Raw genomic sequence first — 51,214 nt, forward strand, 5'->3', positions numbered from 1 at the left:
TTCTCAAAATTCCAGGTTTCATTTTAAAGATGGACATTGAAATACAAAGTAGATAATAAATTGCCCAGGTTCACTTAATTAGTAGGAGGTAGAATTAGGGTTTGAAAGTAGGCTTATGGGACTCCAATGTCACTCAACCAGCTAAACCTTTAGTGTAGGCAATACACCCACTCCTCTATGAAGAGATAATTTAATCACATTTCTAATAAATAAAAACATGCATGCTGGAATAAAATATTTATTTGAGAATTATACAGTAAAATTCCAATATGGCATAAACTTTGTAGAGACCTTTAAAAATATCCAATAAAATTTGCTTTCCCTCTCCCCCCCCAGAGAAGTACTAATTATGCAGCATCATTTCAATTAAAATGGAACTCCTGAGAGGCGAAGAGTAGAAAGAAGAGAGATCACAGTTTTATATCCCAGTTTTATACATTGTACTGAGAAATAAGAGACCTTCCCACATGTTGGCTAATCCAGTCAAAATAATTGGCCACTTTGGTGTAAACACCTGGAAAATCTGGTTTTCCACAGTTCTCACCCCAACTCACAATACCCCAAATATAAGTCACGTTTTTGACATCTTGACAGACTAAGGGGCCTCCAGAGTCCCCTTTACAGGCATCGATGGAACCGTCACGTGTACCTGAGAAAGACAAAGGAAAAAGAAAATCACGCATTTACTTACACTGTCAAGGCCACCATGGCGCCTGCCTGCCTCTCCCACCAATGCGAGTCATCGTGGCTTTATCACGCTCGGCTAACTGAAAATAACACCTGCACCCCCCTGCAGGGCCCCCGGCTGGGCCCACGGAGTCGAAGGATGCAGGCTGGGAAATATTTTGCCTTATTCTCTAAATGTAGCAAGTGCTCTCCCCGCTTTCTCTACCTTCCATAGGTACATACTATGGTGAGACTGCACTCTGACAGTAGCATCAGATGCTGAGTGGGAAAGAAACAGGCATACCCAGTGCTTACTGAGTGCTTATATGTATTAGTCGTTCATTGCTTTAATCCTCAGCACAACCCTATGAGGTTAGTATCCTTATTATCCCTATTTTAAATGAGACAAATAACATATAGAAGGGTTATAAATATTAATCTCTTGTCCAGCTAGTAAGTGGCAGAGTCTGGACTTAGCCAGCCTGCCCTCGGAGCTGGTAGATTTTTATACTGTTTTTCCCTTTCGTCTTCTATAAGCCTGAATCCCATTTTAAGATGGGAGGGCACAGGAAATGGTCTATTTACTTTCTTCTCACTCTTATGACTTCTGGGATTTTAAAATCACTGTCTCCAAGAACTTATAGGATGTCAGTAATCTGCCTTTTTCTATAATACACTACTTATGGGTGGTTTCAATAAAGCATCGTAAATGCACTACCTGGCTGGTTCCCTGCCTTTGGGTCACCACCAGAAGTAGGAACTGCTGTATTGTGTTAGGTTGGGGCACTGGCATCACCAAGCTATTGAAGGAGACGGTGGGAGGTATTGTAAGAAGGGCAACGGGATTTCCGAGGAAGGAGAATTTAATTCCAATGGGATGCATGTGAAATGAGGTCTTTTGGATTTTTATTTTGAAGGTTGGGTTTTGATCCCGGATACACCAGTTGTCCTTAAGACTTTGGCCAAATTACGTAACTGTTCTGCATCTTAGTGTCCTCATCTATTAAGGTCCCCAATTTCTCGGATAAAGAAACTTGCTCAAGGTCACAGGAGTACTAGTGAGTAAGGACAGAGATGTAAACGCAGGCAGTCTGGTTCCAGAGTCTGTGTTCTTCATCACCTTGCTACACTGCTGTATAACAGCGTAAGGAAGATTTTTCCTCTTAGTATTAAAAGGAGGAAACTTGAACTAAGGGGAAGGCACTGAACAAGTTTGATAATGCAACAGCCAGAAGGCCAAACGGAAGGGCTTGGTCCGCAGAGGAAGGGGCCTAATTCAGCGGGGAGGAGGCACATTTGTTAGGGAGTATGCAGTACAATATATCAGAGAAACCACTCAGCACTTACCTGCACACTCCATTTCTTTCTCAAAGAACCGCCCTGGGTAAAACTTAGAGCAGTTACCTATTAGGTGAACTTCACCCCATTTAAGTGAAAAGGCTTTCTGGTTATCTAAACAAAGTGAGAAAACAGACATTTAGAAGCCACAAATGAGAAATCTAAATAAATGCCCATCGTTAGTCTCATCATTTAGTAAACCATTAGGAAGATATAAGAATATATATATTCTTAAATACATTTATAAACTTTTGAGGATAATTCATTAGCATATTTAATCATACACTGCTCATATCTCCAGTTCTCCTTCAAGTCCTACTTCGAGTTAGTCTCAGGGTGGCTACCTTCCTCAGGATAAGAGCTTTTTAAAAATTAGTAATTTATTCTCCTAGCTCAGGAGAAGCCTTTAAAACCTGGGAGCTGCTGTACCGCGTGAGGATTTTTTGACTCAGCAGATTGTTCCCTCCCCTGAACTCCTGTTTTGTATCAGTTCTTGAGGCACTTGTCACACTGTGCTGTCTGAAGGTAGCATTCCTGACTGATGGCTCCTACAGAGGAGGAGAGGAATCCCTTGAGAGCTGACCTTTGTCTTTCAATCTTGTAGGCATGGCACCCCCTGTTTTTTGACTGGGTTCATATTTTTCATCAGTGAAATCCTAGCACTTTAGCATTACTGCCTTGCATTCATAGTAAGGGCTCAATAACAGTGTTTAAACCATATTTGATTAATAAATAAACCAATGCATAAGAACATATCTACATTTACAGAAAATATATCAAATGGAAAAACATGTTAAATGCCACAATCAGCCAAATTCAAGGTGTGGGAATTCTAAAATAAGAATGACCCAGTTTCTTTAATAAATACATTTAAATAGAAGAAAGAAGTAACTGTTCTAGATGAAAAGAGATTTAAAAAAAATAGCCACCAAGTGCAACATGTGGACTTTGTTTAGGCCCCAATGGAAATAATCTGATTATAAAAATATGTTGTAAATAATTGAGGAATATTAAACACGGGCTGGTTATTAGATGACATTGCCAAACCACTTCCATTTTTTGAGTCTGGAGAGTGGTGGATTTTTGTTTTTTAAGTCCTTACCTGGTAAATATATTTACTGGAGTATTCATAGGTGAAATTATACGATATCTGGGATTTGGTTTAATATGTTCCAGGAAAAAAATAACTATGTGTTGGGAATATGTTGAATAGCTCCTGATTGTCCTACAGATCCATTGTCTACCCTTCAATGCCCTACTTCCTGCCCTAAGAGCCTGACCTAGAGAAGTAAGGGATACTTCAGTAGGAATCCCTTAGCCTCTAGTTTCTACTTGGTTTCCAACAGAGGACCCCAGCAAAAGGGAGGGAGGGAAGGAGAGAAGCTAGCAAGATTGGGTCTGGCTATAACCTTCAACTCAAGGTCATTACTTCTCTCAAGGCAGCCTGCTATACTTAAGGCTCTTTCTCCTTCTGGTAGCTTCTCCTTCCCTTTACACCTTCAGATGTAGGAAAGGTGTCAGTTCTGGCACTATTAGATTTTGCATAGCCGTTGTGGTTCCCCAATCCCACACCTACGTCTTTGTAATTAAGTTCTTTATAAACAAATCTTCCTAATTATCCTATTGAAATAGCGATTGATTCAGAGGGATAAAACAAGAATGGTAGAATGTTGATAACTGGAAACAAGGATGAATAAGTAGGGTTATTATACGTTTACCTCTATTTCTGTGTATACTTATAAGTGTACATGAAAGGCTTTTGTGTGTTTTTTGTGTGTTTTTTTTTTTTTTTAAAAAACAACAAATATAAGAACATAATGCTTTCTGGATGAATTAATTACTACTAAAATTTAGTATTTTGTAAGTCTTGGGTATTCAAACATACCACAAATCCAGGTTAATTCATATATATTTTATACTTTTCAGTATGGCCATTATAAAAGATGTACTGCAATATGAGTCTATAAGACCAATGCAATAGAATTATTTACAAAGAGAGTTTAAGAGGTCAGATGGAAGCTAAATTTCAAGGCTAACTCTTCAGGATGAAAGAAAAGCATTGGCTAATTTAATTCTAACCTAACCTCTCACTTAGCAGGTCTTTCTAATAATGTGTCCATAAGTGTCCACATCTCTTATTCATATGAATGTTTATCTCAAATCTTAGAGGCTGAAAGAATGAATTTTTTATGTTATCATTTTCTTTGTGGGATGAGGGGGTGTAGGACATGGAGAATGGGGGAAGGGAGAGGAGAGAGCAGAGGGCTGTGGGATCACTGACTCAGCATATACTTTGACTATCCCCACAAAAACCTATTTATCTTCCATCCAGATCTCTCCAACAAATCAAATCCATGTTACATGTCTCCCTGTCACTATACTTTTTCTTGGTAAATGGTTACCCATCAGCGTATGCCTTGGATCACAGAATATAGGTGTCCTTTGAAAAGTCAGCTCAGAACCAGCTCTGTAATTTGCAAAGGCCAGTGAAAAATGAAAATGTGAGGTGGGTCCCTTGCAAAAATTATTATGAATTTCATGATGGTGACAGCAGAACAGTAGACCCAGCTGGGCACCTCAGAACCCAGTGTGCTGTCCCATACACAGGAGCTGGCCTCACTGGATGTTCCTTTTTTTAGATTTGATGCTATGTCCTCTCTGAACACTAGAAGATTAGCTCCTCTGCATTTCTATTCTCATTCATTTCCAACCCCTAGATTCTGATTAACAAATTATAAAATATATACCTTTTTCTCGACCCAAGCCAGAAACGATGCATTTATCACCAGGGTGGAATAAATATGGAGACCAGGGGACACAGGCAGGAACAGTAGTAGGCAGCACACAATTTGTTCGGGTTTTGAGTTTTTTCAATTCAATCAAAGCTATGTCATTTCGGAAGGTGCCTCCATTGTAGTTTTCGTGGATAATAATTCTATTGGCCTTATGAACCTTTATCTCAGAGTTAGGGTTTATCCAGTCTATTAATGATATCCATATTTGGTAACGGTGAATTTTACTGACTCTGTAATAAAAAAAAGGGGGGAAATAAAATATGTTAAGAAAGAAACTATAAACATAAAGTTCTGATGCTTCATCTTCGAATTCTCCCTTCTAAAGAACACTTTTCACTTTCCCAGAGTTCTTTTTTTAATTTCTGCTGAAGCAGCGTAATTATGTTTAAGGGCAGTGTTAAAGTCAGTGGGTAAGTGAAGAGAGGAATTATCTACCTAACTGCTTAATATCAGGGACAAAAAGAATTCGCTGACACACCTGCCTCTCCTGCTGCCTGGGAGCACTACCACCAACAGGAAAGGGCCTGGTTCAGCTCACTGAGACCCCAGATATCCCCCCCCCCCAGGGCACAGTCCTGAGGGGGAGGGGAGAACAGCTCACAGGAAGACATTACAAGAATAAAACTCTAAGAGACTATTGTTTGGGAACTGGAGGAAAAGCTGAAAACCCCTGATGGGGGCTGGGCAGGCAAAGTGCCCAGTGGGATGTTTTTTAATCGAACCCACTGAGCCCAGGCTGCTGAAATGGCAGAAAAGGCAGCAGGCGGAAATCAGTCTGAAGCTGCAGCAGGCCAGAGCCTGGGGACCTAGAATCAGAGGACAGGGTAGGGACTGAAGAGCTGGCGGTGAAGGAGAGACTAACTCCTGCAGAGTGAGCGCCTGACAGCGACACCTCTAAGTAAGGGGAGTGATACCCAGAGCTACAATAGCCATCCTGCACCCTAAAGACTCTACAGAAGACTGTGGAGCAAGACCAGGCAACTACAAAGTTGCCAAATGGCTGACAAGAGGAGGTGGCCCACTGAGAGCCTCAGATCAACCATCTACCTAAGGACACCAGAGACAAACCTAGACGGCTCCTCACATTGGGTGATACACAAGTACCTCCCAGGAGAACGGAAATCAGCACACAAAACAGTGAGCCTCAGGCAACATAGGCTGTCCAGAAGAAACCCACCTGATTGACTGTCTTTTTTTTTTTTCTGTTTTTGTTTTTTGCATTTTGTTTGTTTTTCTCTTTTTCCCTTAGGAAGAAGAGAAAGGGGGAGGGGAAATGTTTTTTCTTTTTAAATTTTATAATAAATAAAAAAATTTTTTTTTAAATTTTTTCCTTTTTTAAAAAAAGAATTTTGTTTTGCTTAGCTTGTTTTTTGTTTTGTTTCTCTGTTTTGTTTTGTTTTATCCTTGCTTCTACTATCAAGACTTTCTCGATATTCCCTGCTTAATGGCTGGGATTTTATCATCATAACCAACAAGTATACTGCTTTCCTCTATAGTTTCCCCCAAATCTCTTATTGGACTCCCTCCCTGCCCAGGCTTTATCTCCCTCTCTCTCCTCTCGATCCATTGGCATAATTTTTTTCCCCTCTTCTTTTCTTTCTTTCTTTAATTTTCCTCCTTTCTGTCTTCCTGTCTTTTTGTTCAATTGTTAGTTTCTCTTATTCTCTTTATTGTATTTTTATTTTTTCATTTTCAACTATTATCCTATTCCCATTCTCTCCCTTAATTTTTGCTGGCCCTTCCTTCAGAATCTTTTCTCTGCTTTTATACTCCAGTAGCTTCTCTATTTTTTATATTTTAGTTTATTATTATTTTTTAAATTTTCATCACTAATAACAACAATATACTTTTCTCTCTCTAAGCTTTACTTTTCTTTCCTTTCTTTTTTAACCTTTTTCTCTCTCTCTCTCTCTCTCTCTCTCGAATTTGTGTTCTCCCTTCACTCTCCCAGTTCTATTTTCACTTGGGTTGTTTTCATTGTGACTGTCAAGATATTTTGTAAGATACCCCTTGTTTCCTGGAAGTTTAGTTGGGTATTGTCCTGCCTTGCCAGCACCCGTACAACAGCTTACACAACGAGGTTGGGCCTGAGACACACAGTTAGCCAACCTGAGAGGAGGGTCCTCCCAAGGACTGGTCAATGACACTCTAGACCCAACCACAACAGGAGAACCCAAAGAACCCACAAAAGGGACACCCACAAAAAGGACATGCCTAGAGCAAAGAGCTCAGAAGTATAAGGAAAACACACCTCTGGGCTCCACGGGACTCACAAGACAAAATCCCTCCCCACAAGACTGGGAGACAACAAATATATCTAATACATAGATACAAACACTAAGACCTACCAAAATGGGGAGACAAAGAAACAACCTCCAAATTAAAGAAAAGGAAAAATCACCAGAAAAAGACTTTGATGAGATGGAGTTAAGCAACAGAGTTCAGAGTGTTGATTAGAAAGATGTTCAAGGAAATTAATGAGAAAAACAAGGCACTAGATGGTAAGATCGAGGAACTTAATGAAAACATGAAAAAAGAGATACATAACATAAACAAAACTCAGACAGAAATAAAGAATGCTGTATCTGATATCAAGAATAAACTGGAAGGAATTAAAAGCAGGCTCAATGAAGCAGAAGATAGAATAAGTGACTTAGAAGACAAGGTAGAAAAAAGTCACTCAATCAGAGCAGCAAAAAGAAAAAACACTTAAAAAGCATGAGGACAGTCTAAGGGAGCTTTGGGACAACATAAAGTGAAACAACATTCGCATTATAGGAATGCCAGAGGGGGAGGAAAGAGAGCAAGGGATAGAGAATTTGGTGGAGGAAATAACAACAGAAAACTTCCCTAGGCTGGCGAGGGAGAAAGCCACACAAGTTCAGGAAGCACAGAGGGTTCCAAACAAGAGGGACCCAAAGAGACCCACTCCAAGACACATCATAATTAAAATGACAAATGTCAAGGACAAAGAGAGAATATTAACGGCTACAAGAGAGAGACAAGCAGTGACCTACAAGGGAACCCCCATAAGACTGACATCAGATCTCTTAACAGAAACTCTTCAGGCCAGAAGGGAGTGGCACGAAGTTCTGCAAGTAATGAAAAGCAAGAACATACAACCAAGATTGCTTTATCCAGCAAGGCTATCATTTAAAATTGAAGGTGAAATTAAGAGCTTCCCAGACAAAAAAAGGCTAAAGGAGTTCAGTACCACCAAACAAGCACTGCAAGAAATGCTAAAAGGACTGCTCTAAGAAAAAGAAAGAATAGTGAGAGAAAGGTACATCAGCATAAAGGGGGGAAATGGTATTAAATAAGTTTATATCAATAGTAACCTTAAATGTAAATGGAATAAAGGGTCCAATCAAGAGACATAGAGTAGCTGAATGGATAAGAAAACAGGACCCAAATATATGCTGTCTACAAGAGACCCACCTGAGAGCAAAAGACTCACACAGGCTAAAAGTGAAGGGATGGAATAAAATATTCCATGCAAATGGAAAGGAAAAAAAAAAAAGCTGGAGTAGCAATACTTATTTCTGACAAAATAGACTTCAAAATAATAAAGACCATAACAAGAGACAAATATGGTCACTACATAATACTAAAGAGATCAATCCAACAGGAGGAAATAACCATTATAAACATTTATGCACCCAATATAGGAACATCTAAATATATAAAAAATTTCTTGGGGGACTTTAAGGGGGAGATTGACAGCAGCACAATGATAGTGGGGGACTTTAACACCCCACTGTCAGCATTGGACAGATCATCAAGACAAAAAATCAACACGGAAATGCAGACCTTAAATGACTCACTAGACCTAATGGATTTAATTGGCATTTACAGAACATTTCATCCCAAAGCAGCAGAATACACATTCTTCTCAAGTGCACATGGAACATTCTCAAAAACAGACCACATGTTAGGGCACAGGGCAAATCTCTACAAATATAAGAAGATTGAAATCATATCAAGCATCTTCTCGGATCACAATGCCATGAAACTAGAAATCAACCACTATAAAAAACTCAAAAATATTCAAACACAAGGAAGCTAAATAGCATGCTATTAAACAATGAATGGGTTACCAATGAGATCAAGGAAGAAATCAAACACTTCATGGAAAGAAACAAAAATGAACAGACAACAACCCAAAATCTATGGGAGACAGAAAAAGCAGTCCTGAGAGGAAAGTTTATAGCATTACAGGCCTATCTCAAGAAACAAGAAAAGATCTAATGAACCATCTAACACAACAACTAAAAGAACTAGAATAAGAACAGCAAGAAAAGCCCCGAGGAAGTAGAAGCAAGGAAATAATAAAGATCAGAGCAGAAATTAATGACATAGAGACTAAAAAAACAATACAAAAAATCAATGAAACCAAGAGCTAGTTCTTTGAAAAGATAAATAAGATTGATGCACCTTTAGCCAGACTCACCAAGAAACAAAGAGAGAGGACCGAAATAAATAAAATCAGAAATGAAAGAGGCGCTATAACAACCGACCCAACAGAAATACAAAGGATTGTAAGAAAATACTACGAGCAACTATATGCCAACAAACTGGACAACATGGGTGAAATGGACAAATTCCTAGAAGCATACAACCTTCCAAAGCTGAATCAAGAAGAGGCAGAAAACCTGAATAGGCTGATAACAACTAATGTAATGGAAGCAATAATAAAAAAACTCCCAGCAAACAAAAGTCCTGGACCAGATGGATTTACAGGAGAGTTTTACCAAACATTCAAAGAAGAATTAACACCTATTCTATTCAAACTATTCCAGAAAATTCAAGAGGAGGGAAAACTCCCAAATTCTTTTTATGAGGCAAGCATCATCCTAATCCCAAAACCAGATAAAGACACTACGAAGAAAGAAAATTACAGGCCAATATCCCTGATGAGTATAGATGCTAAAATACCAGCAAACCAGATCCAGCAATACATTAAAAAGATCCTACATCATGACCAAGTGGGATTTATTCTGGGGATGCAAGGCTGGTACAACATCCGCAAATCAATAAACGTGATACATCACATAAACAAAATGAAGGACAAAAATCATATGATCATATCAATAGATGCAGAAAAAGCATTTGACAAAATCCAGCACCCATTTTTGATAAAAACTCTCAGCAAAGTGGAAATAGAGGGATCACACCTCAATATATTAAAGGCCATATATGACAAACCTACAGCCAACATCATACTCAATGGGCAAAAACTAAAACCATTTCCCTTAAAAACAGGACCAAGACAGGAAGAAAACATAAAAGGTATCCAAACTGGAAAGGAGGAAGTAAAACTGTCATTATTTGCAGATGACATGATATTATACATAGAAAGCCCTAAAAACTCCATCAAAGTACTACTAGATTTGATAAATGAATTTGGCAAGGTAGCTGGATACAAAATCGACATCTGGAAATCAATGGCATTTTTACACACCAACAATGAACTCTCAGAAAGAGAAACTAAAAAAAAAAAATACCATTTACCATTGCAACTAAAAAAATAAGATACCTAGGAATAAACTTAACCAAGGATGTAAAAGACCTGTACTCAGAAAACTACGAGACACTGAAAAAAGAAATAGAGGAAGATATAAACAAGTGGAAGGATATACCATGCTCATGGATTGGAAGAATTAATATCATTAAAATGTCCATACTACCCAAAGCCATTAAAAAATTCAATTCAATTTTTATTAATATACCAACAGCATATTTCACAGATCTAGAACAAACATTTCAAAAATTTATATGGAACCAAAAAAGACCCCAAATAGCTGCAGCCATCTTGAGAAAAAAGGACAGAGTGGGAGGGATCACTTTACTGGACTTCAAACTGTATTACAAAGCCATTGTAATCAAAATGGCCTGGTATTGGTACAACAACAGATATATAAATCAATGGAACAGAACAGAGACCCCAGAAATAGACCCACACCATTATCGTCAGTTAATATTTGACAAAGGAGGCAAGAGCATACAATGGAGTAAAGACAGTCTCTTCAATAAGCGGTGATGGGAAAACTGGACAGATACATGCAAAAAAATGAAACTTGACCACCAGCTTTCACCATACACAAAAATAAACTCAAAATGGATAAAAGACTTAAATGTGTTGTGAAACCATAAAAATCCTGGAAGGAAACATAGGCAGTATAGTCACAGACATCCCACATAGTGGAATTTTCACTGATACATCTCCTAGGGCAAGAGAAACAAAAGAAAAAATAAGCATATGGGACTATATCAAACTAAAAAGCTTCTGCACAGCAAAAGAAAACAGCCTCAAAATATAAAGGAACCCCATGGTCTGGGAAAACATATTTGCCAAAGATATATCTGATAAGGGGCTAATTTCCAAAGTGTACAAAGAACTCATACTACTCAGCAAGAGGAAGACAAACAACCCAACTAAAAAATGGGCAAAGGACCTGAATAGACACTTCTCCAAGGAGGGCATACAGATGGCCAAGAGACATATGAGAAAATGCTCAACGTCACTAATCATCAGAGAAATGCAAATTAAAACCACAATGAGATATCACTTCACACTAGTAAGAATGGCTCCATCAACAAATCAACAAATAACATGTGCTGGCAAGGGTGTGGAGAAAGGGGCACCCTAGTACATTGCTGGTGGGAATGCAGACTGGTGCAGCCACTATGGAAAACAGTATGGAGGTTAAAAATGGAGCTACCCAGTGATCTCACTTCTAGGAATATATCCTAAGAATCTTGAAACACTAATCAGAAAGAATATATGTACCCCAATGTTCATAGCAGCACAATTTACAATAGCTAAGATCTGGAAACAGCCCAAGTGCCCATCAGTAGATGAGTGGATAAAAAAGCTGTGGGACATTTACACCATGAATACTATGCAGCTGTAAAGAAGAAGGATCTTGTACCCTTTGGGACATTATGGATGGACCTGGAGAAAATTATGCTAAGTGAAATAATCCAGGCAGAGAAAGACAAACATCACATGATCGCACTTATATGTGGAATCTAAAGAACTTAATAAGCTGATGAAAAGAATAGATTCAATGACATGGAAGCATAGATGAGACTGACAAATGTCAGAGGGATGGAGGGGGGCAGGTGGGTGGAGGGGGAGAGATTAACCAAAGAATTTATATGTGTATATGCACAACCCAAGGTCACGGACAATGGTGGGGAGAGGGACTGGAGAGGGGGATGGGACGGGGTGGAATGGGTCATTGGGGAGAAAAAGGGACATCTGTAATATTTTAAACACAGTAAACAAACCAACAAACAAATTTTAAAAATTCAAAAAAAAAAATTAAGTTGCAACCAGAGGATTTATTATGGTAGGTGGAAACTTGAAAGATAAAGAAACCAATTTTTTAGGTAATGTAGAATTTGAGATGACAAAGTACTAAGCTGGTTATTACATCTTGTTATATAGATATGAATAAAATATTGGAAATAATATATACGATCATTAAAGAAATTGGGAAAAAAATTCGCTGACAATCAGCGATGCGCACAAGTGGAATGCGTTGGCTTCCTCTGGATGAGAGCACCAGCACTGAAGGTGTTTGCAGAGACCAGGCAGTATTGAGCCAGAAATGGGGAGTCAGAGTACACATTCCCATTGCTCTGCTAACCCCAGAGGTTCTCAGAGTGAAGACCACAGCAGTTGTTATCCCGACCTTTAAGACTTCATCCTAACGTTGCATTACATTTATTTGCTCACAGCCTTGAACTGAAAAACGGAATCTTGTTAATCTATGCATAGATGCCCATGCCTAGCATTGTACATGGAACATAGTAGCTGTTTTAAAATCTGGCTGAAACGGTGAATGAGCTAAATATTGCCTGTTCTTATGCCCCTCTCCATATTATACCAATTTTTACCTCTTGGTTTCCAGCAAATTGGGCATCTACCATAATTTTTCTCAGATAATCACCTTAAACAGTGATGTCCTAAAAGCTAATGAGGTATTCAGGATGCTTTTATTTAATACTTGGTGCTGCAAGAATGCTGCTCTTCATATTAACTTTGGTTGTTTTTCAAGATCAGAGGTCCTGAATATTGTTGAAAGGTTAACCCTCTCCATGCATTCAATTTACTAAAGGAATACTTAGTGTGCACCTACTGTATACCAGTTACTGTGGTAGCCATTGGGATACAGAAATGAGCAAAGTCAGAAGTAGTTCCTGCCTTCATGGAGCTCAGGGATTAGGGAAACATGTAGCATTAAGTAGGTAATCACACTAATGAAGATACGTGTTTTACTGTGAAAAGGCTGAGGAATGAAAGCACATGGGTTCTAAGAACTTATCAAGAGGGCTTCTTTGACTTAAGGGAGTCAGGGAAGGTTCTCTGAGGAAGTGATATTAAGCTGAGATATGAATAATGAGTAGAACTAAGTAGGGAAACAGAGTAGGAAGGATCATTTAGGCAGGGGAAACAACATTAGATGGTCTCTTTGCAGCAGGGAGAGAGGTGCACGTGAGTAGATGAAAGAAGTCCAGAGTGGGTGGAGCAGAGAGCAGGAGGTGAAGATGCGGGGCAAGATGAATTTCACCAAGGTAAGTAGGGCTCAGGTCATATGGGCCTAATGGGCCATGTTATGTTTTTGTTCAGTTGTGTGTGTGTTTTTATCCTAAGAGGAATGCAAAGCCATTGAATTTTAAGCAATAAGTGATCAAAACCAGGTATGGAAATATTGCTCTTGACGCACAGTAGAGAATGGATAGATGGGGGAGGAGGTGGGCAGAGTGGATGTAGGTAAGCCTATTAGGAGGCAGTTGGTATAATCCAGATGAAAGGCAAAAGCATGGTAACCATGGAGATGGAAAGATTTGAGAATTAAATAATTAGAAATTTAAAATGCCACCTAGAGTTAGTGATAGGTTGGCTGGGTTGTGGTAGGGTTGAGGAAGTGAAATCTTAGATTTCTGCCTTGTGTAACTAGATGAATGGTGGTGTCATTTGCTGAGATAGGAAACACTGGGACAGAACCATATTTGGAGCAAGGGGCACATCATGAGCTCAGTCTTAGAGGTTCTGAATTGAATGTACTTTTGATATAGGCAAGAAGTATTGATAGACAGTTGACTGTAGATGGTCAGTGGTTGGAGGAGAGGTCCAGGCAGGAGATATCACTGTGTCAGCATATAGCATTGTTTCAGCATAAAGCACAATTAATTTTAAGGAGAGAAGTAGGAAGAGAAGGGGAAACCAAGCTAAATATTGGAGAACTCCAGAATTAATAATGTTCAGTCACAGAAGGGGGAAGCTGCAAAAAAGGCAGGGAAGGTGTGGCCTTTACAGAGGATGGAAGAAAACAAGGAGAGTATATCACAAAGGCCAAGAGAAAGGGACCATTCTGGAAGAAATTACATTTTGGCTCATTGCTCCAACCTATGAGGATCTTTATGGGTATCACCCAGCATATTTAATCATTCAACATGTTTCCCATTCCTCTCAATGTTGGGTCATCTGCAGATTTGTTAAGTAGGCCTTCATCTAAGCTACTGTCAGGTATATTGACCTGGATTTTACCCTGGCCCTACTACTGACCAGTAGTGTAGCTTCAGACAAGTCATATAACTTCTCAGTCTGCTTATCTATGTAATGGGAAGACTAATATTTACCTCTTAGAACTGTGTGAATATTAAAACCAAATGACAGATGTGAAAGTGTCAGGCACGGTATTTGGTCTGTAAGAGGTGTTTGATAAATGATATTTCATTCATTCTAAAGATCAGAATGGAGGCCAGAATCCCAAACTCTGTCGTCCTTCAAGACGACTTTATTCATTATCGGCACCTTTTAGGTATTTTCCTGCAGTCACTCTTATGGACTAAATTGTGTCCCCCTAAAATTCACATGTTGAAGCCCTAATCGCCAATGTGACTGGATGTGTTTGGAGATAGGGCCTTTAAAGAAGTTTAACTAAGGTTAAATGAGGTCATAGGAGTGAAGCCTTAATCCAATATGACTGGTCTCTTTATAAAAACAGGAAGAGGCATCAGGAATGCAGTCTTGTGGAGCAAAGGCCATGTGAGGACACAGCAAGAAGGCAGCTATCTGTGACCCAAGGAGAAACCAACCCTACTGATATCCTGATCTTGAACTTCCAGCCTCCAGACTGTGAGAAAAAAAAATTTCTGTTGTTTAAGTCCCCCATTCTGTGGTACTCAGTATAGCAGCCCTTGCAATTGAATACAGACACTTATTAACTTGCCTTATTGGTCCTGCATCAAAATTATATTTCCGATCTGTAGATAATTATGGACATCTTTTGTTACATGCTAATGTTGAATCCAGATACACAATGCCTACCCCACTTCTCTGATCTGAAAATCTCAAACCCTGTCAAAGGAGGAGATACATGTAGGTAGCACCAACTTACTTTCCCACCATGCAAATGAAGCAAGTAAAGTAAATTGGTACCTACAGGTTTGATCTGCCCTTGCCAGCTGGGATCAACGATTTGGCCTGTGGGCAACACAGTAGGTTCTGGGGGATTGGCCTCTGAGGTTCCTGTTGTGAATATCAGAGGGTATTTAGCGATCAGTAGAGTGGAACTTGTCAGTGACTTTTCTCAGATGTGCTTTTGATTACCCTCTGTTACTCATTTTCATGTTTCAGGAAAGCCAAAATCTATTGGAGACATATTTTACCTGACACAATGTGCAGCAGTCAGGACCCAACAGCCACCAATATAAATTCCTCCACAGCTGAATTTCTCATCTTCCCTAATTGCCACCTGCCATGGGAAGTCTCCCTGTAAAGACATTTGTGTGGTCACTGCCATTCTACAAACAGGTGACTCTAAAAGATTTCCACTGCAACACTTCCAGTCTCTTATAATTACATAACCCCCCCTCCCACACTCGGGCTGTTCCTGGGAAGGAAGGAATATTACCACTTGTGCTGCCTTTCCTCCTATGACTCGCTTCCTTCGACTGGGCACCTTGTTTTTGACTCCACAGGCTAGTTGAGGGAACAATGATTTTATCCGTTTTCTTTCTTCAAGAAAAAAAGAGATCATATGATTTTTGAACCGGTTACCTTGTGGGCAGACAATTCTTGATTATGCCACAAAAAAAGCAGAGTCAGAGCTAGTATGAAAGAGGCCAGGTTCACTAGTAAATTATTTGGGGTGCTGAACTGCACTATTTATCTTGTTTAAAAATTCTGGCTTAATATTAAAATTGGGTTGGTTCTCTCAAAATCTCCCTAAAGGTGGACTAGTGGCAGGAAGAGGCTGGCTGAAGGGTTAAACATTTACCAACCTCTGGCCGATGAGAGATGCCACATGCCCAGGCATTACTACTGGCTGGGTCAGCTCAGGGTGGTAAAAACCCTTGTCTTCTCACTTTCATAGTTTTTACTTATTTTTTAAAATAATGTTTTTATTGATTTGAGGGAGAGAGGAAGGGAGAGGGAGTGAGAGAAAGAGAAACACCAATGGATCGGCTGCCTTCTGCATGCTCCCCACTGGGGATCGAGCCAGAAGGGGAATTGAACCAGTGACCTTTTGGTGCATGGGACAATGCTCAGCCAACTAAGCCACATGGGCCAGGGCTTGGTTTTTACTTTTTAGAGGCTGTTTTTATGGAAACATTTTCAATAATATTAACATTAATGATGCTAATATTAAGTACTTTCTAAATGTCAAACCCCATGCTAAGTACTTTGTATGTGGTTATCTTATTTAGTCATCACGTTAACCCTGAGAGGTAATGTGTTAGGAACCTCTAGACAACCCAGGTCAGTTGGCCAGGAGAGGGGAGTATGTGGTTAGCCACTTGACATGTGATGACCTTTCCTCCCTCTGTGAGCATTCAGATGTGACACATTTGTTACTGGGGAAAAACACGGTAGAGTGAGGCTTAAGACATGAATTTGCAAGAGAATTCATGACAAAGGAAGAAAGTGATAGTATAAGATGCTCTCCTTAGTCTCTATTTTACCATGTCCTGAAAATTTTTGTAGATGTGCTTCTTAGCTCCAAATGAAAAAGGAGAATTAATATCACTGCCAATTGTTTTGAGCATATAAGGAGGAAGGTCCTCAGGGAAGAGAAGTTGTGAACAAATGTGGATAGATTTGGGGGTAGGGCTCCCACCCCTCCTAAGGTTGGGGAAAGAGTGTGATGGCAGGTGTTAAATTTCTGTGTGGGCCTCTGGAAGAAGAGAGACCTCATTCATTGAGTTCTGTGAAACCATCTTGGGTGGCATCTAAAAATTAATAAAAGACCTTTGCTGAAAATCCCTTCTGAGTATCTGTAGCTTTGAGATCTACATTTTTAACCCATTGCCTGATTTTTAACTTTTTTTATTATTATTTTTTTTTAGAATTTTTTGCATTTAAAAAAAATATATATATCTTTATTGATTTCAGAGAGAGGAAAGGAGAGGGAGAGAGAGATAGAAACATCAATGATGAGAGAGTCATTGATCGAGCCCACAACCCGGGCATGTGCCCTGACCTGGAATCGAACCCCGATCACCTGGATCCCAGGTCGAGGCTCAACCGCTGAGCCACGCCCAGCCGGGCTTGCCTGATTTTTTAAAATGTTAATTAGTTTTGGGGCCTGGCAATTAGAAGGGAGCCTTGTATGAACTTTAGTTTAAAATAGGGAGCTATTTCATTCCAATTTTGTATTTGAGGTTAAGTTACTCACCTAAAGTTATATAGCTAATAAGTAACTGAGTTAGGATTTAATGCAAGTCAAGCTGACCTGAAAGCTCTTATCAATTACTGGCTTCCCAGGAACTTAACACTTAAATTTATCTTGGCTTTTAGTACACAACTGGCCAGAATACAGATCTTCATAGACCTTCTATTATCATGTTAATTCAATTAAACCCATTATTTTTCTTTCAAAATGTATTTCCTGGGTCATGCTTGACATTTTCTTGTTTTTGATAAAACTGACCTGACAAAGCTCATAACAAATAGAAAAACTTTATGTAGGACTAGAGTATTATTTCACTTCCAAATTAGTCATATGCATTAATCAATTTTTAAAGCAGTTCTCAAGAAACATTTATGCTTATTTTACTTAAAAATGATAAGGAAAGGAGAGAAGTAATGTTATTTTTTTTCTATTTAAATTGATATCAAAGGTAATTGTTGCCTGAATCAATTATATTACATACACGTATACATACACATACAGCACTAAAATTAAACTTAAACTAAGGGTCTCAGGTTCAATTCCCAATCAAGGGCATATACCTGGGTGGCAGGTTTGATCCCCCACCTGGTCCAGGCGTGTGGGTGAGGCAACCAATCTACATGTCTCTCTCTCATCAATGTTTCTCTCTCTCCCTCCCCTCCCTCTCTCCCTCCCTCTCTCCCTTCCACTCTCTCTAAAAATCAGTGGGGAAAAATATCCTCAGAGGAAGATTAACCAAAAAAAAAAAAAAAAAAAAATCCTCAAAACAAAGGACCCAGTGCACGTTTTCCCTCCTGGGAGCACTCCTGCACCTTTCCCTTCTCCCTCTCCTTCCCCCACAGGTGTGCATCTCTTAAAGCCTAAGGGACCCCATGAGACTCACAACTAGGGAGCAATGGGCTGTGGCAGCTTGTCCTGGATTAACCCCCTGACCCTGTCCCCAAGGCCCCCTTTGCTCTGACCTCTTAGTGAGTGAAAGAGGCCCAGCCTAGGCGCATTTCCCCACCTAGTCCCTCTCCTGCTGCTTCTTCTAGCCTAGGCCCTTCCTTGTTTCACTGTCCCAAGTTTTAATAAATGTCCTCTAAAAATTTTTTTAAAAACTTAAACCAGGGGACCACTAGTAAAAAAGAATAATGTTAACTTACCTGCATCCATATTAGCAGTCCGATTTTCTGTACTTTCTATAATAAAACAATTTCCAATGTTTAAAATTGTGTTAACAGTAAAAATTAAATCATTAAAGTCATTAAACTTTGACAATAATTTTCTGTCTTTAAACTTGTCCTCCCTTTAAAAAGGACAAGCACATCACCTGATTTCCTCTTTTTGGCTAGGTAATTGTGAAGGCATAAACTAGAGGTGTCTGTCTGTATAAGGGAATGGCGAGGCTCATGGTGCTGCAGTTTTCTGCATGTAGAGCAAGCTTCTCTTTCAACTCTGCACTCACAAGGTCCTTACAGAAGGTAGGGAGCAGTCACTGACACTGACCAAAAGAGCCCTGAGCTGGCATTAACAAGGCTCCTCTCCTTTTGTACATAATAGGGCACTTCTTTCAAGGGCTGTGCAAACAATATTTCATTGGTTTCAGTATCAGGCATGGTTAGTGTCAGACATCTGGGATGCAGAAGTCAAAACCAAATAATAAAACCAACAAGGAAACAAACGCAAAAATATTCTTTCCTCCTCCCTTAGATTTCGCTTGAAGGTCTATGGGGTGACTTCATCTTCACGCCGCTGCCCTAGAATGTTTCAGTCATGCACGGGATCCTGACGGCCTTGACCTGGGGAGTGAAGGTGAATTCCCGCCTACAGAAGGTTCTGTCTTGGATGAGGCTGTGCCCAGAGGGCAGCGTTACTGTGCTGCAGCCATCCTGTGTCTTAGCCCTGCATTTCCTGAGCTCTTTTTAGAAGAACTGTTATGCTACACACGCAGGTTATTTTCTGGGCAGAGAGAGGCTCTGCTCAGAGCTTGCACAAAAGCATCCTCATGAATCAGAGAGAAGTCTCAACATTCATACTAAATGCTCAGCAAAGGAAGATGGGTAAAGTCCAGGGTAGCTGAGGTGCACTAGATATTAGAAGAGCAGCACGAGCTCTGACAGCACTCACCATAAGAAAAACCATCAATGACTTGGATTCTATAAAATTAAAGATTTATATTCAACAAACCTCGCCACGGATAAAGTTAATGGGTGGGCGGCAGAACGGAAGAAGATACATGCAATGTCTTCAGCTGAGGGTGGATGGATGTCAAGAATGCAAACCAGCGGGAAAGAAGGCTGCAGCCCCCCGTGGCATGAGGCAAAGATGTTAACTGGAGAAAGCAAAGATGAAGGGAAAAGAAGAAAAAACTGAAAAAGCTAGCATGCATATAAAAAGAGATCCGCTATCATGGGTTATTATAAACATTCGATTTTATAAACAACGCCGTGTCATTTGACAGTGCGAGACCAGCAAAATTAGAAAGCTGGGTACTACTGAATGGTGTGGTGGGCCCTCAGGCGTGGCTGGTGGAGATGAGGGTGGGCAGCTCTGCCCAAGAACACGCAGATGTGTGCCCCAAGACCCCACAATTCCTTGCCAGCCTGATGAGTCCATGACTGGGAAAGCAGAGAGTAAATTGCCAAGGTGGACACCACAGAGCATCTCATGCAGCAGTTAGAAGCAACAGAGCCAGGGGCCACATGATGGCGTGGACAGACCTTTGAAACATGCTGCTTTGTAAAAAGAAGGAAAGGAAATATGGGACCCACGACAAAATACCACGTGAATTAAAAATGCATGCTTACGAAACAGCCATGCACGTTGCATGAGAGTGCGCGCAAACAGGACAACTACGTGTTAAATCACATCAGGCTGGTTGCCTGGTGCATGGGGTGAGGGTGGGGGAAGGAGTATAGGTGAAAGGGGCGTGGGCCTTGCCTGGACGGGGTGACCATGTGCAGTGAGCTGCGGAGTGCCATTCGCTCATCTCCGTGCCCCTGTGTCTGAAACTAGGGAGGAAGGAAGGGCAAGAGGGAGGGAAGGGGAAAGGAGGAGTGAAAGCTGGTGGTGGGAGCAGCAGCAGCCTCGGGGGGCCAGATGACAAGGGGGGGTACAGAGAAATACCTGAGACTGGGCACTGAGGGATGACCTCGAGCATATGAAAGTCCCCCAGGAATCCTAAGAAATCCTAAGGGGGGACCTTGGACTTCGGGTAGTCATTCTATGTGACTAATAAAGAAATAAGAAAGAAAAGGGTGACCCCAAAGAGCTGGATTTGGGCACTTCGGTCTTACAAAGTAAATAGGGACATGCTGCCTATCATGCAAAGAGGTATCTTTCCTCTGGTGGCGGTTTGGTCAGGAGCTGCCTAGGTTTGGAGGGAAAAGTGAGGAAGAGGAGGAGAGTCCTCAGCAGAGGGGGATGCGCAGGAGATACCCCCTTTGGGTGGTGCTGCTCAGCGGGCTGTGCAGGGGCGTGGGAGCGAGGATGCAAGCTGATCAGGCTGCGAAACGGCCTCGGTGCCTAAGCTAATGCTGACGCTGGGTCGGTGGCAGCACCCGGTCACATCCCCCTCAGTTAACAGTCACATTAAAATATAAGACAGCAGTACCTTTGTTTTGCTTCAAGTCTGCAATATCCCAAGAATTTAATAAATTTTTTTACCTTGAGCTCCACGTAAGCCTTAAAAAAATAAAAAACAAAAAAGTTACCACAGCAAAGGATAATTTTTATTTGAGAAAAATGCACACTATATCAGTATATGTCCTAAAAGTTATAACACCTTATTTTTCTTTTCAATTCTGTAATATAAACTTTTCTATTATAAAAATACATTTACCTTTAAGTTTAGGACGGTAAGCTCCTGAAAACAAACAAAAAAAACCCCTCATTGTAGCAAAAGGATAATTTTCACTTGAATAAATATGCAAAAGTCATTATTATTTCAGACATAGTATAACAATTTAAAGTTATATTTACAAAAACAACAGGGAACCACAGCATACCATCTTCCTTTGATTTTTAATACTGCATAACAAATGTTTCATCTTCCATTTAAACACACCAAGTTCACCACAGCAAGGAAGTCATTTTAACTTGAGATTAAAAAAGAGATTTGCATTTTAGATATATTTGAACCCATGCCCAACAGCAAACTTACGATATACTTATACAAAATTTATAACTCTAACTGATATTAATAAGAGGTAAGCTTATGAAAGATAAATGAAATCAAGATGTACTCCAAACCTCCCTTGGTTTAGTGATTCTGATCTGTCCCATGGAGAGGAGAAATCAATGAATATGCTAATATACATACATTTTACATATCTACTCTCACTTGCTCTTTCTTAGAGGGGGAAAAATTAGACCCATTACAGACATAGCCGGGTAAACGGAGGTAACAATGACAGTTGACTAAATGTATTTTTCATACAGATGCAAGAAATTGATAAGAATAGTAAGCTTTATATTGTAGTTACTCCCTTGCGGTAGATTTTTATTCTTTTTGTGAACTAACAAATTGTGTTCTCTGACCTTAAACTGCAGAGTTTTGCACCAGGAGGAGGAGGAAAGAGAGTGAAAGGGGAAGAAAGAGGAAAAGAAAGAGAAGAAACCTAAAATATCATTATACGGAAGAAGTGAAATCAAACTGTATAGCTTCAGAGAAGGACAAATATTGAATGATCTCAGGCCTCGAATCTAAACAAACCAAACTCACAGACACACAGATTGGATCTGTGGTTACCAGAGGCAGAAGACGAGGGAGGGAGAATTGGGTGAACATGGTCAAAAGGTACAGGATAGGTATATTAGGTATATCTATTAATAATCAGTCACAAGATACTTAAGTACTGGGGATGCACTTAATGTACAGCATGGCGACTACAGTAACACTGCTGTATGGCCTATCTGAAAGTTGCTAAGAGAGTAAATCCTAAAACTTCTCATCACAAGGATAAAATACTTTTTTTTTTAAACTGTATGAGGTGATAGATGGCAATTACTCTTATTATAATAATTTCACAATATATGTGTGTCAAGCCATTATGCTGTACACCTAAATGTATGTATACAGTGTTGTGTATCAATTATATCTCAATAAAACTCGGATGAAAGCTGTCAAGATTCACTGGCAAAAGCTATGGTTTACTGTCTTCCTCCCTGAAAAATTTTTTGAAATTTCTTCCTCCCCTCTCTTTACAAGGGATTTAACTACATTTAGTGAACATAAAAGTATTTTGCGCAACTTTTTATATACCCTTCAAAAGAAATTATGTGATTTGAAATCCTAAAAAGTATGTTGTTGTTTTTTAATTTAAGAAGTGATATAGGTGGAAAATTAAACAAAATATCAGTGAAGTCAAAATCTTGGCATACCAAGTAACGACAAAATAGAATTAGTGTCAATTCATTTATCCATACATATCTTCGACATTTATTTAATACTTATGTGTAAGGTTCTTTACCTAGGACATTTGAAATATAAAAATAATGAGGTAGATTCTATTTTCAAGGTGTTTCTGTTGAGAAGGGAAGGTAAGACAAGTGCAAAAAAAGGCAATAAACAGTTTACAGTCGTTCAGTGTTGACATGGTGGGAGAATTTACACCATAGAAATTGGCAAAGGCTACAAATCAGAGCTTCCCCTCTCTCTCTCAAAGCCAAGGGTTAAACATTTAGCTTATCCAGCACACTGGTTAAGTCCCATATGTAAGGTGGGTCTAAGTACAGCCACTCCTCTTGCAGCCTTTTTTCTTTGTTGAAAGTAGCTCTATCCTTTTAATTATCAGGCCCAAACCTTGGGACTCATCCCCAACTGCTCACTTGTTCTCATACCCTCATCCAACTTATCAGCAAATATTTTTGGCTCTAGCTTCAAAATATATCCAGAATCTGACTGCTTCTCATCATTTTCCTTCCTATCCATTGGTCCGAGTCACCATCGTCTCTTCCCTGAACTACTGCAATGGCTTCCTCACTGGTCTCCCTGCATCTCCCCTTACCCTCGTACAGACTATTTCCCAACCAGCCACCAGGGTAATCTTGAGTCAGATCATGTCGCTCCTCTGCTTAAAGTTCCCATTTCACTTACAAACAGGCCCTAATCTCCCTCACACGAACCACCTCTCTAGCCTCTCCTACTGTTCGTCCTTTAACCTCTCACTATTGCCACCTGCAACACCTGCCCTCCTATCCTCCTGGCTGCTTGTTCATGCCACACACTGGAATGTTCCTGTCTTAGGAATCCTGGTTGTTGCCTCTGCTCAGAACACAGCTCCGCACATATCTACATGGCTGGCTCCACCTTTTATTTTTATTTTCCCCCCCCAAATTTTATTTCATAATTACAATTTACATTCAATAATTAATAATTCAAAACTAATAATTACAGTATTATTTTATATTAATTTCAGATGTACAGCATAGTGGTTAGACAATCACAGGCTTCACAAAGTGTTCCTCCCCATATTTCCAGTGCCCACCTGGCACACACACAGCCATTACGTCCATCATTTCCTTCAGCTCTTTACCTAAAAGTCACCTCAGTGAGTGAGCCTTCCCAGGCCACCTTGTCTAAAATTTTAGAACTTACCCTTGACATTTTATATTCTCCTTCCTTGTTTGTTTTTCTTAGTACTTATTCTTTTTGAGATAATTTATCTGTTTCTCTCGTTTACTGCCTCCCTCATCCTCTAGACTGTAAGATCTATGAAGGGGCAGGGATTTTGAAACAATATTCACTGTTGTAACCCCAGCACCTGGAACAGGACCTGGCACACATAACAGTAAGAACTTAAATATGCGTTGAGTAAATGAATGAATGTAATGACTTAGAAACATTGATGGGAACAAGAAGTCAGTCTGTGTGGCAGACTAGGTTCCTAGTAAATATTTTTCACATTGGAGGTTTTTCAATGAGCACCAAGAATCTAAGACCATCAACCCATTGCTTTGAAACACGTAATAAGTAAAGGGGAAGGATTACACATGATTCTGCCTTCCTATTGTGAACTGCATTCCATGGAAAAAATAGTGGATGCAGAGAGTTCTTCTCTGTAGAAGTTAATAAATGCAGAAGGAATGAGGAATTAGAAATCACCATTTTATAGTCCTTATTGGCAAATTGGCTCAAGGTAATAATTACAAAGGCTGCTGAAAACCATTAAGGTGAAGAGTTGTGGGGGGACTATTTTAAAGGAGCCATCAAACTGATCCAGGGATCAATCACTGGGAGTGGGATAACCAGACAACAAGACATTATATAAATAGGAATCACACAGCACCACTGATCAAGAATTCTTGCCTGAAACATTGAACTTTGCATCTAATCAAGTCTCCATAAATCCAGAATAAGGAACATCCTGTAGGTAAATGACCCAGTTTCTCTAGAAAATCAATGGCATGAAAAAACTTGGGGGTGGATGGGTGGGTAACTCTTAAAGACTAAAGGATACTTTAAAAACTTAATAACTGACCACAATGTTAGATTCTTTTGTACCGTGATTCAAGTATATTAATTCTACAAAGACATTTTAAAAACTGTTGGGAAAATTTGAACATGGGCTGTTACTAAACAGTGTTAGGGAATTATTATTTTTAGGTGTACTAATGAGATGATGGTTGTATATAAACATGTTGCTATCTTTAGAGATATACATAGGCAAAGTTATGTGATATCTGAAATTTGTTTTAAAATGCTCAAAAAAAGCTGAACAAGACTGGCAAAATATTAATAATTGTTGAAGCTGGGAGATGCATACATAAGGGTTCATTCTAACAGCCTGTTTTTGTTATGTGGGAAAATTCCCTAATAAAAAGTTCTGAAATAACAAACAAATATTTAATAAATAAAAATATAAGATCATTCCATAGTTCTTCAACTGCTCACTCAATAGTACTCCTACTGCTACACCCTCCTGTGGTCACTTAAGATTACAATTTGCCTTAAAAAAAAGCTTGGAATCCCTGATTGCATGAGAAGTAACCACGAAACTTTAAATTACCTTCACAACCAACTTCATCTTCGCCTGTGATGCAGTCCACCTCACCGTTGCACTTGTGCTTGTTTAGGATACAAACACCCGATTTACAAAGGAAACTTCTGCCTTGGCACCCTACGCAAACACAAATAGAAGAGTTTTTGGTTTTCTTGTTTTCTTTCTTATAAAGGAATGAGATGGAATCTTGAATTCAGTGGTAAAGTTGTTTCTACTTTTTTAGTCAGAAGGATGCATTTGGGGGGTTCAGAGGCGAGATTGATCTCTACCTTTACAGCACAGCTCATCACTTTGGTCTCCACAGTCATTGACACCGTTACAGGTCTTCTTCTTAGGAATGAGTTTCCCATTCACACACTGAAAGGAGTCACTTGTTGGAGAAACTGTAAAGTAAGAATTGTCTTTGTGAAATTGTTTTGTAGAGCTGTGGGTGACATCTTAATCACAGTTTTGGAATAATGGGGACATTAAGATAAAGTCAGGCATCAAAGAAAAACTGATATAAAATGTACTGATAACTTAGCGCGGCCGGCGTAGCTCAGTGGTTGAGCATTGAGCCAGGAACCAGGAGGTCACGGTTCCATTCCCGGTCAGGGCACATGCCTGGGTTTCGGGTTCCATCCCCAGTAGGGGGCGTGCAGGAGACAGCTGATCGATGATATTTCTCTCATCGATGTTTCCCTCTCTCTATCCTTCCCTCTCCTTTCCTCTCTCTCTTAAAAAAAAAAAAATCAGTAAAAACATATTTTAAAACCCCCCCGACGAACTCCTGTGAAGGCTCCACTCAGCAACCCTCCCCCCACCCAGTTTGGTAGTTTCAACATAGTATATATTGTCAATGAGGAAAATAAAAGCCAAAACTGGCTAATGAAGGCCCTGTCATTATCTCTAGAAACCAATACTATGGAGGCCTGTTCTTGCTGAGATTGGGGGAGGGTTCAGGAATCAGGAGACTTGCGGACACTGGCAAACACTAGTCACACCCTTTCTTTTCATGCTACTACATTCATCCCCACCCCATCCCAAGAGTCACAGTACCATTTACATTTTGATGGTACATTTTTTAGCACCATAAAAGGCTTTGGCCCTTAACACAATATAGATACGTGGCTAAAATATTCCAACATCAGCATGGAGGAGAAAAAGTGGCCTGAAAACTGAAACAAGAATGTGGTCACGAACATTTTAAAGGAATGTGTCTAGGCTGGATGTCTCAAGGAGATGCCGAGGTTTCTTCTGATGCTTGATTGACTTGTGTTTGCTGTGTTAACTTTAACCCCGATGTTCAAGGAAGCAAAGGGGAGTCAAGCAACTTTGCTTCCCATATAGGCACCTGGACAGAGTGGCAAAAGGCACAGCAGGGAGAAAACTCCAATTTAGGCTCTAAAACCCAAAACATGATTTTGCCTCTGTAACTGGTAACTGGGTATCCACCACTTGTTTGTTTATTACAGACTTGGTTTGAAATAAACAACTATGAAGGAAGGGAAAATATCAGGCAAACCCCCTCTACCAACCTGCATCCTGTGTGTAACACACCACACCCGCTAAGCCCTGGTGACTTTTGATTTTTTTCTTAGTAAAGGTACATTCCGCCAAACTGGACTCGAATCCTCGACAGTGCACTTGCAGACATTCAGTGGAATTTATATGGAGATCTTCAGGAAGATGAAAGCTTCCTTGAGTATCAAGGGCTCCTCTGCAGATAGAGTAAATGAAACATTAGGGTAGAACAACGGATACTTTGCATTTGTAACCTTAACTGTAGAAGAAAGGCAATAGAGCTAATTTCCTCTTATTTTCTACATAAGGCAAGAAAGATGCTTAAAATCTCTCAGCCTCAGTACACTTGCAAAAGGAAATATAATTATCTCACCAAGCTTTGTAAAGATTAACTATAACGGTCAATTTCAGCTGGCTAGCCAGATTTCTAAACGTGGCAAGCACTCAGCAAATACTGGTTTCCCTCCTCTGTTTCTGGTTAAGGAGGATTGTTTCCTCTTCCTGACTCCTGATGTTACTTTCCAACGTGAGTTGAGCCATTCATGGCCTCTCTCATGTTTTAATTCCTCTTCTCTCCAGGAAAGGGAATGGATTCATTTGATCAGGGAATTCTGGAAATATAAATCGGACGAGGTCAGCCCAGCTTTTCCATTTGGGGGTGGGTGGGCCTCTGTGCCTGCCCCATGCCGTCAGGCTTACCACGAACACCCCATTGTTGCCTAGGATTTGGGAGGTTAACTTGGTTTAATTCTAGCAGGTCCATTTTGCTTTTACACTAAGCTACATCCTCAATTAATCTGTAATCGTATTAAGGTGGTATTTTGGCATCTATATGCCATTGCTTGGGCGTCGCGATTTGTTCAAACATTTGTGTTGGGCAAGAGGCTGCATGTCCTAGAGGTGCTGCGCTACAGTGAAGCACTTTTCCGGGACGGTCAATTGCTCCCTGCTTCTCTTTAGAAGCAAATGAGAAAAATGGGTTAAAAAAAGTAAAAAGTTGAGCAAAGATACATCAGACAGATACAAACAAAAATAAAGCAGTAATGGCAATATAAATATCAGTTCAATTAGAATGGAAGGCAAAACAGAGAACAAGGAGGGTATTTTTAATTATTTCAGATCCATAATGAGGACACAGTAGCCATGAAACTGAGCCAAACAGCATCAAAATATGAGAACCCATGACAGCCAGTTGGGGTAGCCTGACAGGTGGATAACCTGAAAAAGCTCTCAACCTAAAATTATCTAAAAATATTAGATAAAATATAATAAATGCCCGCAATGAGCTCTTAAGGAAGTGAGGGAAATACCCACTGACGCAAATCAGAGAAGTCTGTCCTTGAGCTTATGCAAAATATGATAAGAACAAGATACTGAGAGAGCAAAGACTGAGAGAATTTACCATTAGGTTGAATCATGGGTTGTAGGCCACAAACTATCAAAAATCATAAATACCCTGTGGGCCAATTTAATGGTAAGAGACTCTCGATAAGGAACTACTAGCAGATATGGTTTAGGAAGAAGAAAATTGAATCCGGAATTATGGAGTGAGAGGTAAGAAGTAACAAAAACCAAGAAGTTGGTAAACATCAAGTAAATCTGACTAAGCACTGACAGAACAACAGTAATAACAACTGCTGATTATATAATGAGAGCAGTTAACTTCAAGGACATATTGAAATAAGGTGGAAGTAAATCCTGGATCCTTGAGAGGGCAGTGGCATTCTTTGTATTAGTCCCGAAGAGGCTGAGGACTTCCTAAGTCAAGGATTCAAGGTGTTAATGTAAAGATAGGCAATAAAGGAATAAAAATAGAATGTATAGTTTCTAAACCACATAGAGGAAGACAAGGGGGAAGATTAAAACAACAACAACGTTATTAACCTAATAGAAATTATAAAAGGAAGAAACAAGAGCACAGAAAAAGCAGGGTAAATAATAAGCCCAAACTAAGGTAAGAAAAATAATTTTAACAATGTAAACAATCACAATAGTGTAAACGGACTACACTTTCTGACAGTGATTGTCATGTTGGATTTAAAAAAAAAAATCTAGATATATGTTGTTTATAAGGGACACACTTAAAAGATAAAGACACAAAAACTTATAAGTAAATAAATTGGGAAAACTTTGAAGAAGGCAGTGAACAAGCTTGCTTATTCTAATAAGTAACATATCTATTATATAGAACCCTGCATATGAAGTATTTAAAATATATTCGGCACAAAGCAAGCCTCAACAAATATCTAAACAATTGTCATCATATAGAGACATTCTCTGACTACAATATAAATAAATAGAAAAACAATAGGAAAAGTTTACTAAAAGCAAACTAACATATTCATTAGGGAAAAAAAAACACTTCTAAATTATGTATGAGTCAGAGAATAAATCATATTGAAAATTAGAAAATATTTTGAACTCAACAATAAATAAAATACCACTTATGGAGGCTAATGGTATGCAGATGAGGCATTAGGCGAAAATTTGTGCTTTAAATGCTTACCTTAGGGAAAAAAATTAAAAATTGTTGAGTATTTACCTTGAAGAATTAGAAAAATTAAAGTGCTGAAAAGAAGAGAGTCAAACACAATAGCAAAAGTTAATGAGGTTGAAAATAGAGAAACATGAGACAATTTACAAATATAAAAATCCCAAACACTAATCAAATAGACAAATCTATGCAATGTTGATCAAGAAAAAAGGAAGGCATAAATAAATAATATTAGGTATGAAAAAGTGTACATAAGTATAGATGAGTAGAGACAGACAGTAATGAATGTGTTTGCAACTCTCCAAACCAGCGAAGAATTTGTATCCAGAAACTTTAACAAACTTCCAGTTGCTCTGTGCTCAGCAGTGTTCTAAGCGCTAGTCAACCATGAGCACATTTAATCCCCATAACAATGCTGGGTTGAGGCAGGCAGTTAACACTCTCAGGTTACATATGAGGAAGCTGAGACACAGAAAGATCAGGTAATCAAAAAACAAATAGTTGGAACAAGAAAATCAACCCTGAGAAAATCCCCTGACGTTAGGCACTCACTGTTGAAATCCAAGGTTGAGGCAGGCCACATTGGCCTGCGTTATGCCCCAGCTGTTATTACATACGAACATTTTCTTATCTTGGTCTACGAGTTTTACTTCAACAATTCCCTCTGAATCTCTACTGCCGTACTTCAAGGAAATATTAAATTGCCCTAAAATAAAACCAAAAGAATGTGTAACATTTAGGCATTCACTTTTTTCCTCTTGATGAAAAAGCCTTGAAAATAATAAGATACATAATTTCAAATTAACTTTAAACATCGTGAAGATTTTAACAAGTAATCGTAAGCAATTATTTTATGAGGGCTTATTATGGGTCAGTGGCTGTGCTACCCAGTTACATGGAATTATCACAAAATCCTCACATCAACCCTATGAAGATTAGGCTGATATTTATCTCCATTTTACACACGAGGAACCTAAGTTCCTCCACTTTTATACATGAAGTTAAGTTACTTTCTCAAGTGGTGCAGCCAGGAATCTGAACCTATTATATCAGCGATTTTCAACCGGTGAGCTGCAAGAATTTTAAAAACATGCAATGCCTGACTATTTAGTCAGGGACACTGACCTCTTTTCCCTGAGATTGTCAGAAAGAAAATGACAACAGCCAACACAACAACAGCTGTCTGGTGTAAATGAATCAAAATTATACCTTTTTTTTTTGTCAGATTGGCAAAAAATATATTTTTTGATGTGCCACAGAATTTTAGTAATTAGTTTATGTGTGCTGTGAGATGGAAAAGGTTGAAAATCACTGTACAATATTGATCTCACTCCAAAGTCCGTGCTCTTTAAAGTATGTGGAACAAGTAATGAAAATGTAGGCAAGGTTTGTGCACTCTCATATATTTATGGCATTTAATGCCTCAAGAGAACAAAAGTCTGACACTGACAAAATAATCTCCGCGATTGCTTTCCTCCGCTCCAACAGGTAGGGGAGATGGGCGCCAATAGCGAGCTGTCGTTCCCCTTTTCCACAGTCCTTCACCACCTTAACTCAGCACCATAGAAATATCTAGGGGACTGTGAGCTGGTGTATATCATGATGCCTTTAAAAAAAATGTTTTGAACATTCCTCTGTAAATTCATCGAGTGAGAGCCTGTGATAATTGTATCAGAAGACAAGCCTGAAGTTTGCTGTCGTAGCTAAAATTCCACGAGCACTTTCTGTGCGCCAAAACTGTGTGCAGAGCTTTGCATGCATCATTTTATTCACAAGAGTCTTATGAGTTAGGAATCACTATTATTCACATCCTGCAGATGTGGAAACTGGGGTCCAGAGAGGTCACATAGCTCATCAATAACCAAATTGGGGCTTGGGCAGTCTTGCAATTAAACCTGAATGACATTGAGATCCCTAATCTTAACCCCTCCACTAATCCACTTATGAGTGTCGCAGCCTTCTTACTACATTAGGCACCTGAATGGAGTGTGGACAAGCTCTCTGATCTGATGTGCCAAGTTTGCTAGGTTGGAGTATGTTTTAGGTCAGCAGCAGTGGCCTGAGCTCCCCTTGAATCAGGGCCAGTGGGATCAGGGCTAGGGAGAGGGGTAGGGGCTGGTGGGATGAATGCTGGAAGAAATGACTGGGGCCAGAGGGCCAGAGGGAGGCTCCGTATCAGCACCAATCTCATGTAAAGACTTTTTCACTGGGCTCTGAACCAAGTAAATGACCCTTTAGCTAAGTAGAAGTGAGGGTGGGGACAATTCTGAAGGCCTGGGTGACAAAGCATTGCACAGGCACTGAGGGGAGGACTGGGGCTCTGGACCCAGGGGCTGGCTACATTCTGACTTCTTTTTTTTAAAAAAATTCTTCACCCCGGCTGGGCGTGGCTCAGCGGTTGAGCATCGACCTAGGATCCAGGCAATCGGGGTTCGATTCCTGGTCAGGGCACATGCCTGGGTTGCGGGCTCAATCAATGAGTCTTTCATCATTGATGTTTCTATCTCTCTCTCTCCCTCTCCTTTCCTCTCTCTGAAATCAATAAAGATATATTAAAAATAAATAAATAAAAATTAAAAAATAAAAAAAATCTTCACCCAAGGATATTTTTTTCATTGCTTTTCAGAGAGAGTGGGAGAGAAACATTGATGTGAGAGAGACACATTGAGGTTGCCTCCCACATGAGCCTGGACCAGCACTGGGGATGGAGCCCACAACCGAGGAACGTGCCCTTGGCCAGAATTGAACTTGGGACCCCTCAGTCCCCGGGCTGACACTTTAACCACTGAGCCAAATTGGCTAGGGCTACATTCTGATATCTTTAGTTATCACCCCAGTTACTATTGAGACTAGAGAGAATTTTGAATTGTCATCATAACATTTCATAGGAAAAGTAGTTTCTAACAGAAAGTATGATAGACAATTTCCTTCTTATATCATAGAATAAACTAAGCTTTTCCTACCTGTAGCTGTACATGCTCCACTATTTAAAAACTTTGCCTCTGGATGAAGACATTCGAAACTCTTTAGCTGACAGTAAGTGGGGAAGCTTTTCCCATTAGTGGAACACACCGTGGTACCATTCTTTGGGCAATGATAAGGGAGTTTACAGATGCATTTTCCTTCGATGCATCTCTGCCATGGTTGGCAGAAGACTTTATGGCAGGAGAGATGTGTGTATTTTTCAATTAAGCACTTTTGGTCCACCAGATCCTCTTGAGATGTTTCTGATGTCAAAGTTACCTATAAAACACAAAATAGGCACTAACTTAGCAACAACCCAAAATCTCCTCTTTGAATATGAGTAAGTGAAGGAAAGAAATCCAACAGACTCACCTACGTCACACACAGATGAGGGGTGTGTGGTCTGGCTGTTTTCAGAATTAGATAAACCCAGCTTCTAGTTCCAGCTTGGGCACTTACAGTTATATGGTCTTGGGCAAGCTACCCTAGTGAATGTGAGTCTCCTCATCTGTAAACTGGGGATGAGTTCTTCTATTTTGTAAGGTTATTGGGAAGATTAGAAATAATACGCATATAATGCTTGACAGGTAGCAGGCATGAAATCAATGGGAGCTATTATTATCCGAAAGCCACAATAAAATTCTGCCACAGAAGAAATCAATGAGTTTCATCAGTCATGTTAAGGAGTCACAAATCTGATGCTAAATATAGTCTTACAAAATGAATTGATGAGTGAAATTGATTGATTCTATTAATAAATGTAAAACTATTTGTTAAACTCCTCTAAGATGACCATGGGATGGGCTCTGTCTTCTAAGGGCTTGGTATCTAGATAAGATAGAAACACACATAACAACTGGGTACAAGGCAGACGGAGGTAAGCGATGTAACAGTGGTACAAATATGCCCAGTGCTCCTGGAGTGGAAGAGAGTAAGTTTTTCAAAGGGGATTTCATTTATTTATTTATTTATTTTTAAATTTATCTTTATTGTTTAAAGTATGACAGATGTCCTCAGGGGGGATTTTAAAAGGCCTCATGGAAGTGGTAGCAGTGGAGCACGGGGAGGAAAGACAGGTGCTAGCAGAGGGCTGGTGCTAGCAAAGCCAGGAGGGATGGTGCAGACTGTATTTAGGGACTTGTGAGCAGTCCCGACGGATGGGTATGTGGTTGGGGGGTGTGTGTGTGTGTGTGTGTGTGTGTGTGTGCTTCAAATGGGGCGGCCATTGGTCAGGAAACTGGGGAGGAAGAGGCAGCAGCAGTGAGCATGAGAAACGTTTGGAAAGACACGAGCAAGCAAAAGCAACGGGATTGGACAATTTACCGCATGGGGGCTGAGGGTGGGTCCTAGGTTTTGAGGTTGAGTCCCGGTAAGGAGATATAATAACAATCAAAATAGATATTAAGCTAAATTAGAGCACTATGGGTTTTGTTTGAGACCTGTCGAGTCTGAGGTGCCTGAGGACATGAACGTAGAGATATTATGTAGGAAGGGGAAATGTGTGTCTGAGGCTTGGAAGACAGATCATTAGCTCAGGTATCAATTAAGTCAATAAATGAGTTAGGAAGCACCAGGCCAGAAGAGTAAAAGTTCGGTCCTAATGAGCTCCCTAACCTGAAGGGAGGCCAGCAAGCCTGCCTGATGGGTCTCTGACCCATGTGGGCCAGGGTGCCATGAGGACAGTGTTCCAGGCTCCTGGCCAACTAGGAGACTTGGGAACATTTTCTGGATGAGCCGATGTCTGGCTGGGTTCTGGGGTGCTGGGGAGGAGGCTGCTGGCAGAGGGGTGTGAGTAGGCACACCAGGCAGGAGTGTGAGAAAGAACAGTGCACTTAAGGCTGGAGAACAGAGTGAGAGGTGGTGGAGAGGGTAAGGGAGCAGGTCCTGAGGGAGCCACCAAGAGACCTTAAGCTGGGAGGCAAATTCGCATTTGAGGAAAATCTTTCCGGAGATAGATCAGACAGGAAAAAACCCAATTAGACCTGTAGGAATCCAGAGGAATGTGATGAGGGCTGGGAACAGGCCAACTGGGACAAAAGTCAGTCTTGGGAAGCCAGTGTTCTCTCTCTGTGTCCTAGTGGCCCCCTCTGGAGGATGGGCATTCTGGCCTCTAGTGTCCCTAGCCCCCAGCAATGAGAGCCTCTCTCTTCTCAGTGCCCTCCAGCTGTGGTAACAGCAGGCTGGGCAGAAACAAATCAATCTTTAAGTGCTATTATGAAGACAAATAAAAACCAGTCGATTAAAACCATGCAAAAATGTGCAAAAGCTGTGAAAATCATCCTATCCAACATGCTTTCCAATAAATTATTAAATAGCCATAGAAAGAAGAAAATTGGACAAATCGATCATTCACTACACTGGCTTTTGACACCCTGATCTGGAATGAAATCCACCCGTTACCTACTTTTCATGGTTCCATGTACCACATACTAGAGTTGAAAGTTGTATAGTTACATAGCTCCTGTAGTAAGTGCCCCGACAGCAGAGACTATCACCTTTTTATTGAAACAGTGGTATTTTAATTGGATGCAGGAAGAAATCAACTTGATTCCTGCCTTTATCCCTTTAAATCTTTTGGAGGTCCCGTTTTTCCTTGATATTTGCAAAGAAACTTGGGCAAGGGTTGTAATTTTTCAGTCACCCTTAAATTAAGAGCAAAGACAAAAAGTTAAAAGATTTTCAGTCCCAGGAACAATCATGTAACAACAATGACAATGCCCAGCCCTGCACAGTAATCACTGAAACTCTAACCTTCACTTTAGTTGAGAGCTTCGCCTTTCTCCCAGCTGAGACTCACCTGGCGGGCCTGGTATTCACGGTGTGAAAGGTGAAAAAAGGCCACACCACGCAAACACAGAACTTGGAGGAAAATTTACACTTAAGGAGCCGAAGATGTGGAGAAAGCCAGAGGCTGTGTTTCCCTTGCTCAGCGTGTCTGATGTCGCAGAGAGCTTCAGAGGACAAAGACTGACAAAAGGCCACTGAAGTTGACGCGCAAAGGTCATCGGGGTCCTTCAGAGAAATAGTTTTAGCTGAGTGGCAGGGGCAGAAACCAGGCCCGGGTGAGCCGAGGCCAGAATGGGAAGCGAAGGATGGGAGCGGGGTGTGGGCTAATCCTTTCGCAGGTCCTGTGCTTAGCCGTGGGACACCGAACACGGGCTTTAAAAAAAGTCTCTTCAAGTCCCAATAAAATGAGAGTAAAAGAGTCTTTTTAAAAATGACGTAACCAATAAAGCCAAAGAGAATGAGGGAGAACTATAGACTTCAGATGTTATAAAAATGGTGGAGTCTGCAAAGCAGATGGGCTGGTGGTGAGGGAGTTAGCAGACCAGAGGACATGGAAACCCATGCATAATAAGGGAAGGCCGAAAGAATGAAGCAGTTCACCCAGGAAAGCTTAGAAATTAAGGCAGCTAGTACCGCTGAAGAACATGGAATGGCTGAAAAATCAGGGGATTGGTTAAAACAAATGGCTGTATGAACGTGTTATTAAGGATTCTGAGGTAAATAGTAAAAGGATCGAACCCGCAACCTTTTGGTGTACGGGATGACACTCCAACCAACCGAGCCACCTGGCCAGGGCTCTAAATGTTTTTTAATGTTTATATTTGTTGTAAACATTAATACTCTTTACAAAATTGTATTTTACCTTACTTTCAGGCAGACGAAAAGATTGCATTTTCTTGAGGCTGGACACGGTGGTGACTTGCTTTGGCCAATAAAATATGAGCTTTGGTAACATGTATTAGTTTCATGTGGAAGCATTTAATTGCCGTTGAAAAATGACCCTGCTTTCTCTTGCCCTGCCATGGTGATCATGAAGATACGTGTTGCAGAGATACCATAGAATTGAAAGCAGCCTAGAATGCTGGGCCAACTCATGGGGGATACTTTCCTTGGAGAGTCACCCAGTCTCATAGTAGACTTTGCATGAGCAAAAATTAACTTTTGTTGTTGTTACGTCACTGAGATTTGGGGACTGGTTTTTACTGCTGCATACCCTAGCCAATACTGACTGATAGAGACCAGGTATCTGGACACAGTCTCCATAATCCAAAACCTTGAGAACCACTTGTCTAGGAAGCATGGAACCTAAATCATTCTCTGTGTGAGCGGTGTGTGAGCTGACTGAGACATGCTCTAGAAGCCTTTTCCATTTTTCTTGAGTCTGGAGTTGCAGACTGAAAAAGACTACCAGATACACGGATTAGGCATTCCCATTGTGTCCCTAGACCATCTGAGTGTTAATGTAGTGCATTATTTTACAAATGCAGATTCCTGGACCCAAACAAGAGACCCCTGAACCACAATCTCTGGGAGAAGGCTTTGGAATCTGTACTTTAAACAAACTCCATAAGGATTCTTATGCTCCCCAAAGACTGAAAACCATTCCCGTAAACCAATAATTTTCAGTGGGTTATGTATACCCTGGGAGTGTAAAGTTAACCCAGTGGGTAAAATAACAGAAATTATATTAATTTATATGTTTTATTGAAAAAGTAGAAATAAAATAATCATTACTGATATTTACACATGGGTTGGCACTTGTGCCAGCATTCATAACATATTCGTTCAATATTTGTTGAGAGCCTACTATGTGCAAGGTACTGTTCTAGCTCCTGGGGCTACAACTGTGAGCAGCACAAAGTCAAAGAGTTTACATTTCTAGTAGGAGAAGCAGACAAAAATGAATAAAGAATAAATATATAGTATGTCATACAGTGACAAACACTGTGCAGGGTGAGAGAGAGAGATGGTGGAGAGAGATGGGGAGGATTGCTATTTTGTATAGGGTTGACAGGGAAGACTTTGGGGAGAAGTTGACCTTAGAGCAGAAGCCTGAAGGTGAGGGAGCGAGCCATGCAGATGTCTAGAGGTGAAGCGTCATGGTCAGAGGAAACACCTAGGGCAAAATCTGTGGGGTGGAAGCATATGTGCTGGTGGTGTGCACTTGGCCTGGGGGACCACTGTGGCTGGAGGGGAGAAATTGCTGAAGGGAGATCAGGAGGATAGGAGGTCCGAGTATTGGAGGGGCAAGCAATTGATCATGTAGAGCTTTGTGTACTACTGAAAAGACTTTGGCTTATTCGTGAATGAAATACAAAGCCATTGGAGGGTGTGAGCCCTCCAACATTTATAGGCTGGCAGATGTTGAAGATTTAGTAGAGGAGATGAGACCATGTGGCCAGTAAAGTAATAGATAAATAAAAAGAGTTGGTGGCACAGAGGGAAGGAGAAGGAAGGAGGGATCAGCAGCTGTGTCTAATGCATCTCCAGTAAGAAGGTGACCTTGACAAATGTAATTCTGGTGGAATGGTGGGAATTCAAGCCTGACTGGGTTCAAGAAAGAACGGAAAAAGAGAAATTGAGCACAGGATATTTTTGAGAGTTTAGATGTAAAGGGGAAGAAATGAGGTGATAATTGGAGGGGGTTATGAGGTTAAGAGATGGTTTTGAGTGTTTTTTTTTAACCTCACCCAAGGATATGTTTATCAATTTTTAAAGAGAGGAAGGAGAGATAGAGAGAGAGAGAAAGATGATAGATAGATGATAGATGATAGATAATAGATAATAGATAGATGATGATAGATAGATAGATAGGTAGATAGATAGATAGATAGATAGATAGATAGATAGATAGATAGATAGATAGATGATAGATAGATAGATAGGTAAAGAGAGAGATGTGAAAGAGAAACATCAATCGATTGCCTCCTGTATGCCCCCCCAACCAGGGATGGAACCCACGACCTAGGTATGTGCCCTGACTGGGAATTGAACTCTCAACCTTTCGGTGTACGGGATCACACTCCAGCCAACTGAACCACCCGGCTAGGGCAAGAGGGTTTTGTTTTAAGACAGAAGTTCACATACATATGCTTGATAAAGGAACATTATGGACTATATGATCTAGTCTTAGCTAACATGATTTTTAACATAATCTTCACAAATGGAGAAGTGGCTTAGACATTCTTATAGTGAAATGAATGCTGGATTGAAAATAATGCCAAAATGCAACACCAGTAAGTAAGAAAATGACAGTCTACACTTCTAACCCCAGTAGAAGCTGTTCATCAGCCACATCATGGGGTTAGAAACAATGAAAAAGTGATCAGATATAACAGGGAGCCAGCCTGCCCCCAATCAGACTATTTGGAATATAGATTTACATCTAATATCATTAATGATGAACCTCTTCCTATGTGCTTAATTGTATATGTTGCTTTTTCTGAGGTATCTTTTCCAGCTAATATGCCACTAGAATCAAATGAAAGTTTTCAAAACTAATGAAGTGTATTTAGTGACATTATTCCATTAAAGATCAATGGTGAAAATTATTAAAATATTATTTATGTGTTCAAAATTTTGTTTGTATTTAAGGTGCATTTATTTGTACAACAGTGTTTTTATCATTTAAAAGTCAATATATTCACATATACTGGGAGCACATGTTCAAAAATTTTTAGCAATTACTACTATAGCCTAGTCATCTATAAAACGTGATTTAACTTCTTTAGCAGAGGCTGCTTTTTTGTGTATATGGAATTTGGGGGGGGTGGTGTTCTTTCCTTGGTATTTGTAAAGATGTAGCAATTATTTTGATGTGCATTTTATTGTATTTGAGGCAGGACTACAATGAAGCCATTTTAGATAGATGGTTGGTCATTAGAAAACAAATAAGAAACAATCTACTATTCAACACCAGTATGCTTTACCTCTGGTTTCTTTATCCCTTCCCATTGTAGTGGTTTTTGGTCTTCATCCTATAAACAAAAGAAAAGAGTGCTTAACTATGATCAAAGTGAGGAAAGTCCACCGCTTTCCCTTTCTACTGCTTTTTGTAAAAAAGGAGAAAGTCCCCTCCTACAACTAACTGGCTGTTACTTTACCTTTCTCTTTGTTTCTTCTTCTATAAAATGTGGAAAATAAAAATAATATCCTCAAAGAGTTGTTGTGAGGATCAACAGAAAAATAAGTGGGAAAGCACAGATGAACATTTAAGATCCTCTACAAATGCTAAAATGATGATTTATGGCCCCAATTCTTCTACCCTCCCTTCATCTCAGTCCTAAACTGTGCCTCTCACTGGGGCAGGGTGCTCTTTCCTACTTCTAGACTCTGGGCCTGGCCATGTGACTTGTGTTGGTCAACAGGATGTCAGAAGATGTGACAAAGAGATGCTTGGGAAGTACTTGTGCAACTAGGTTTGTCCTTTTGCTTTCCTGCCATGCCTCCGAGAACATGGCCAGGCTAGCAAAGAAGAACCATTCCAGCAGAGCTCGGCTTAGGTCAGCTGGTCCCCAGCCAAGCTGAAGACTAGTAGAGTACTAACCAAATAAAGTTGTATGTCACTGAGATTTTATGGCATTAACCAACTGGCGTAATCATGACTTCACTGGAGAGCTTTAAGAAAAAAATAGAAAAAATTCAAAAAGAGTAAATATAACATTGTGTCTTTCTTTTGGAAATGAATAAAAAATGCACATCCTGAAAGTTAACAACCATATCAGAGGCCCTTCCATTGAAAAAGTGTTAGGCTCCTTGTGGCCTCAGTTTCTTCTCATCATGGTCTTCCCTAGCAAATATTTTCTCCAAATAGTTCCTCTCCTTTTTTATTTTTTATTTTTGGAGAGAGAGAGAGAACCCTCCATATGAGAGACACCCATCGATCGGTTGCCTCCCTCACATGCCCCAACTGGGGCTGGGGATGAGCCTGCAACAGAGGAACGTGGCCTTGACCAGAAATGAACCTGAGACCTTCCGGTCCAAGGGCCGGTGCTCTGGCCACTGAGCCAAACCAGCCAAGGCTGCAATGCAGTTACTTTTGAAATCAGGTTCTTCCTTCTTCTGAAGGTTTGCTTTCCTTGCTTGCTATAGGCTATAGCTGCTTGTTTAGTGGCTTTTCTTAACAGTGCTTGTGAACTTTGTTTTTGTATGTGTAGTCTCCGAAGTCTCTGTTCCTTTACCTTGTATTCAGCTGGTGTTCAGACAATATTTCCTTGAACACAAGGAGCCAGAGAGAAAGAGAGTGAGATTGAGAGAAAGAGAAAGAAAGGGAGAGAGAGGAGAGTAAAAGGAAGGGAAGGAAGGAAGGAAAGAAGGGAGGGAGGGAAGGAGGGAGGGAGGAAGGGAGAGAGAGGAAGGAAGGAAGGAAGGAAGGAAGGAAGGAAGGAAGGAAGGAAGGAAGGAAGGAAGGAAGGAAGGAAGGAAGGAAAAAATAAATAAATAAATAGATAAATAAAGAAAGAAAGAAAGAGAAAGAAACTGCTCAGATCAACAATAGAAAACCTCTCCTGGACTTTGTAAATTGGCTCCGTGCTGGGGCACTCCCTGGACAATTAGCCAGGCCATTTACAATTCTGTTTTCTCCTTTACTTCAAGTTTGCACTGAGCCTAGAGCTTATCTAGAGGTGAAAGCTTAGGGTCTTATTAGGCCTTTTCTGAGTCTGCATCCGGCCCTGGGCGTGTGTGTTGCTTTCTGAATTCCCGAGTATACACAGGAGCTGTTGAATGTCCTAACTTCCCATGGCTACTCGGACCCTCTTTCCTGTCCCGCAGCCGCCCCTCCCGCAAGCTCTGGCATATTAGACGTCTCAGCTGGGAGCTTTCCTTCCAGGGGGCTGCAGGGCTTCCTTTGCCTTACGCGGCTTCTGAGGAGCCCCGCGGCCTTTTCACTGTGACCGGCTCCGGAGCCGGGTAAAATAAGGACACGTGCAGTGCATCAGGCTTTCAGGCAGCCCCGAGGCCGGCTAGAGCAGACGACTGATTTTAAATGAAGCCTGCTCTGCTCCTCCTAGAGCTAGAGGCTAGAGTTGCACACGGGGAATGCGGAGTGCCACCTTCAGGACAGCCCCTGAGCAGGGCACATGGTGGGACCAGGGCAAGTAGAAATGCCACAAAGCTCTCCTGCCATTTTAAAGTTGCCCGTTGTTTCATCCAGAGCCCACGTGCGTGCTGAGGCCTTTGACTGAGAGCCGGGGCTCTGACTGAGTCAGTCCCGAGAGTCTGCCTGGCTTCTGGGTCTTTTCGTGGAAGGACAAGGGTTCGCTTTTGCCTGCCTCTGCCTTTTTGCTGACCTCGCTCCCGGCACTGCATGTTGCATCCTCTGTCTGTTCTCTTTCCAGCATCTTGTTAGGCTGCTGAACACCACCCCAGAACTTCCTTTCTGAAATACTACCCATAGGACCCTAGGTTTATAATACACTTTTAGGGTAAAATGAACACTTAAGGTTTCGGGGAGGGATTACGTCCCAGCACAGTGCCACCCGGCAGACAACCGTACTGAGTGGAACGCTTGGCTTCCCTGCTCTTCAGTATCCCTTGGTTCTTCCCACAGCAGCCGTTCCCTCTGTGCTCTGGGGTTTTCTGCCATCCTTTCCTGAGTTTCTTTACCTCTTTGCCTGGCAGATCCAGTAAAACTGAACTTCTCATTTCACTGTTCAGGACCATTTAAGCCTGTCCCACTACCAGCCACCTCTGTCGTTACTGTGACCCACGTCCCAGTGAGTCCATCAGGATGTTCTGATGTGAAAAGGGACTGGGGCTCTTTACTACAGAGAAGGAACCCTGCTCCCAGCTTTCACAGTCACAAAATTTCTTCCAGCTGTATATATATTTTATTTCATTCTGAAAATGTAGATACATTTTAAAACTTCTTTGAACACATTTATGTTGTCTCTATGGTAGCCTCCACTTAAAAATAGTTATTTTTAGCCCTAGTTGGTTTGGCTCAGGGGCTAGAGCATCGGCCCACGGACTTGGGTTCTATTCCGGCCAAGGGCATGTACCTTGGTTGCTAGCTCGTTCCCAGGCCCCGGTTGGGGCACGTGTGGGAGGCAACCAATCGATGTCTCTCTCTCTCTCTCTCCCCTCTTTCCACTTGTCCTGAAAAGCAATGGAAAAAATATTCTCGAGTGAGGATAAATAAATAAAGTTATTTCTTAGATTGCATTTTCTTTTATAAACTAGTATTTTAAGAAGTTCTGAAAATTTTACAAATATTACATTAACCCCTCCAAAATGCTGTTTGTTAAATGAATAAAGACAAATTTATTGGATGATTGAACAGTAAGTGAAAACTACTATTTTCAGTTTTGTTTTTTATTCTGTTTTTGTTGCAGGAACTGAAAAATGTAGCAGAAATGCCTTTTTTTCAAAAAACAATTTTTCTTATTGTAAATCAGCACACATGTATTTGGTATAGAATGACTAAGACAGAGAATTTCTGAATTCTGAAAATTCATAAATGTATAAAACAGAAAATAAAAGTCATCAGTAATCCCACCGCTCAGAGATACCAACTGCTGTCTGTTTGATATATAACCTCTAAGAACTTTCAAATTGCCATTTACATAAGCAGCTATGTGTGTGTGTGTGTGTGTGTGTGTGTGTGTGTGTGCATATACACAGATACATATATATTTGTGTGCATATATTTTTTATTTAACAAAAATAAGATTTTAGTAAGAGGCAGAGAAAAACAAATATCACATGATCTCACCTTTATGTGGAATCTAATGAACAAATAAACTGATGAACAAAATAGACCCAGAGACATTGAAGCATGCAACAGACTGACACATTTCAGAGGGGGGTGGGGGGCAGGAAGAGATTAACTAAAGAACTTACATGTTTATATGCATGGCCCATGGACAGACAATAGTGTGGTGAAAGCCTACTTTTGAGGAGGTGGGAGGAGGGGGGAGGGGGTCATGGGGGGAGGGAACATCTGTAAAACTTTCAACAATAAAGATAAATTTTTAAAAAGATTTTAGTACAGGCTTTTTTAGTAAATATAGAATGCATCGTATTAATGGGTACATGGTAGTTCATTTTTATGGAAGTACAATAATTTAATCAGTTTCTTATCAATGAGTACTTAGTTTACTTCCATTTGTTATAAACATTGCATACATATTTTAGAAGTTATAGGAAACTTAAAGTATGTAATTCTGATTTCTTAGGTAGTTTTCTTTAAATATTTGCTTCTATAAACTGGCATTAAGACAAAAACAGTTTTTGGAATGCTGTTTCAAAATGCTTTGATCACAAATGTAGGCAATCCTCAATAAATATCTAAAATGTCTTAAACATTTCTAACCTGAATACATGACCTTCCAACCTGGCTACAATCTGTGATTTCAGTTTTAACTCCCTGATTTGTCCACAAAGTCTCCATGCTGATCAAACGGATTTATTCATCTCATGATACAAAGGAGCCTTGTATTTCGCTATCTTTCTGCCAGAGCACTTTTGTGCTCTGGCGGAGCTAAAGGCTTCTCAGGCTGGAAAGGTTGGAAATCACTTTCTCTTTTTCTCCACAGATCAAGTCTAATCCAGAGTTACAGGTCTAGCTCAAATCCCACTTGGTCATAAACTCTTCCTGACCTCCTAGCAGGAAGGAATTGTCTTCCATTAAAGTCCCTTGGCACATGATATTTGCACCATTTTTTGGCAATTAAATATATACTGTCTTGTAATAGTTCCTTCTCTTGTGTTTTCAAATGTTATTTAAATCTTGCTTACTACCTTCTCATTAGCATATTTATATCATCTTGTTACAACTGTACCATAAGACTACTGAAGGAAGAGATCTGTCTTGCCATTTGCTCAGCACTATACTTTGCACATAGAAGGAGCTTGGTAAGTATTTATTTATTTAAATATGTTTTTATTGATTTTATTTTTTGAGAGAGAGAGGAAGGGAGAGGGAGACACAGAGAAAGAAACATCAATGTGAGAGTAACATCAATCGTTTGCTTCCCACATGTGCCTCAACCAGGGATAATACCTGAATCCTGGGCATGTTCCCTGACTGGGAATTGAAACCGCGACCTTTCAGTGCATGGGATGATGCTCGGCCAACGGAGCCACACCGGCCAGGAAAATATTTATTTAGTATGATTACTATAAATGACAGACCTATGCTATAAAAATTCTCATTCAGTTTAATTTCTATGCACAGATAAAAGCATACAAAAAAGCAATTTCTTAAAGCTCTTTCATCAAGATAACAACAAAAGTCTTTGTTACTGCCATGTTGGTAACTGAACTATGTAATCTTTAAATCAAAATAGTGTCTCAAGATTTTTATAATATTTAAAATATTCTCTTAAAATAGTTAGCATAAATATCGAATTACTTACCATGCACAAACTTAAGTAGACGCACGAAAGTAACAGAATAACCTGAGCAAGCTTCATGTTGGAGACATTCAGGGTCTCAATCTACTGTGAACGCTTCTCTGCTCTGGATAGTTTTCTCAAACTTAATTTTTAACCTCTGAAAAAATATTTAAAAAGACCAATCCTCCTAAAGAGCTTTGTACTTTTGAACTCGCAGAGAACTTGGCTATAATCCAAAGAGTTTACCGTAATTGAAACCAAAAAAGCCTTCCCAGCAAATGGCCAAGGGAGGCAGCCAATAGGGACTGCGTTTCCTGCAGAGGAAGCTGATTTTCCCACCTTGCTCCTGAATAATAGCTCTATTCTGTTTCTGAGGGGAGACAGAAGCTATGCTGGAAGGCAATTTCTTATGCTTTTGGTAAAAGTATAACATTTCCCCTCAAGGTTGAAGACTAGGTGATCACAAGTAAAAGTACATCAGATTAAAGGCTATGCTGAGCACATTAAAAATCCTCAACGAAAGTTAAGGATTTTTAATAGTTCCTTTACCACGCACTAGCTGTGCTGTGATCAAGTCATATTCTCTGTGTGCAAAAAAAATTTTTTTTTAAAAATTAAATAACTATTCTTGCCCTGGCACCAACTATAGTGCAGAATTCATTTGTATTTGTAAAATAAATTTGTGATAACAGGAATGCTGTGACAGTTCGGGTTCTCTTGAAGCAGCTGGGAGACAGAGTTTGGTGGGTGTGTGTGCAAGATCCATGTTAGGAATCAAATCCGGTGGAAGGATGGGCGGGAGAATGAGCGGGAATCGGCTAAGAGAGAAGTCGGACTGCAGCGCAGGCTTGGCCAGCTTCTGGGTGCTCTGCTGCAAGCGTGGCTGCCAGTGTCCCTGGGTCAGGCATTACTGACTGGACCATTAAACCCTGCCTTGCCCAGTCGCCTGGTGTAGGGGTCCCAGGAAAGACGTGTGCCTGGGGTGAGGCCATGTTCTGTAGCTGAGGCAGACCCCAAAGGAACGGACGATTAGACTCCTTCAGAAGGAAGTGTCTGCTGACCATGGTCTTCACAGCCAGACAGCAAAACCTTCCCTGAAGAGGGGATCTGGGAAAATCATTTCCTTGTTGTTCAGAGTCCACCATTTACACCTTTTAGATCTACTTGCCATATATGCTCCAAGAATGGCTCCTTCAAAATTGCAGTGGGGCCTCTCTTCCTAAGGGGAATTTTAGAAGAGGCAGGTGATGGGAGCAAACTACAGCCCCGGCCTCTGTCGTTGACCTTGGGGCCGCAGTCGATGCCCATCCTTTCCATTCTCGATGCCCTCCACCCTGACCTTCCACCGCTGCCAGCCTCAGTGGCTTACCTCATGGCATAGCGTCTCCCAGCAGTGGTCTGTGCCCTGGTTATCGTACCTTTCTTGCGGCTGTTTCTATACCTTTCCTGCCCCAAGAGGCACCCCAGTAGCTCACACGGTCCCATACGTATTATATGACAGCAGCCCTCCTTCCTCCGAATGACCAGGGTCAGCTACCCCTGTCAAGATGGTGACTCCTCTTCCTTCCTGCTAGTCTCTAGACACCAGGAGCCCGGTGTGCAACAGGCAGGAGGCTTAGCTTATAATTCAGTGTGATTGTTGCTGGGCCCCTTGGCAGAAGTGTGCTTCCCACGGGGAACAAGCCCCCTAACCCTGCAGAGTCCACAGCTGTGGGGACAGGAAGCAAAAAGTGCCCAACTGGCCATTGGGGAGAGAGAGAATTGGGAAGTTGTCATTGTACATAGTATATGACATAGTTTAGGAAGAAAGAATGAAAGGAAAGTAGCTTTGGGGCACCCCATAAATTCCGTATATCTGTGAGTGGAGACTGAGCAGTAACTGCCAATAAAGGAGAAGGCAAACCAGGAGAGTTTCATAAAAGTGATGGTAGTGTGGTCATTCCTGATTCTGTTCCTTGGCTCCCAGACCTGTGTCTTCCCTCTCTTGGGGATGCATTTTATGTGAAGGTCTTTGATTCAATGCATATACTGTTTCCTGGAAGGTAGCACCCAGTCTTCACAGAGTATCGCCTTTAAGTAGCAGCTCAGCTCAGCCTTCAGCAGACGGTTCCGACGCTCCGTGAGGCTTCCAGAGCCTGGCGGTGCTTATGTGATGACCAGTGAGCATGGTCATGGGCCACTCGCGCATCTTTGCTGTAAAGTGGGTTCCCTTGATTGACAGGATGTCAGATGGGATCCCCTGTTGAAAGATTACTTTGTAATCCTTTGGATCGTGATCCTAGCTGAGGCTCTGCAGACATAAAAGGGACATCCTAACCTGGGATATATGTCTATTCCTGTAAGAATGTACCACTGGCTCTTTTAAAGTGGAAGGGACAGCCCTAGCAGGTTTGGCTCAGTGGTGAGAGCATTGGCCCTCCGACTGAAGGGTCCCGGGTTCAGTTCCGGCCAAGGGCATGTACCTCAGTTGTAGGCTTGACCCCTGGCCCCGGTCGGGGAGCATATAGGAGGCAACCAATGGATATGTCTCTCATGTCAATGTTTCTCTCTCATGTCCATGTTTCTCTCTCCCCCCTCCCCGCTCTCTCTCTGAATCCTTGCGTAAGGATTAAAAAAGAGATGGAAAGGACACATTGTGTCAATTTACCACCAAGGGGCTAGTTGGTGTCCTTGACGGATTGTGCCTTGTTGGGGGCTCTGCCTTGGTATCTGTTGCTGTCAGACTGAACATTTGTCGATGGCAGGAGCTGAATAAACCATGAGGGTTCATGCTAATGGCCTCATGAGTAGCCTCCACCTCTGCTACCGTGACCACTTTATTCTTGCTCCTTATGCTACCACAGGGGTGTCTGATGGCTGAAACTGGCCGATATCCATCGGCTGAGTTGTTTGGTTGGTCATTTAGTGCTTTTTCTCTGGGGGGTTGCCGCGTCCTCTCCCAACCATGTCGTCTGACAAGATCCGGACGTGGAGAGGAAGCTTCAAGGAAGGCGTCTTCCGAGGAGAGAGCGTGGCATGTGGGTGGGAGTAACTGGCTTAATGGGAATATCCCTTCTCCTCCTTGGAGGGGGATCTTGGGCCATAAATCAATAACTAACCTGGGAATGGTAAACAATGTTCTCACTTCTGAAGAAATCCTGATTTCCCCAAGTCCAGTCACTACCACATGTGCCGGATGCTTTAACAAATAGTTATTAGAAGAAGCTAGGAAAACTCCCCCTGGCGCCCCCAGTAAGGAATTCACGGAGGAACTAGGGAAAGCTGAGCTCAGGCAGCCGCCTAGCCTCAAGTGCCCCCGCCTATGAATGCAGGATTAGGCGAGGACAGGAAAAAGGCCATCGCCCCTCGCCTGCTGTACAAGGACCCCCCTGTGTAGCACACAGAATAAATGGCAGATTGTGGCATCCCCCTGAAGGGGCTAACAGTATGGAAAGGCCACCAGACCCCCCTCAGCCTTACACAGGTGCTTCCAATGAGAACAGTATCAGAATAGTTAATGTAAATGGAAGGCGTGTTCAGTATGAAAACCTGCCCTTCATGAAACGCTTGGCAAGGCAGTGGCCGCGCTGGTGCTCGCTCCCGAAGAAACAAAGGAAAAGCATTCTTAAGCAGTTAATCAATAGCTATGGCAAAAGGCACTCTTTTCTTAGAAGAAAATGGCAAGAAGAATATAATAGCTTATGAATAGGTCCATAGTTAATATATAACCACAAGAAGTAGTAACCACAGGCAAATATTATATAAAATTCCTGTCTCACAAACTAATATATTACTGCTGCAAACAAAGCCACATCTATCACTCTATAGGTCACTGATTTTTCCTTTCTCCTCTATTCTAAAAAGTCAAAGTCAAAATTGTTCCGTTCTGATGAAATCGAAACTTGTATTGTTTAACCTGTGAATAATATTTCTTGCTTGCTAACCAAAAAAATGTAATCGTAGCCAAAAAAGAAAGTATAAAAGATTATGTTGATTCTCAATAAAGTGGAACAGTGTCACACCACCTCTGAGTCGTGTAGTCTGCTGTCTCCCAGCGCCGACGCCTTGCCCACCTTCGGCACCTCTGACTCCCGCTGCGGCTGGACCGCGGCAGTGGGTGTTTTCTAGTGGGTGTTAACATGTGATACAGAGAGTTCCACATGTTTCTATCTCAGACCTTCTTGTTCTTAATTTTTTGGTATTTTTTATTCTAGGAGAAAAGATGGCCAGGCAGTCACTATTGCCTGTGATTCCATGTGTAGTCTAACCTCAAGCCATGGGTGGAAAAGTGGATGGCCAGGTGTACTCCTGAAGCTCTGTCCATTGGGAGAACTGTCCCTCACCACTGTTTTCTTTTACTTGATTAGAGAGAGGGAGAGGGAGAGGGAGAGGGAGAGGGAGAGGGAGAGGGAGAGGGAGAGGGAGAGGGAGAGGGAGAGGGAGAGGGAGAGGGAGAGGGAGAGGGAGGGAGAAAGAAATATTGATGTGATAGAGAAACATCGATCAGCTGCCCCCATACAAACCACCATCAGGAATCAAACCCACCACCTAGGTATGTGCCTTGACCAGGAATTGAACCTGCAACCTTTTGGTGTACCAGATGATGCTTCATCCAACCAACTGAGCCACCTGGCCAGGACCCTCACCACTGTCTTTTAAAACCATTCCTGCGTGTGGCTGATGTGCCAGGACTTATCTCCTGCCCTCTGGATCATGTGTGTCTTATGGAGGCATTCAGCATACTGGGCCTTGGAGAAAGGGCTGGGCAGGAAATGTATAAATCAGAGACATCTTGCATCAGAAAAAAAGAAAGCTACCAGAGGCCAGTGAGTGATGTTAAAAGACTTATGACCCAACTTGAAGGAGCTCTCACAGATCAAAGATGAAACAATGTATGCATTAAAAAGAATAATAATAATAAAGGATTGAAATAAAAATTTAGAAATAATGATGGAAAGTTCCATATTTTGGCTAATAATTGCTGAAGAATTGATAAAATTAGCATGTTACCATCTTGCAGGCCCCTATGAACCAATGAATCTAGGTGACAATCATCAATAGCTGCAAAAACCATCAGGTGAGAAGCTGACAGGAAACTTTTTTTGTTTTTTACAGTGAAAAAAATATTTATATTTAGAATTAGCGAGCTAAACTCAGTTTAGATGATCCAATTCTTTCGGCAATATCCAAAGCATCATAGTCGGGAGCCAGTCAAACATACGCCTTCTTCTCTCCGTGAGGCCTGATCAGGGTGTTGCCCTTGGTCACGTCAGTGTTGTAGAGCCTCTTCACAGCCTGTTTGACCTGGTGCTTGGTGGCCTTGACATCTGCAATGAACACAAGTGCATTGTTGTCTTCTGTCTTCTTCATGGCTGACTCAATAGTCAGGGGGAACTTGATGGCATAGTGGTCAAGCTTGTTTCTCCTGTGGACGCTCTTCAGAGGATATTTAGGCTGCCTTTGGAGCTGCAGTCTTTGGACAGCAGGAAGGTGAGTGGTGCGTAGATCTCCTCCTCTTCTCCTCCTTTGAGGCTGTGGACATCTTTCAGCACTGCTTTCTTTGCCTTCAAAGCCTTTGCTTTGACTCTCGCTTTGAGAGGGGCAGAGCTTCCTACCTCACTTTCTGAGCCATCTCCATGGGGAAAAAAAGTGGAAACTTTCTAATAGATGAACCAGGCTGATGCTGATCCCACTGACCAATCTTAACATTGCCAAAAGAGAGGCAGCCAGACATCATGTGCATCCTCATGTGATGCTATAGGAAGTATTTTTTGGGGGGGAAAAATTGAACCTGAACATAATCAACTCTCCAGATCTTACTACCAGTGTACAGGAAATACAGAGGATAGAGAAACATGGTTTATGCCACCAAGAGGATGGGAAATTCTACAAGATAAAAGAGCATTTCTTCAACAAGTAAATACCATACAAATAAAACAAAACAGGGACAGGAAACTGATAAAGAATAAGACACTTGACATATCAATCAAATGTAACACATGGGCATAGTTGGGATCGCCACTTGATCAAACCAACTCTAAATTAAGACATTTTGAAATAATTTGGGAAAATTCTACATGGACTATTAGTTGATACTGAGGAATTATTACTTTTGTTAGGTGTGGCAATGGTATGATGCTTATGCTTAAAAAGTCCTCTGTTGGAGATTTATGGATTAAATGCTATGTGGGGCTTACTCCAAAAAATATTTTTTACTGCTCTAGCAAAAAATATATACTCTAAAAAAATTACAGGGGGTAGATAAAACAAGATGTGCAAAAATGCTGGTAATTATTGAAGCTGGATTATGGGTACATAAAGGTTCATTACACTGCTCTCTCAACTTTCGGTTGTTTGAAATTTTAATTAAAAATTTAAGAAGAAAGACATGAGTTCATATTAATGTTTAACAATTTAAAGTGGCTAAGTCCTCTAAAATTTTGTTCCAATATAAAGTTTTAAGTCCTTTCTCTTCTTTGTCATTTCCAATATCTCCTTACCAAGTATTTTAATTAGATTTCCTAACCTTTTGGATGTAACATATTTGGATGTATGCTTTCTTAGATCCTGTATCCCATAATTAGAATGTACTTATATCCTTTCTCTCCCCTCCATCTTTTATCTCTTTGTTGATCATTCTATAATCATTTGTTGACAAGCAGAATCTTAATGGATG

General features: G+C 40.8%; 1 protein-coding gene across 2 annotated transcripts; it reads right to left on the minus strand.

Annotated features, from left to right (window-relative positions):
* Window positions 1-222: 222 nt before the first annotated feature.
* Window positions 223-44,794, minus strand: CFI (complement factor I). 2 transcript variants are annotated; one of them, XM_081116109.1, is made up of 15 exons: window positions 44,581-44,794; window positions 39,151-39,198; window positions 32,434-32,713; window positions 30,023-30,176; window positions 26,991-27,172; window positions 25,743-25,856; window positions 25,480-25,590; window positions 21,312-21,335; window positions 21,137-21,154; window positions 18,634-18,669; window positions 15,728-15,831; window positions 15,483-15,586; window positions 4,752-5,029; window positions 2,014-2,118; window positions 223-649 (listed from the first exon to the last, which is right to left on the minus strand). In XM_081116109.1, the coding sequence occupies exons 1-15, from the start codon at window positions 44,635-44,637 to the stop codon at window positions 432-434; spliced, it is 1,833 nt and encodes a 610-aa protein (XP_080972235.1). In that variant the 5' UTR covers window positions 44,638-44,794; the 3' UTR covers window positions 223-431. The 2 variants fall into 2 exon arrangements, with proteins under 2 accessions (XP_080972235.1, XP_080972236.1); XM_081116110.1 differs by lacking the exon at window positions 21,312-21,335.
* Window positions 44,795-51,214: the final 6,420 nt, after the last annotated feature.

The sequence above is a fragment of the Miniopterus schreibersii genome (genome assembly GCF_964146895.1).
Source record: "Miniopterus schreibersii genome assembly, chromosome: 1".
NCBI lineage: Eukaryota > Metazoa > Chordata > Mammalia > Chiroptera > Miniopteridae > Miniopterus > Miniopterus schreibersii.

What these genes read in the sequence shown, in the direction of transcription:
- CFI (XM_081116109.1), bottom strand. Translation starts at nt 44,637, where the DNA reads ATGAAGCTTGCTCAGGTTATTCTGTTACTTTCGTGCGTCTACTTAAGT. An exon ending in TCTACTTAAGTTTGTGCATG is followed by an intron (nt 39,199 to 44,580) that starts GTAAGTAATTCG and finishes TTTTGTTTATAG; the next exon opens with GATGAAGACCAAAAACCACT. An exon ending in GAGGAAAGGCAGCACAAGTG is followed by an intron (nt 15,587 to 15,727) that starts GTAATATTCCTT and finishes ATGTCTTTACAG; the next exon opens with GGAGACTTCCCATGGCAGGT.